The following is a 71,010-nucleotide window of genomic DNA, read 5'->3' as shown; positions in this document are numbered from 1 at the left end:
GGCAGTCTCCATGGGCATCCAACGCCTAGAGGTGCGGGGGGATTTGAACCTTGCAATATCTCAAATAAATGGGGACTTTTACGCGAAGGACCCAAAAATGGCGGCTTACCACAACGCCGTCCTCAAAATGTCAGCTCAGTTCGAGGGCCTCGAATTCCACCATGTGGTCCGAGAAAACAATCAAGCGGCGGAGATCCTCGCCCGCATCGGCGCTAAGCGCGACCCTGTCCCACCTAATATCTTCTTGGAAAGGCTGTTTAAGCCATCCGTGGTGTGGGATGGGGAGACCGGCAATAACAGTCCAGATCCGGCCACAACACCAGACCCCGAACACTTTGACGTAATCGGAGGCTCTGCCATCGAAATAACACCTTCGGCCCACGTGATTATGGCTGTCATCGCCCCGTGGATAGAACCCTTCTTGGCTTACCTAACTAGGCAAGAACTCCCTGATGACCCAAACGAGGCACGTTGCATTGTGCGGCGGTCTAAAGCCTACAAGGTCCACGAGGGAGAGCTTTATAAGAAAAGCGCTACCGGAGTACTTCAAAGGTGCATCTTCGAAGAGGAAGGACGACAACTTTTGGCATAAATTCATGCTGGACTTGGCGGCCACCACGCCGCAGCTCGGGCCCTTGTAAGCAAGGCCTTCCGTACAGGTTTTTACTGGCCGACGGCCCGAGCAAACGCACAGGACCTCGTTCAACATTGCGTCGGTTGCCAGCTTTTTGCAAGCCAAAGCCATATGCCACCTACTGCTCTCCAAACAATCCCCATTACTTGGCCCTTTGCCGTCTGGGGGCTTGATATGGTCGGACCCCTTAAAGGGGGAAGCCATAAGAAAAAAAATACATATTGGTCATGGTGGATAAATTCACCAAATGGATAGAAGCCAAACCAGTTAAAACGGCCGAGTCCGGACCAGTGATAGACTTCATATCCGGGGTTGTACACCGTTACGGCATCCCCCACAGCATCATCACCAATAACGGCTCGAACTTTACAGCCTTCGATGTAAAAACTTGGTGCAGCAACATGGGCATTAAGCTCAATTATGCCTCTGTCTATCACCCGCAAACTAACGGTCAAGTCGAGCGAGCAAATGGTCTTATCATGAGCGGCATTAAACCCAGATTAGTGCGATCCTTGAAGGAATCATATACGCACTGGGTGGAGGAGCTTGACTCCATACTATGGGGGCTGCGGACCATGCCGAATAGCACTACTGGATACACACCGTTCTTTATGGTGTACGGCGCAGAGGTGGTACTGCCCTGCGACATCATTCATGACTCACCTCGAGTGCGTATGTACGAAGAGAAAGAAGCCGAGCTTGATCGACAGGACAATTTGGATGCCCTGGAGGAGGAGCGTGACGTGGCAAGAGCCCGCTCCGCATTCTATCAGCAATAGGCTCGGCGGTATCAAAGCAGAGAAGTACGGGCCAAAACTTATAACGTTGGCAAACTCGTTCTACGCCTACCGGAGAAGAAAAAGAACAAGCTCAAGCCCAAATGGGAAGGTCCCTTTGTTATTGACAAAGTTCTGACCGGTGGAGCGTACCGTCTACGGGATGCATCGGACACTCGACTCGAGCCAAACCCATGGAACGCAGCCAGACTCCGAAGGTTCTACGCCTAGCGCCGGACTCTGTGTTCATCTCCTTACCTCCATCAATTTTTTATATATCCGTTATTTGTCTTTTATTTCTTTCTTTCTTCCCTTTTTCTTCATGGCCTTAAAAGGTTAAAACGTGTCTTGACTACACAATCTTGACACGCTAGGCGTGCTCATTATACCTGGGGGCTTCCTATACAGAAGCTTAATATAACTATGTTTCGGGCTTTATGCCCCCCACACAAGTGTTACTTTTCCACATGTACCTTTTCTTCACCATTATATGCATCGATATGACTTAAGTTTTGGCCTAGCTGGGTTGCCTGGCTCTTGTGTTTATGCCCTACGTTCCCGTTAATTTGGCTAGGGCATAAGGGGAGCACCTCTGTGATTGTTCCTGTCGGGTCAGCCAAATGTGTACCTCAGACTGGGTGAAGCCGAAAGCTAGCGTTCTTAAGGGAATATTCGGTCAGTGAACAAAAGATGACTTTTATTTATTGTAATTCATGCCCCCAGATGTTTATATCCTGCGTCTCTTTTCGCAGTTCGGACATGCACATTAATGCACGCGTACCCAGGGAAAGGAACCCTTAACGGAACTATTCTCCCTGGAAGATGTTTCTTACTATCCATGTAATATAACATAGCTAGTTGGGTACTTGTCTGTTCAAACACTTATGACCCCTACGCCTGGTTTCCACGCATACCCCAGTTTTTACATAACTGAGCAGGTACTCGGATACACTCCGGACTGTCGGGTCCGGAGGTCGAAGCGAAGAGGTCCGCCATGACAAATGATTTACAATCCGGCTAGGGACAATATATGTCACTTGAAGTACAAAGTCACTTAGACTGACTAAATTCTTCTTCTATACCATCCAACAGGTTGTCTAGCCTACAATCCTGTTGGGAATACTTTGCGGCTAATTTCACCTGGTCATACACCAAACTGACGGGGATCTCTTTCCCATCAGACCCCACAGGTCCGACCTCGGCCATGTGGTTCGGGTCAGCCTTGGTATATCACGTCTTCACCATGGCCCAGGCTTCCCTTGCACCTTGTCGGCAGGCTGATATCTTCCATAATCGGAAGCGCCGCCGCACTCCCTTGAGCATCTCTACAAGCTCCCCCATGCGTCCTGGCAGGGAGGCGGATGGCCACAAGGCTTGGGCAATGCCCTGCATCACCTGCCGAACTTGTTCGTGCAGTTGTGAGAGCTCTGGCAGAAGATCACCCACAGACCCGGGCATCTCCTCTACGGGACGACCCGTTAGCATACCTACAGATATAACTCTGTTAGCCAGTTTCTTCGCCAAACTCTATAAAAGTTCGTTCAAGCACTTACTAAAAATGCCGCGTTGAAGCCTCTTATTATACTTTACGGAGTTAGCAAGCTGGGCCCGAACATCTTTCAGTTCAACACCCAGCCGGGTATTGGCATCTTGGAGATCTTTTTCTCCCGCCGAACCTGCGTAAGCACGCGCTCGCCAGCCTTTAGATGTTGTTGAGCATGTTGCTCATCCCCTCGCACGACCTCCGGATTCACTCCGGGATCATCTGCAGAATCTATTGTTAGATTTGCATGCATGCCGAATACTAACTGGTACATGTCATAGAAACAAGTGTCACCAGATGGGGCCTTTTCGGACTCCTTCATTGCAGCAACTGCGGCCCGTAGCTGGGCTTTGCACTCCTCAAGCTCTTGAGACAAGTGGGTATTCTTCTCCGTAAGAACCTACACAAACAATGATCCTTAAATCAGTTGTGCCAACTGTTTCAAGTCTCAGGGGCTATTGATATACATAATTATTAGATTTTCTTACCCGTATATCCTTTACATACTAGTCCGTGGCGCGGGCAAGACCATTTTGAGCAGCTCGGATGTACGCGTCTCCTGAGTTGAAGGCATCGAACGCCTCTTAAGAGAAACAAGCGTCGCAGAGTATGGCCCGGCGACGCCTGTGATTCATGGCACTCTCCACTTTGGAATTCGTAGCGGATAGCCTATCCGCATCCTCTGTAGTAGGAACGTCCGGTGTTGGCCCCACGTTAGCGTCTGCCTCTAAGTCCGGCTCTGGAGCCCGGCTGGTGGAGGCTTGGCCAGCAGGCTCTCCAGATATGGTCTGGCGAGCATTTTTCCTGCCAGGAACCATGGACGTTATTATGTTTTAAAAGACAACAACCATGGTGTGGGGTTCTTTTCCATACCTCTGCGACGGCGTCTCAGTCCTGACCACCTTCCTTTTAAGCCTACCCGGCTTCGGTGCCCCTTGTTGGTGAGTCACTGCGGGTTCGGCATGGCGTCCCGAGGGCCTTCCCTGTAAGACACCATATGTGTGCGGTAGGTGAAGTGCGGAAAAAAGGGATCCTTCTCGGAAGTTGGGACTCCGGTTTTACTTACATGCGATGCAGGGAGCCGTCCAGGATAATCGACTATGATGGCCACCAAGGCACCATTGCAGCTTAACTGATAGAACGTCCTGTCGATGAGCTCCACAAATGTGTCCAGATCTTCTTCAAGTCCGGGGTCGAGGGCCCGGTCAGGGTCCTCTGGTTGTGGAGACGGGCCGTGGACCTCCCTCACAGCTTTTCGCAGTTCCTGCTATGAAATAGCAAGGTAAATACTTATGACGAAGAATGCGGGAAGGTCTGGAGTAGAGAGTAGCGGCTCACCCAGTTTGGGGGGTTGTACATGGAGAATCCATCCCGAGGCTTAATGTGGATGAACTGCTCTTCCTCTCCTTTATATAAATCGGACAATATTTTCGCTAGAGCAGAGACGGAGTCCGGACCCTTACGACCGCAGCGGGTGGCATCGTATTCTCCATTAAAGTGCCACATGGGTTGTCCCCTATATTGAAGTGGCTGCACCCCCCACATTATACATATTGACATAACCTCAATTATTGTCAATCCTGATTTGGCCAGCATTTTTATCCGGCCCATCAGGTAAAGGACCTCTCTGTTAACTTCCTCCTGGGGGCTCCGAGGGCGCCAGCTGCGGCGTTTCTTCAAAGGGGTGTTGAAAGGATCGATATAGTTGACTAGAGAGGGGGGTGAATAGGTAACTAACAATTTTTAGCTTTTCTTTAACAATTTAAACTTCGCATCAAAGTAGGTTGTCTAGAAATGCAACTAAGTGAGCAACCTATATGATGCAACAAAGATAAGTACACAAGCAAGCAAGAGATATATCACAAATAAGCTTGCACAAGTAAAGGCATGAGATAACCAAGAGTGGAGCCAGTGGAGACGAGGATGTGTTACCGAAGTTCCTTCCCTTTGAGGGGAAGTACGTCTCCGTTGGAGCAGTGTGGAGGCACAATGCTCCCCAAGAAGCCACTAGGGCCACCGTATTCTCCTCACACCCTCACACAATGCGAGATGCCGTGATTCCACTATTGGTGCCCTTGGAGGCGGCGACCCAACCTTTACAAACAAGGTTGGGGCAAACTCCACAACTCAATTGGAGGCTCCCAACGACACCATGAAGCTTCACCACAATGGACTATGGCTCCGCGGTGACCTCAACCGTCTAGGGTGCTCAAACACCCAAGAGTAACAAGATCCGCAAGGGATTAGTGGGGGAATCAAATTTCCCTTGGTGGAAGTGTAGATCGGGGCCTTCTCAACCACTCCCGAGCAAATAAACAAGTTTGATTGGCTAGGGAGTGAGATCGGGCGAAAAAGGAGCTTGGAGCAACAATGGAGCTTAGGGTTGGAAGAGATAGTCGACTAGAGGAAGAAGACACCCCTTTTATAGGTTAGGACAAAAATCCAACCGTTATCCACCTACCAGCCCGCGACTAGCGGTACTACCACCCCAGACAAGCGGTACTACCGCAAGGCCATGCGGTATTTCTGCTCCTGACAAGCGGTACTACCGCAAGGCCATGCGGTACTACCGTGAGGAACCGCGGTACTACCGCAGCAGCAACTAGGGCAGACCTGAAGCACAAGGGCTGAGGACGGTACTGCCGCAGGCGTGGTACTACCGCTCCCCCTTGCGGTACTACCGCAAGGATGGAAACCCCTAGCCTTGGAAGAGCGCGGATAAAAATACATCCATGCCTACTTCTGCTGGAAAACGGACGAAGCAAAAATCTGATGTAGTACTACCGCAGAGGAGCGGTACTACCGCCTGGCAGCTGAGCCAGGCCGCGCACGGTACTACCACGCAAGGGATGCGGTACTACCGCGGTGGCACGGATGTAAAAAATTACATCCGCCCCTACTACCGCGAAGGAGCGGTACTTGGCCTGGGGGCCACGGTACTACGGCTCCAGAGGAGCGGTACTACCGTGGGCACCTGCGGTACTACCGCGGGTGCCTGCGGTACTACCGCTCAAGAAGGAGCAGTACTACCGCAAGCCCATCAACAGCAGCCAGGACAAGGTAAAGAGGATAAACGGAGGATGCTCCAAAGTGTAGGGGAAAGGAAGGGACAAGGAAGAAAACGTGTACGTGATGATTCCACCCAAACCTTTCCGACGCGGACCCCCTCTTAATAGTACGGCTTTCCTACGACTCAAATCCACCAAAAAGAAACGTAGAAAAAATGCCGTCTTCAATAGTCTTCGAGGGGCACCAAACCGTCTTGTGCCTAGCGATGAAACGTCTAGGAAACTCAAGGCACACAATTAGTCCGCAAAAGCATTGTCATCAATCACCAAAACACCTTAGGGATAAATATGCCCTTACAATCTCCCCCTTTTTGGTGGATTGATGACAATACGAGATTTGCACAAAGGAAATAATATTAAGCAAACGCAAACCCCTCCTCTCTAGAATATAGACGGGCTCCCCCTAGATGTGTGCCAACTAGATGGGTGCTTTGGACTGCACGACACACATACTAAGATCAAAGCTCCCCCTATATTATAGAGACAAGGCACATCTTGCAAAAGTAAGGCTAACACTAGACAAGATAGCAAATATGAGCATAACATAAGTAGCACAACCATAAGCTCACTAAGATAGAATAGAGTGCATATGTCTTACACCATATGAAGGATAAGTCTCAAAGACGCAAACCAAACCAAAGCAAACGAGGTCCAAACGACAAACCAAACACTAAACATGACACGACTCGCAAGCACGCAAATCCCTACACTCTCTCCCCCTTTGGCATCGAGACGCCAAAAAGGCAGAGAGGACACCTACACACAAGGGGTGGCTCAGGCAGAGAAATCATCCCAACGCTCCTCATGCTCTGTGTCAGACTCGGCGGCGGGGACGGTCTCCTCAATGTCCTCCTCAGAACTAGTCCACTTGAAGCTTTGCTTCGCCATCCATTCAGACTCTGGCGTGATGGCATCCTCAGAACCGCCAGAGACGTCCTCTCAAAAGAGCCTCATAACCTTCTTGTCGCGGCGGCGACTCTCCTTGGATGCCACATGAGTCATGTACTGCCCCTTTGCTTGCATGCAGAAAAGAGTCTTCATCTTGTCCTTCAGCTTCTTGGCCCATGAGGGCTTAGAGGAAGGTTGGGAAGACCTAGCAGCACGGTCCTCAGCAACATCCTCTGCTTGAGCCTCCTCCTCATCAACACCCCTCCTAGCAGCAGACGCCTCAGCTCGAGTAGTAGTGTTGTCCCAGTTGGGCTTAACGCGGAGACTGATGGACTCATGCCGAATCCAGTCTGGAGCAAGGAACTCATCACCAGGGTACAACTTCTCCCAAGTCGTGGAGATCAATAGAAACAGGTATGGTCCATAGATAGGTACCTTGCGGGTGTACACTACAAACCAAAGCTCACACCACATGATGTGTGAGACATCAAGTGGTTGAGTCTGAGACGTACGAGCCTCCTTGCATAGGAGCATCATGTCCACCAGATAGGAATGAACCTTGTCCTTGTCGCCAATGCGAGGGAACAGAGTGTTGCGGAAGATGCGATGCATGATATCCATAAAAGAGTTCAGCACCCAAGTCGACTTGCCACTGGGAAGCACCTTCTCAACATAGAATGGCTGAAGCTTGTTCTTGCTAGCAGACTCAGAATTGGCGTGGGGGCGAACACCAACGGGTGTGTGGAGCCCGTCATCAGGAACGTGGAGCAGATCCATGAACTCCTTCCAGGTAGCAGACAACTGACGGCCATTGGTCATCCAGGTCATCCTCCGCTCATCCCCGGGGTGAAAGTGAACTGAGGTAAAGAACTAACAGATAAGCTCAGGGTCATAGTCAAGGTGGAAAGAGATCACATGTTCAATACCGAACTGCTCCACCAAATCCAGAGCTTCTCCAAAGTAGTCACGAAACTTGTCCTTCCTCAAGTGATTCATGTCTATCCACTTGACATCCACGTAGGTGTTTTGCTTGTTCTTGATTACATCCAGATAAATGAGAGCCTGCTGCTTGGTCCAAAAAAAACTCAGTGTCTCTGAGGGTAGCACGAGAATTCACATAAGGGTTGATCTTCCGGCGTTCGATGTACTCAGTGAGGGGAATCTCGTCCATGCCCTTAGCAGGTTCCTTTTGCTTGCTAGTAGTGGTCTTGACATTGCGCTTGGGGGCACTGGAGCCCTCTGGTGCTTCATCTTGAGGATTGCGCAGTCGCTTGGAGCCAGTGTCACGACTGGGATTGGAACGGCGAGAGCCACCACCTAAGACACAAGAGAAAGCACACACAAAGAGCGAGAAGAATTAATGCAAAGACCACGGCAAAGCAAGGGAAACAGATAGAAAGCATACGGGATAACTGCCATGAGGAAGATGGGACAACAACGGTAGTGCCGCCTGGTCGTGCGGTACTAAAATTTTAGTACTGCTCCTGGTCGCGGTAGTAAGACCTTAGTGCCACAGAACGTGCGGTAGTACCGCACCGAACGGGCGGTAGTACCGGACCAGCGGTAGTACCGCACCAGAAGCACGGTAGTACCGCACCAGAAGCACGGTAGTACCGCACCGCGTCAGATCCGAACCTACTTTTGAATCTGAGAAGACGCGCGAAACCACGGCGGAACTACGGTTGATCAAATCTACCACGAGACAATAAATCAAGTAATTTCTACGCAACACTACTCTCCTACACCCTTTTCTTGCATTGACTTGGCCTAAAATCTCAAGAACACAAGCATCTCCCCAAAAACCTAGAGACAAGAGAACCAACTAGAAAGAGAGGGATTTGGGGAAAAACCTTGGTCCATGGCAAGAGGAAGTGGTGGGGAACGATCCCACCGGTCGGAATCCAAGGAGAGCAGCCGGAGATGGAGATCCGACGAGGGACTCCGGCCCCGTTCCTGAGCGAGAGAGAGAGAGAGACGAAGTGGAGAAAACTGACGAATGGGTATGGGGGAGTTAGAACCCCCTGTTCCCGTCCTTGTCCCCACGCACCTCCGACAACGCGGTAGTACCGCGTATCATTGCGGTAGTACCGCTTGGGCGTAAGAACCACACCAAAGCGGTAGTACCGCTCTCCCAGGCGGTAGTACCACGCTGGGCCGGTAGTACCGTACTCTCCAAGCACGGTAGTACTGTGGCAGGCCGCGGTAGTACCGTGAGCTCAAGAAGAAGCCATTTCCAAACACAAGAAAAGAGAGGTCTTCGCAAGGAAATTTCAAACGAACAAGACACCTCACAACAAGCTCAAACACGAAGGGAAGAAGGGGCAAAACGACAACAAGAGACGACCATGAGACACAACCTCTCCAAAGAGAGGGCGGTGGCCGGAGCCACCTATGTTTGAGTCAATTGGTATGGAACCGCGAAGAATTATCCTTGGGCCCATGACCAAAACTCGTCTTTCAAGCACAAGTACCATAAAAATGGCTAATGTGAAAGATTTGATCAATTTATGCATAATGGAGGGAGGGAGAGTTCATTGAGAGAACAACACTCCCCCTATGTCCATGCCTACATCTAAACAAGACAACAAGTTGAGTATGGTGGGGTGTGCAAGGGTTCAAGCAACATTGCTCGAATCAATGATATTTAGCTAATGCCTTAACTCACGAAATCTTGCTTCATCCAACGGCTTCGTGAAAATATCTGCAAGGTTATCATGAGTGTTGACGTAGTTGAGCTCGATCTCCCCTCGCCTAATGTGATCCCGGATGAAGTGATACCGAATCTCAATATGCTTCATCTTGAAGTGTTGCACCGGGTTGAGAGAAATCTTGATGGCACTTTCATTGTCACACCAAAGAGGCACTTTGTCACAAATGACACCGTAATCCTTTAAAGTTTGCCTCATCCATAAGAGTTGTGCACAACCACTACCGGCTGCTACATACTCCGCTTCGGTGGACGAGAGAGACACACAACTTTGCTTTTTGGAAGACCAACTCACCAAAGAGCAACCAAGGAATTGGCACCCTCCGGAAGTGGACTTCCTATCCACTTTGTCTCCTGCCCAATCGGAGTCTGAATACCCTACAAGCTTGAAGTTTGCTCCTCTTGGGTACCATAAGCCAAAGTTTGGGGTATGATCCAAATATCGAAAGATTTGCTTGACTGCCACATAGTGACTTTCCTTAGGTGCAGCTTGAAACCATGCACAAATTCCCACACTCAACATGATATCCGGTCTAGATGCACAAAGTTAAAGCAAGGATCCAATCATGGAGCGATATACCTTTTGATCCACCGCTTTACCATTGGGATCTATGTCAAGTTGGCACTTGGTGGGCATTGGAGTGGAATCCGGCTTGACATCACTTAGCTTGAATCTCTTGAGCATGTCTTGAGTGTATTTGGCTTGGTTGATGAAGGTTCCTTCTCTTCTTTGCTTCACTTCGAACCCTAGAAAGAACTTCAACTCTCCCATGGAAGACATCTTGAACTTTGAGGTCATGAGAGCGGCGAATTCCTCATTGAAAGCTTTGTTAGGGGAACCAAAGATAATGTCATCAACATATAGTTGGCATACAAACAACTCCCCTTTGACCTTCTTAGTAAAAAGAGTGGGGTCGATTAGCCCAACTTCAAACCCATGATCTTGTAACAACTCGGTAAGGTGGTCATACCACGCATGTGGGGCTTGTTTAAGCCCATAGAGTGCCTTATCGAGTTGATACACATGATCGGGAAAGTAGGGATCCTTGAACCCAGGGGGTTGCTTGACATAGACCAACTCATTAATAGGACCATTAAGAAAAGCACTCTTCACATCCATTTATTGCAACTTAAAGTTGTGATGAGAAGCATAAGCAATCAACAAACGAATGGATTCAAGGCGAGCAACGGGAGCAAAGGTTTCACCGTAGTCGATACCCTCGACTTGGGAGTAGCCTTGTGCCACCAATCTTGCCTTGTTGCGAATGATGGTCCCATGAGCATCTTGCTTGTTCTTAAATATCCACTTGGTTCCAATGACATTGTGGTTCCCTGTTGGCCTTGGCACCAATCTCCGCACCTTGTTGTACTCGAAGTTGTTGAGTTCTTCATGCATGGCATTAAGCCAATCCGGATCTTCGAGTGCTTCATATACCTTTTGGGGTTCAACACAAGAGACAAACGCGTGATGTTCACAATAGTTTGCCAATTGTCTACGAGTGCTTACCCCCTTTTGAATGCTTCCAAGTACATTCTTCATGAGATGACCCTTGGTGGAGAGCTTGGAAGAAATCTTGGCGGCACGACGCTCCAATTCCTCCTCGGTGGTGAGTTGAGGAGCGGTCACTTGATCATCTTGAGCGACGTCTTGAGCTTGTTCTTGAACTTGAACTTGCTCGGAGGAGAGAACTTGACCTTGGGCATCACTTGGTGTGTCAACACCGTCTTGAGCATGATCTTGCCCTTGGTTCTTCGGAAGCGTGTGGGCCTTGGGTTGGTGATGTCCACTTGAGTGGAGTGTTGTCCTTCTCCTTCGGCCACAAGGGGTTCCTCAATGGGTAGGATAAAACCAACACCCATTCTTCTTATGGCTTGAGGAGGAATTTCATCACCTACATCATAAGTGCCACTTTGCTCCACTTGGGAGCCGTTGTTCTCATCAAACTCCACATTACACGTCTCCTCAATAAGTCCCGTGGATTTATTGAGGACACGGTAAGCATGAGAGTTTGTAGCATAACCAACAAATATGCCCTCATAAGCTCTAGCCTCAAATTTAGACAACCGAACACCTTTCTTGAGAATGAAACACTTACACCCGAACACCCGAAAGTACTTAAGGTTGGGCTTGTTTCCAGTGAGTATCTCATATGGAGTCTTGTTCAAGCCCTTGCGGAGGTAGAGTCGATTGGATGCATGACACGCAGTGTTGATGGCTTCGGCCCAAAAGTTGTATGGAGACGTGAACTCCGCCATCATGGTCCTTGCCGCATCCATCAACGTTCGGTTCTTCATCTCCACAACACCCTTTTTTTGAGGGGTGTAAGGTGAGGAATATTGATGCTTGATCCCCTCATCACTAAGAAACTCATACAAGGTGTAGTTCTTGAACTCGGTGCCGTTGTCACTTCTTATTGTCAAGATCTTTGCATTGTGTTGACGTTGTGCTTCATTTGCAAAGTCAATGACGGTTTGTTGGGTCTCGCTCTTCCTCTTGAAGAAATACACCCAAGTATATCTTGAGTAGTCATCCACAATCACCAAGCAATACTTCCTACCCCCAAGACTACCAAAGGATGGAGGCCCAAAGAGATCCAAGTGAAGGAGCTCCAAAGGCCTCTTTGAGTAAATGATAGTCGTGGGAGGGTGATCCTTCTCATGAAGCTTTCCTTCGATACAAGCACTGCAAGCACGATCTTTAGCAAAACTAACATTCGTTAGTCCACGGACATGGTCCCCCTTGATAAGACTTTGCAAAGATCTCATATTGACATGGGCTAAACGGCGATGCCAAAGCCATCCCACATCAACTTTATCATTAGGCACGTCGCGGTCTTAGTGGGTCGCTCCGAAAAGTTAATTACATATAGGCCGTTCTCAACATGCCCAACAAAGGCTACTTTAAGAGTCTTGCTCCACAAGAGGGCCACGGTATCAATATCAAAGAAATTGGCAAAGCCCATGATTGCAAGTTGACGAATGGAAAGTAAATTGTATGCAAGGGACTCAACAAGCATGACCTTCTCGATCGTGAGATCATGAGAGATGACAACCTTGCCAAGTCCCAATACCTTAGAAGATGAGGCATCACCCCACTCGACATTGGTGGGCATAGATGGAATCTTGTGCACGTCCACCACCAAGTCCTTGATTCCGGTCATATGATTTGTAGCTCCACTATCGAGCAACCATGATCCCCCACCGGAAGCAAACACCTACAAGAGATCAATGCTTGGTTTTAGGTACCAATTTTGTAATGGGTCCTTTGATGTTAGTAACAAGGGTCTTGGGAACCCAAATAGACCATTCAATGTACTCATGAGGAGAACCAACAAATTTGGCATAGACATGCCCATCACTAGCACGACATAACACATAAGAAGGATTAAAGTCGCCGGCTTTGTTGGGAGGGGTGGCATTGCCCTGTTTGACACCGCCACCCTTCGCATTGTTCTTCTTCTCCTTGGAAGCACTCTCTCCCTCCTTCACAAACGTTTGCTTGAGAGGAGGAGGTCATTTGGACTTGTTATCCTTCTTCTTGTTCTTGGGGTTGGGTGCGAACCCAATCCCCTCCTTGGCCACAACTCCCTTTTGATTTCTCAAAAGGTCGTTTAGGTTCTTCTCACCTTGTATGCATGACACAAGGCATTTCTCAAGTTGCTCCTTCAACTTAACATTATCCTCAATAAGATGCACATGCTCACAACAAGAGTTAGTAGCATTTGCATTATCCATTAACACCATACGAGGAAAAGTGGCTTTCTCCTTGGTTAGCTTCACTTGGAGTTGATCATGAGACTCCTTGAGGGTAGCATGAACACCCTTCAAGACTTTGTGAGCCTTGTCGAGAATGTCAAACTCCTCTTTGAGTCTAGCAAGATCAACCCCAAGCTTTGCCTTCTCGGAGTTTAGCACACGATAAACAACAAGTGCATGATCAAGATCTTTCTTTAATTTAGCATGATCATCGTTGTGAGACTCCTCAAGAGCCAAACGAAGACCACGCTCTTCCTCAAGAGCATTGGAAAGATCTGAAATCTCATCGGCATAGTCACGACTATGCCCCTCCATCTTAGAGATGGTATCTTCGTGAGCCTCGATCATGTCATTGGCTTCACCAAGTTGTTCCAAGAGAGCAACAAAGTGCTTCTTGGATTTACCCTTGAGTTTACCCATAAAGGCCTCAAACTCATTCACCTCCACATTATTTCCCTCATGTTCATCAATGCTATCCGTCGAACAAGGATGATTAATGATGGTAGTTTTGATGTTGGGGGTTACCTTGTTGGTGGCTTTAGCCATGAGGCACTTGGCGGTGATGCTCTTATTGGGTGTGTCGAAGAGAGACACCCATGGAGTTGTCGCAATGGCAACGGAGGACATGGCAACCGACTCACCATCTTCATCATCGTCATCATCCTCATTGTACTCTTCTTGTACCACCAATGCCTTGGGAGGAGTCTTCTTGGTGAAATTGCTCTTGTTGAGGAACGACTTGGCCTTGTCCTTTCGGATGAGCTTGACACCATTGTCTTCCCTCTTCTCATAAGGGCACTCCGCAACAAAGTGGCTTACATTGCCACAATTGAAACAAGTCCTCACTCGTTGCTTGCCCTTTGTGCCACTTGAATTGTTCTTGTTGAAGTTGGGCCTTGAGTTCTTCTTGCTCCAAAATTGCCTTGAAGCAAGGGCCATGTGTTCATGATAGGCATACTTCGTATCTTCGAGGTTGCTCTCATCTTCTTCATCTTCGTCCTCTTCCTCCATACTAACCTTGGCCTTTAGAGCAAGGTTGGGTTTCTTTACTCTTTGAGAGTGAAGTACCGCATTGTCGGCGGTCTTGTCCAAGATGCTCATAGCAACGAACTCATCCAACACATCACTTGAGGACAAGGTGTGGAAGTCCGGCCTTTGACGAATGACGGAGGACATGGCTTTGTGGTAGGGCATCATTGCCTTGAGGAATTTGCGCTTGATCCAATTGTCATCTGTGTCCTTGCTTCCATGATCTCGGAGCGAGACCGCGAGTTTGGTTACCCTCCGATAGAGCTCACAAGGTTCTTCATCTTCTTTCATTGCAAACTCATCGGCTTCATCTTGCACCACTTCATAGTTGGAGCGTTGAATGCTTGCGCTTCCCCGGTAGAGGGAAACCACTTGGCGCCAAGCATCTTTGGCCAAGGAGTAAGACCGGAGATGAGGAAGGTCTTCGGGTGGGATAGCTTCTTGAATGATGAAGAGAGCATTCTCATTGAATTTATTATCCACGGCTTCTCTAGGAGTGAAGTTGCTTTGGTCATGCGGATAGAAACCTTCTTCAATGATTCTCCAAAGGTTAGTGTTCACATGATTTAAATGACGCTTAAAATGATAGACCCAAGATTCAAATTCAACATTCTTCTCAATCTTAGGGGCCGGCCCGGCATGATTCAAATGAGTGGAAGGGAGAGGTCCACCATAGACAAGTGGAGGTTCCACATGGGCAAAGATCCCGGTGCCACTCTTACCACTAGTAGGAAGGGCTTTCTCGCTAGTAGCTTCCCCTTTGTCGGAGGTAGCATCCGTCACCTTGTTGGCGGGATCACCCACTTTCAATGGTGCGGTGGAAAGTTTAAGCTCTTCTAAGAAATCTTTAAACATGCTTTTGACCTCGGTCGTCATGGAGGTTTTCAATGTGTCCAACGCCACACTGAACTCCTCACAAGAGACCGCGGTTCCCCCATCTCCCGTAGAAGATACCGGATTTGCACCGGAGTACTCCTCCTCACCTTCTACGACGTCAACCATACTCTTCAGACATTAAGTCCTTAAACAGAGACGAGGCTCTGATACCAATTGAAAGGATCGATATAGTTGACTAGAGGGGGGTGAATAGGCAACTAACAATTTTTAGCTTTTCTTTAACAATTTAAACTTCGCATCAAAGTAGGTTATCTAGAAATGCAACTAAGTGAGCAACCTATATGACGCAACAAAGATAAGTACACAAGCAAGCAAGAGATATATCACAAATAATCTTTCACAAGTAAAGGCATGAGATAACCAAGAGTGGAGCCGGTGGAGAGGAGGATGTGTTACCGAAGTTCCTTCCCTTTGAGGGGAAGTACGTCTCCGTTGGAGCAGTGTGGAGGCACAATGCTCCCCAAGAAGCCACTAGGGCCACCGTATTCTCCTCACGCCCTCACACAATGTGAGATTCCATGATTCCACTATTGGTGCCCTTGGAGGCGGCGACCGAACCTTTACAAACAAGGTTGGGGCAAACTCCACAACTCAATTGGAGGCTCCCAACAACACCACGAAGCTTCACCACAATGGACTATGGCTCCGCGGTGACCTCAGCCGTCTAGGGTGCTCAAACACCCAAGAGTAACAAGATCCGCAAGGGATTAGTGGGGGGAATCAAATTTCTCTTGGTAGAAGTGTAGATCGGGGCCTTCTCAACCACTCCCGAGCAAATCAACAAGTTCGATTGGCTAGGGAGTGAGACCGGGCGAAAAAGGAGCTTGGAGCAACAATGGAGCTTAGGGTTGGAAGAGAGAGTCGACTAGAGGAAGAAGACACCCCTTTTATAGCTTAGGACAAAAATCCAACCGTTATCCACCTACCAGCCCACGATCAGCGGTACTACCGCCCCAGACAAGCGGTACTACCGCAAGGCCATGCAGTACTTCCGCTCCTGACAAGCGGTACTACCGCAAGGCCATGCGGTACTACCGTGAGGAACCGCGGTACTACCACAGCAGCAGCAGCAGCTAGGGCAGACCTGAAGCACAAGGGCTGAGGACGGTACTGCCGCAGGCGCGGTACTACCGCCCCCCCTTGCGGTACCACCGCAAGGCAGGAAACCCCTAGCCTGGGAAGAGCGCGGATAAAAATACATCCGTGCCTACTTCCGCTGGAAAACGGACGAAGCAAAAATCCGATACAGTACTACCGCAGAGGAGCGGTACTACCGCCTGGCAGCTGAGCCAGGCCGCGCACGGTAGTACCGCGCAAGGGATGCAGTACTACCGCGGTGGCGCAGATGTAAAAATTACATCCGCCCCTACTACCACGAAGGAGTAGTACTTGGCCTGGGGGCCATGGTACTACGGCTCCAGACGAGTGGTACTATCGTGGGCACCTGCGGTGCTACCACGCCGAAGTACGGTACTACCACGGGTGCCTGCGATGAAGGAAATATGCCCTAGAGGCAATAATAAATTTATTATTTATTTCCTTATATCATGATAAAAGTTTATTATTCATGCTAGAATTGTATTAACCGGAAACATAATACATGTGTGAATACATAGACAAACAGAGTGTCACTAGTATGCCTCTACTTGACTAGCTCGTTAATCAAAGATGGTTATGTTTCCTAACCATGGACAAAGAGTTGTTATTTGATTAACGGGGTCACATCATTAGTTGAATCTGATTGACATGACCCATTCCATTAGCTTAGCACCCGATCGTTTAGTATGTTGCTATTGCTTTCTTCATGACTTATACATGTTCCTATGACTATGAGATTATGCAACTCCCGTTTGCCAGAGGAACACTTTGTGTGCTACCAAACGTCACAACGTAACTGGGTGATTATAAAGGAGCTCTACAGGTGTCTCCAAAGGTACATGTTGGGTTGGCGTATTTCGAGATTAGGATTTGTCACTCCGATTGTCGGAGAGGTATCTCTGGGCCCTCTCGGTAATGCACATCACTTAAGCCTTGCAAGCATTGAAACTAATGAGTTAGTTGTGGGATGATGTATTACAGAACGAGTAAAGAGACTTGCCGGTAACGAGATTGAACTAGGTATAGGATACCGACGATCGAATCTCGGGCAAGTAACATACCGATGACAAAGGGAACAACGTATGTTGTTATGCGGTCTGACCGATAAAAGATCTTCGTAGAATATGTAGGAGCCAATATGAGAATCCAGGTTCCGCTATTGGTTATTGACCGGAGACGTGTCTCGGTCATGTCTACATTGTTCTCGAACCCGTAGGGTCCGCACGCTTAAGGTTACGATGACAGTTATATTATGAGTTTATGCATTTTGATGTACCGAAGGTTGTTCGGAGTCCCGGATGTGATCACGGACATGACGAGGAGTCTCGAAATGGTCGAGACATAAAGATTGATATATTGGAAGCCTATGTTTGGATATCGAAAGTGTTCCGGGTGAAATCGGGATTTTACCGGAGTACCGGGAGGTTACCGGAACCCCCCGGGAGGTATATGGGCCTTAGTGGGCCTTGGTGGAAGAGAGGAGAGGTGGCCAGAGATGGGCCGCGCGCCCCTCCCCCCTTGGTCCGAATTGGACAAGGAGAGGGGGCCGGCCCCCCTTCCTCCTCTCTCTCCTCTTTCCCCCCTCCATGAATCCTATTCCAACTAGGAAAGGGGGGAGTCCTACTCCCAGAAGGAGTAGGACTCCTCCTGGCGTGCCACACCTTGGCCGGCCGGCCCCCCTCCCTTGAACCTTTATATACGGAGGCAGGGGCACCCCTAGAGACACAAGTTGATCCACGTGATCATATTCTTAGCCGTGTGCGGTGCCCCCTTCCACCATAGTCCTCGATAATATTGTAGCGGTGCTTAGGCGAAGCCCTGCGACAGTAGTACATCAAGATCGTCACCACGCCGTCGTGCTGACGGAACTCTTCCCCGACACTTTGCTGGATCGGAGTCCGGGGATCATCATCGAGCTGAACGTGTGCTAGAACTCGGAGGTGCCGTAGTTTCGGTGCTTGATCGGTCGGGCCGTGGAGACGTACGACTACATCAACCAAACGCTTCCGTTGTTGATCTACAAGGGTACGTAGATCATACTCTCCCCTCTCGTTGCTATGCATCACCATGATCTTGCGTGAGCGTAGGAAATTTTTTGAAATTACTACGAAACCCAACAGTGGCATCTGAGCCTAGGTTTTATATGTTGATGTTATATGCACGAGTAGAACACAAGTGAGTTGTGGGCGATATAAGTCATACTTCTTACCAGCATGTCATACTTTGGTTCGGCGGTATTGTTGGACGAAGCGGCCCGGACCAACATTACGTGTACGCTTATGCGAGACCGGTTCTCCCGACGTGCTTTGCACATAGGTGGCTTGCGGGTGACAGTTTCTCCAACTTTAGTTGAACCGAGTGTGGCTACGCCCGGTCCTTGCGAAGGTTAAAACAGCACCAACTTGACAAACTATCGTTGTGGTTTTGATGCGTAGGGAAGATTGGTTCTTACTTAAGCCCGTAGCAGCCACGTAAAACATGCAACAACAAAGTAGAGGACGTCTAACTTGTTTTTACAGGGCATGTTGTGATGTGATATGGTCAAGACATGATGCTAAATTTTATTGTATGAGATGATCATGTTTTGTAACCGAGTTATCGGCAACTGGCAGGAGCCATATGGTTGTCGCTTTATTGTATGCAATGCAATCGCGCTGTAATGCTTTACTTTATCACTAAGCGGTAGCGATAGTCGTGGAAGCATAAGATTGGCGAGACGACAACGATGCTACGATGGAGACCAAGGTGTCGCGCCGGTGACGATGGTGATCATGACGGTGCTTCGAAGATGGAGATCACAAGCACAAGATGATGATGGCCATATCATATCACTTATATTGATTGCATGTGATGTTTATCTTTTATGCATCTTATCTTGCTTTGATTGACGGTAGCATTATAAGATGATCTCTCACTAAATTATCAAGAAGTGTTCTCCCTGAGTATGCACCGTTGCGAAAGTTCTTCGTGCTGAGACACCACGTGATGATCGGGTGTGATAGGCTCTATGTTCAAATACAACGGGTGCAAAACAGTTGCACACGCGGAATACTCAGGTTATACTTGACGAGCCAAGCATATACAGATATGGCCTCGGAACATGGAGACCGAAAGGTCGAGCGTGAATCATATAGTAGATATGATCAACATAGTGATGTTCACCAATGAAACTACTCCATCTCACGTGATGATCGGACATGGTTTAGTTGATTTGGATCACGTAATCACTTAGATGATTAGAGGGATGTCTATCTAAGTGGGAGTTCTTTAAGTAATATGATTAACTAAACCTAAATTTATCATGAACTTAGTACCTGATAGTATCTTGCTTGTTTATGTATGATTGTAGATAAATGGCCCGTGTTGTTGTTCCGTTGAATTTTAATGCGTTCCTTGAGAAAGCAAAGTTGAAAGATGATGGTAGCAATTACACGGACTGGGTCCGTAACTTGAGGATTATCCTCATTGCTGCACAGAAGAATTACGTCCTGGAAGCACCGCTGGGTGCCAGGCCTGCTGCTGGAGCAACACCAGATGTTGTGAACGTCTGGCAGAGCATAGCTGATGACTACTCGATAGTTCAGTGTGCCATGCTTTACGGCTTAGAACCGGGACTTCAACGACGTTTTGAACGTCATGGAGCATATGAGATGTTCCAGGAGTTGAAGTTAATATTTCAAGCAAATGCCCGGATTGAGAGATATGAAGTCTCCAATAAGTTCTATAGCTGCAAAATGGAGGAGAACAGTTCTGTCAGTGAGCATATACTCAAAATGTCTGGGTATAATAATCACTTGATTCAAATGGGAGTTAATCTTCCAGATGATTGCGTCATTGACAGAATTCTCCAATCACTGCCACCAAGCTACAAGAGCTTCGTGATGAACTATAATATGCAAGGGATGAATAAGACTATTCCCGAGCTCTTCGCAATGCTGAAAGCTGCGGAGGTAGAAATCAAAAAGGAGCATCAAGTGTTGATGGTCAACAAGACCACTAGTTTCAAGAAAAAGGGCAAAGGGAAGAAGAAGGGGAACTTCAAGAAGAATAGCAAGCAAGTTGCTGCTCAAGAGAAGAAACCCAAGTCTGGACCTAAGCCTGAAACTGAGTGCTTCTACTGCAAGCAGACTGGTCACTGGAAGCGGAACTGCCCCAAGTATTTGGCGGATAAGAAGGATGGCAAGGTGAACAAAGGTATATGTGATTTACATGTTATTGATGTGTACCTTACTAATGCTCGCAGTAGCACCTGGGTATTTGATACTGGTTCTGTTGCTAATATTTGCAACTCGAAACAGGGACTACGGATTAAGCGAAGATTGGCTAAGGACGAGGTGACGATGCGCGTGGGAAACGGTTCCAAAGTCGATGTGATCGCGGTTGGCACGCTACCTCTACATCTACCTTCGGGATTAATATTAGACCTAAATAATTGTTATTTGGTGCCAGCGTTAAGCATGAACATTATATCTGGATCTTGTTTGATGCGAGACGGTTATTCATTTAAATCAGAGAATAATGGTTGTTCTATTCATATGAGTAATATCTTTTATGGTCATGCACCCCTGAAGAGTGGTCTATTCTTATTGAATCTCGATAGTAGTAACACACATATTCATAATGTTGAAACCAAAAGATGCAGAGTTGATAATGATAGTGCAACTTATTTGTGGCACTGCCGTTTAGGTCATATCGGTGTAAAGCGCATGAAGAAACTCCATACCGATGGACTTTTGGAACCACTTGATTATGAATCACTTGGTACTTGCGAACCGTGCCTCATGGGCAAGATGACTAAAACGCCGTTCTCCGGTACTATGGAGAGAGCAACAGATTTGTTGGAAATCATACATACAGATGTATGTGGTCCGATGAATATTGAGGCTCGTGGCGGATATCGTTATTTTCTCACCTTCACAGATGATTTAAGCAGATATGGGTATATCTACTTAATGAAACATAACTCTGAAACGTTTGAAAAGTTCAAAGAATTTCAGAGTGAAGTTGAAAATCATCGTAACAAGAAAATAAAGTTTCTACGGTCTGATTGTGGAGGAGAATATTTGAGTTACGAGTTTGGTGTACATTTGAAACAATGCGGAATAGTTTTGCAACTCACGCCACCCGGAACACCACAGCGTAATGGTGTGTCCGAACGTCGTAATCATACTTTACTAGATATGGTGCGATCTATGATGTCTCTTACTGATTTACCGCTATCGTTTTGGGGTTATGCTTTGGAAACGGCCGCATTCACATTAAATAGGGCACCATCAAAATCCGTTGAGACGACGCCTTATGAACTATGGTTTGGCAAGAAACCAAAGTTGTCATTTCTGAAAGTTTGGGGCTGCGATGCTTATGTGAAAAAGCTTCAACCTGATAAGCTCGAACCCAAATCGGAGAAATGTGTCTTCATAGGATATCCAAAGGAGACTATTGGATACACCTTCTATCACAGATCCGAAGGCAAGACTTTTGTTGCTAAGTTCGGAAACTTTCTGGAGAAGGAGTTTCTCTCAAAAGAAGTAAGTGGGAGGAAAGTAGAACTTGACGAGGTAACTGTACCTGCTCCCTTATTGGAAAGTAGTGCATCACAGAAAACTGTTTCTGTGACACCTACACCAATTAGTGAGGAAGCTAATGATAATGATCATGAAACTTCAGAACAAGATACTACTGAACCTCGTAGATCAACCAGAGTGAGATCCGCACCAGAGTGGTACGGTAATCCTGTTCTGGAAGTCATGCTACTAGATCATGATGAACCTACGAACTATGAAGAAGCGATGGTGAGCCCAGATTCCGCAGAATGGCTTGAAGCCATGAAATCTGAGATGGGATCCATATATGAGAACAAAGTATGGACTTTGGTTGACTTGCCCAATGATCAGCAAGCAATTGAGAATAAATGGATCTTCAAGAAGAAGACTGACGCCGACGGTAATATTACTGTCTACAAAGCTCGACTTGTCGCAAAAGGGTTTCGGCAAGTTCAAGGGATTGACTACGATGAGACCTTCTCACCTGTAGCGATGCTTAAGTCTGTCCGAATCATGTTAGCAATTGCCGCATTTTATGATTATGAAATTTGGCAGATGGATGTCAAAACTGCATTCCTGAATGGATTTCTGGAAGAAGAGTTGTATATGATGCAACCGGAAGGTTTTGTCGATCCAAAGGGAGCTAACAAAGTGTGCAAGCTCCAGCGATCCATTTATGGACTGGTGCAAGCCTCTCGGAGTTGGAATAAACGCTTTGATAGTGTGATCAAAGCATTTGGTTTTATACAGACTTTTGGAGAAGCCTGTATTTACAAGAAAGTGAGTGGGAGCTCTATAGCATTTCTGATATTATATGTGGATGACATATTACTGATTGGAAATGATATAGAATTTCTGGATAGCATAAAGGGATACTTGAATAAGAGTTTTTCAATGAAAGACCTTGGTGAAGCTGCTTACATATTAGGCATAAAGATCTATAGAGATAGATCAAGACGTTTAATTGGACTTTCACAAAGCACATACCTTGACAAGATTTTGAAGAAGTTCAAAATGGATCAAGCAAAGAAAGGGTTCTTGCCTGTGTTACAAGGTGTGAAGTTGAGTCGGACTCAATGCCCGACCACTGCAGAAGATAGAGAGAAGATGAAAGATGTTCCCTATGCTTCAGCCATAGGCTCTATCATGTATGCAATGCTGTGTACCAGACCTGATGTGTGCCTTGCTATAAGTCTAGCAGGGAGGTACCAAAGTAATCCAGGAGTGGATCACTGGAAAGCGGTCAAGAACATCCTGAAGTACCTGAAAAGGACTAAGGATATGTTTCTCGTATATGGAGGTGACAAAGAGCTCATCCTAAATGGTTACGTTGATGCAAGCTTTGACACTGATCCGGACGATTCTAAATCGCAAACCGGATACGTGTTTACAGTAAACGGTGGAGCTGTCAGTTGGTGCAGTTCTAAACAGAGCGTCGTGGCGGGATCTACGTGTGAAGCGGAATACATAGCTGCTTCGGAAGCAGCGAATGAAGGAGTCTGGATGAAGGAGTTCATATCCGATCTAGGTGTCATACCTAGTGCATCGGGTCCAATGAAAATATTTTGTGACAATACTGGTGCAATTGCCTTGGCGAAGGAATCCAGATTTCACAAGAGAACCAAGCACATCAAGAGACGCTTCAATTCCATCCGGGATCTAGTCCAGGTGGGAGACATAGAGATTTGCAAGATACATACGGATCTGAATGTTGCAGACCCGTTGACTAAGCCTCTTCCACGAGCAAAACATGATCAGCACCAAGGCTCCATGGGTGTTAGAATCATTACTGTGTAATCTAGATTATTGACTCTAGTGCAAGTGGGAGACTGAAGGAAATATGCCCTAGAGGCAATAATAATGTTATTATTTTATTTCCTTATATCATGATAAATGTTTATTATTCATGCTAGAATTGTATTATCCGGAAACATAATACTTAGCCGTGTGGCACCCCTAGAGACACAAGTTGATCCACGTGATCATATTCTTAGCCGTGTGCGGTGCCCCCTTCCACCATAGTCCTCGATAATATTGTAGCGGTGCTTAGGCGAAGCCCTGCGACGGTAGTACATCAAGATTGTCACCACGCCGTCGTGCTAACGGAACTCTTCCCCGACACTTTGCTGGATCGGAGTCCGGGGGTCGTCATCGAGCTGAACGTGTGCTAGAACTCGGAGGTGTCGTAGTTTCGGTGCTTGATCGGTCGGGCCGTGGAGACGTATGACTACATCAACCAAACGCTTTCGTTGTTGATCTACAAGGGTATGTAGATCATACTCTCCCCTCTCGTTGCTATGCATCACCATGATCTTGCGTGAGCGTAGGAAATTTTTTGAAATTACTACGAAACCCAACATGCGGTACTACCGCTCAAGAAGGAGCAGTACTACTGCAAGCCCATCAACAGCAGCCAGGACAAGGTAAAGAGGATAAACGGAGGATGCTCTAAAGTGCAGGGGAAAGGAGGAGACAAGGAATAAAACATGTATGTGATGATTTCACCCAAACCTTTCCTACGCGGACCCCCTCTTAATAGTACGGCTTTCCTACGACTCAAATCCACCAAAAAGAAACGTATAAAAAACACCGTCTTCAATAGTCTTCGAGGGGCACCAAACCGTCTTGTGCCTAGCGATGAAACATTTGGGAAACTTAAGGTACACGATTAGTCCGCAAAAGCATTGTCATCAATCACCAAAACACCTTAGGGATAAATATGCCCTTACAGGCGTTATTGAACTCAGGAAGGCCCATCCGAATAGGGTTCGGAAGGGGGACGTCCTCCATATAAAACCACTCCAAAGGCCAGTCTTCGGATGTCTTCTTCGGAGTACCAGACAGGTATCCGGTCCCGGCGATGCGCCATATCTCAGCTCCGCCCACTTGATATATTGACCCCTCCTGTGTACGGGGTATGAGGCAGAATAGCCTCTTCCATAGCTCGAAATGAGCTTCGCAGCCCAAGAACAGCTCGCAAAGGGCGACGTAGCCAGCGATGTGTAATATGGAGGCGGGAGTAAAGTTATGTAGCTGGAGGCCGTAGAACTCCAGGAGCCCGCGGAGGAACGGATGTATTGGAAATCCAAGCCCCCTTAATAAGTGAGGGACAAGGCATACCCGTTCCCCCATGGATGGGTTGGGAAAGCTCTCCGCTTTCTCCCCGCCGTTGTAAGTGGCAAGTCCGGCTCGAACGGGGACCATATACGCTGGAGGGAGAAACCCCTGGGTCTGTAACTCTACTAATTGGCTATGGGGGACGGGACACTTCTTCCAATTGCTTGGCTTAGGGCTACGGGAGCGAGAGGAGGAGCTGCGATGGCCGGCCATGATGGGATGGACTTTTCCGGGCGCGCTCCGATGGATACTCGTTGTGGGAGGTTGGTGTGATCTGGATCTGAGGATCCCCGTCTCTTTAAATAGACGATGTACTCACATGGTTAGGGTGGCAAGTGTAAAAATGCTCTGAGTTCTCGCGTTCGCTCAACACGTGGAGGATAGCCATTATTAGGCGCAGAAGCCAAGGAGTGCAACATTCATGGGAAGCCGAACACTACTCGACTGGTATTCGGAATTTGGAGAAGAACCCGCCTTGCAATGCTGAAGACAATCTGCGCGCCGGACTCATCGTCATTGAAGCCTGGTTCGGGGGCTACTGAGGGAGTCCTGGATTAGGGGGTCCCCGGACAGCCGGACTATATCCTTTGGCCGGACTGTTGGACTATGAAGATACAAGAGTGAAGACTTCGTCCCGTGTCCGGGTGGGGATCTCCTTTGTGTGGAAGGCAAGCTTGGCAATTCGGATATGTAGATCTCCTCCCTTGTAACCGACTCTATGTAACCCTAGCCCCCTCCGGTGTCTATATAAACCAGAGGGTTTAGTTCGTAGGACAACAACAATCATAATCATAGGCTAGCTTCTAGGGTTTAGCCTCTACGATCTCGTGGTAGATCAACTCTTGTAATACTCATATCATCAAGATCAATCAAGTAGGAAGTAGGGTATTACCTCCATCGAGAGGGCCCGAACCTGGGTAAACATTGTGTCCCCACCTCATGTTACCATCCGCCTTAGACGCACAGTTCGGGACCCCCTACCCGAGATCCGCCGGTTTTGACACCGGCACGGGCCTCGTGTTTCTCGCACGTGGCGTGCTCCTTGGACGCTTTATCCTTGGCCTCGGCTAACGCCTTCTTGAGGGCCGCCACCTCGGTCATGGCCCCTAATAAAACTCATGACACTTTAGTCAGCATGAAACATTCATACTTCCTCAATTCACGCGCAGGCCACTGCATTACTTGGTTGTCCTCCAGCTGCTTCTTCATGAGGCCGAGCTCTTCTTCGGCCCGCTCCAGGCTCTGCTTCAGGCCGGAGACCTCCGCAGTATGAGCGGCAGCAGCCAGCAGCGACGCCTGCTTGTTCACATAGACATCTTATGTTAGACTCATGCGAAAATTATTTTGATCCTATGTTCGGCTTTTTATTTCCGAACATCGAACAGAGCATCAGGGGCTACTGTCTACACTGTGATATCCTTTCTACAATTACATTACTTACCTCAAAGCCTGTTAAAAGGCTAGCGCAGGCTTCGGTCAGTCCGCTTTTGGTGGACTGAACCTTATCGATTACTGTGCCCATAAGGACACAGTGCTCATCCACAATGGAAGCGCCTCGCAACGCTTCCAGCAGATTATCCGGTGCCCCGGGTGTCGGTGTCAAAACCGGCGGATCTCGGGTAGGGGGTCCCGAACTGTGCGTCTAAGGCGGATGCTAACAGGAGGCGGGGGACACAATGTTTACCCAGGTTCGGGCCCTCTCGATGGAGGTAATACCCTACTTCCTGCTTGATTGATCTTGATGATATGAGTATTACAAGAGTTTATCTACCACGAGATCGTAGAGGCTAAACCCTAGAAGCTAGCCTATGATTATGATTGTTGTTGTCCTACGGACTAAACCCTCCGGTTTATATAGACACTGGAGGGGGCTAGGGTTACACAGAGTCGGTTACAGGGGAGGAGATCTACATATCCGAATTGCCAAGCTTGCCTTCCATGCAAAGGAGAGTCCCAACCGGACACGGGACGAAGTCTTCAATCTTGTATCTTCATAGTCCAACAGTCTGGCCAAAGTATATAGTCCGCAGTCCGAGGACCCCCTAATCCAGGACTCCCTCAGTAGCCCCTGAACCAGGCTTCAATGACGATGAGTCCGGCGCGCGGATTGTCTTCGGCATTGCAAGGCAGGTTCCTCCACCGAATACTCCATAGAAGATTTCGAACACAAGGATAGTGTCTGGCTCTGCAAAACAAATTCCACATACCACCATAGAGAGTATAATATTTCCACAAATCTAATCTGCTGACAACTTTTCATAACGTGACATCACGCCATGGCACGGTCATTATTCAAACCGTTTTTCTCAACCAGCTACTGCACATATTATGAGGCGGTTTTCTTGGCACGTCTTGTCGAACCAGAGATCGTGTCCCCTTATCACGGGATTCTGATCAATACGGGTGTGGGCAACCCAACCGCGCCATCAATCATGGCGCTTGGGGAATAAGCGAGTTTACCAGGCAGATGGGGAGGCGCATAGTTTCTTCTGCCCTTATAAAGGGACAAGGACTCCTCCTTTTCACCCACGCCTTCTTCTTCCCTGCCCATCCATTCTTGTGCACTCGAGCTCCAGTGCCCAAGTTCGCATTTTCTCCGCAAAGCCACTCCAAACATGTCCGGAGCGGGAGGCAAGTGGATGGTCTCCTCTGTTACGGAGGAGAACATTACGAAGCTCCGGGAGCCCGGATACCTGGCCGCAGATATCGCGCAGCGGCTCCCAGACGCGGGGCAGATTGTCCCTACCCCCGAACCCACGAAAGGGTTGTATTCCTTACCCATTTCATCCGCGGGCTGGGATTTCCCCTCCACCCATTTGTCCGCGGGCTCATGTTCTACTACGGCTGGACTTCCACGATCTGGCCCCCAATTTCATCCTCAACATCTTGGCGTTTATCGTCGTGTGCGAGGCCTTCCTCCGCATCAAGCCCCACTTCGGCCTGTGGCTGAAGACCTTCAACGTTAAACCGAAGGTGGTGGTCGGCCAGCAAGCGGAGTGGGGAGGTGCCATGGTGGGCAAAATGCCCAACGTCACCTGGCTCGAAGGCTCCTATGTGGAGACCATGAAGGGGTGGCAATCGGGGTGGTTCTACATCATCGAGCCGCGTGACACCAACTGGGTGGCGGCCCCCGAATTTCGATCCGGCATCCCCATGCGACTCACCTCCTGGAAAGAGAAAGGCCTATCCTGGGGTTCATCGGTGGAGCTGACCGGACTCCAGAACCGTGTTAAAAACATGATAAGCAAGAAAATCAAGCTTGTCAACGTGGTCCAGGTCATGCTCTTCCGCCGGATCCTCCCGTGTCAAAGACGGGCATTCAATATGTGGGAGTTCGACCCGGCTAAGCACCAGATGCTGTGAGAGCTCTTCGACACGACGCACCAGGACATCTAGAAGGTGTTGTTCAAGTCCGCCAAGGTACCTCCTCCCCTTACCGAGGATCGCAGACTCAGCGCAAAGCGCCCTGCCAATCCGGTGAGCTCCTTATATCTCGTGAGATGTTTCTTTCCCCAGTATAATCATGTGGGGGATCTAAGCCTCCATGCCATTTAATAAGAATGGGTCGCGATAGCGGAGCGGATCGATTGTCCGGCCCCACTGCCCGAAGATCGAGCAAGGGCTCTCTTAACGGAGATGCTGGTTCCGTCACCCTATGAGGCGCCAGAGAAGAAGGCCACGGGGACTAGGAAATGTCTCTGATGCAAGGTCGTATCGGACTCATCGTCTGATAACACCGAGGTGCCCTCCTCCCATGAAAACGAGGAGGAAGAGGAAAGTTCTCCCCCCAGCCGGGGGAGACAAGAAAAGGAAGGCCACCCCGTCAGGGGAGGCCGAAGGGTCCAAGAAGGGAAGGACTCTCCTTTCGGATTGCTCCACGGCGGCCGCTTTTAGTGATGAGGAGTGGTTACCCAGGGACAAGCCCCTGGCGAAGTCGTAAGTATCCGGATACAATAATAGTTCTTAGTATGTTTTATTTTATTACTTCTTATCATGCCGAACATGATCATGCAGCCCATCCAAAGCCCATATCGATGTATCCTCTTCGGAGGAGTCTTTGGTCCCGTCGGAGATGAACAACGATTCACTCCCGACCGCCTCCTCCCCCCGCCCTACGGATGACGTCGAGGTGTTGTCTCAAAGGGTATTGAACCAAGGGGAGACAGTTCCGGAGGCGCCCCGAGGCGATATTCCGGACGCTGGGCGCACGAGGGGCAAGACTCCCATGGGCTCTAATGCCGGGGGCAGCAAGTCTAGCCCCCAAGCAAATACTGTGTCGGAACCTCCAGTGGTTCCAGATTCTGTCAGGCGACCCCTTGCCAAGGGGGGCAAGCCGTCCATGCTGATGGCCTCTGTCCATCTAGAGGCATCGGACAATTTGCTGGAAGCGCTTCGCGGCGCTTCCATTGACGAAGAGCACCGCACTATCATGAGTGTGGTGGTCGAGAAGGTTCGGTCCGCCAAAAGCGGACTGACTGAAGCCTGTGCCAGCCTCCTAACAGGCTTTGAGGTAAGTAATCAAATTATGAGAAAATGTTATAGCATAGACAGTAGCCCCTGATGCTCTGTTTGGTGTTCGCAAAGAAAGGCCGAACAGAGGATCAAATAATAATCCCAGGAGTCTAATCAGGATATGTCTATGTGAATAAGCAGGCTTCACTGCTGGCCGTGCCGCTCGCACGGCGGAGGTCTCCGCACTGAAGCGGGACCTTGAGCGGTCCGAGGAAGAGCTCGGCCTTACCAAGAGGCATCTCGAAGAGAACAAATGTAAGTAATACCTCGTCTGTTTATTGATAAAGAAAAAGGAAAGTGGTTGTTAGATCACAGGATCGTCATGAATTTTGCTAGGGGCCACGACCGAAGTGGCAGCCCTGAAGAAGGCGCTGTCCGAGGCCGGAGGCAAAGCGGCCAAGGAGCGCGCCGAGCGCGAGAAGCAAGAGGCCCGAGTCGACGAGGTTCAGCAAGAGCTCCGGGAGTTTGTCAAAAAGTACGAGTCCTTGGAGCGTGACTCTAAGACGCAAGGGTCCGAGCTTGCGAAGGCCCTCGAGAATGCACAAAATGCCAAGGCCGAAGCCCAAAAGGCCCTCCAGGAAATTGAGGCGGTCAAGAAGATAGCGGCGGGTAAGGCATTCATTATACAAAGCAAGCATGTGAAGGAAACTTTCCTTTTACTTACCCGAATTCAGAGTTCTCCAAGAGCGTTCGCAGATCTACCCAGCAGTGTGTCGGATGCCGCGGAGTTCTACCGGGCCGAGGAAGGGAGCTCGATGGAGAAGTTGTTCTGGTCTCAGTATACTGGGACCGAACATCCGATGCCCTTGAGCGACCAGTTGAAGCAACTGGTCGAGCTTCACAAGGCGGCCGAACTGGCCATGAAGGACCTCATAGTCCGGATGTGGCCTGGCGAGCCCGTGCCTGGCAGCTATTTCGGCATGGTAAGGCGGCTTGTGAACGCCTGCCCACGGTTTGAAGTCATAAAGCGGTCCGTCTGCATTGAGGGTGCGCGCAGGGCTTTTTCCCGGGCGAAAGTGCATTGGGCGAAGATGGACGCCGAAAAGCTGGTGAAGGAGGGACCGCCAGAGGGCAAGGAGCATCGCCACCCCGAAAAGTATTATGACAGTGTCCTGAAGGGTGCTCGCCTTGTGGCAGAGGAATGTGCTAAGGATGTAATATTTGAATGAATGTACTCATGTGATCCTGTAATGTGGAACGAGTTCATGTGCGCTATGTAACGCTTGTTAATTTAAAATATTACCTTCTGTGCGGCTGTTTATAAAATTTGAGAGTTGGCCATTCATCGGCTTCTGCCCCCATGTAACTAGTACTGAGGTGTTCGAGATAAACCTGACCACTCTTTATCCCAGTTTTGGGTCCTTCGAAGGAGGTGTTCAACACAACGAACCAGGCAATCGGACTATAAAGCTTTATCACTCTCACTTAGCCACAGAAGTCTACAATTTTAAATTTCGGTGAAGCCCCTAGTATTCGGAAGGCTGAACTTGGGGCGCTATGTATGCCTAAATCGGACAAGGCCGACTCCTCGCCCGAAGCGGAAAAAATCTTTAAGGATTTGAGACCTCTCGAACAGCGACCAGCTCTCGCCGCATCATGGCAGTCAGTTTTCGGCTTTCTCTACTGAGGTGCTCGTCCGGAAGAACCGGGACACAATCGCAGTAGTTCTCCCAGTGCTACCTTAGCCGATATAGCAGAACGTAAGGTACCAAAACATGGGAGCCGGGCAAACCCAACTATTGACCCAAGACATGATTCGGAGATGATGCATATAATGCTATAAGTTCGGGGTGCCGCACTGTCAAAAGTGTTCGGACTTTTCTTGCCATGTTATGGGGTACACTGAAGCCCCTGGCGCACTGGACGTACCAGAATGTACGGGTGCAATTTGTCGTAAATAAGCAGATAGGGAAAAAAGATGAAGAAATGCAATAATAAGCTAACGTTGTACATTGTTATTTAAATGATACATCAAAGCGTATGTATACAAGTAGTGCAATAAGCAAAAAATAGGACTATTTGACATGTCCTATCCAAGGGCAAGCTGCGTGTGGGTATGTAAAACAGGTATAGCGATCGTTATCAGAGACCACCTGGGGATTCCCTTGTACGTCAAAGCTTCTTGCTTCCTTGGTGTTTCCTTCCCGTGACGGGTCCGATAATCAGACGATCGGAGAGGGACTTCAGAGAATAGGGGCCTGAAAGGAAGAAAATGTTAAAGGTATACATGTCCTGAAGTGGTTGAGCCGCATTGTGGGCCGTGCCATGGCTGTGCCTCCGCCTATTCCCATGGTATCTTGAGTGCATAATTATGTACGCGCGGCGCAAATTTCGACGCTTGACTGGGACTAGGACGGAGGCCTAATTGCTAGGAAAGATCTAAACGTGCCTGGCGATCCTCTTGCAGGGTACTCCGGACTCGCTTGAAGGTGTCCGGGGTCTTTTTCACCGAATTGGCGGTTTGCCTCATAAGGCTGCTTTGCGCTTCTGCTGCGAGGGCCGGAGTGTGCTCCTTCGTGCAGAGCGAGCGCTCTGTGTTTCCATTAACTGTTATAACCCCGCGAGGTCCTGGCATTTTGAGCTTGAGGTATGCATAATGCGGTACCGCATTGAATCTGGCAAATGCGGTTCGTCCGAGCAGTGCGTGATAGCCACTGCGGAAGGGGACGATATCGAAGATTAACTCCTCGCTTCGGAAGTTGTCTGGAGATCCGAAGACCACTTCCAGTGTGATTGAGCTCGTACAACGGGCCTCTACACCTGGGATGACACCTTTAAAGGTGGTTTTGGTGGGTTTGATCCTCGAGGGGTCTATACCCATTTTGCGCACTTTATCCTGATAGAGCAGGTTCAGGCTGCTGCCACCGTCCATAAGGACTCGAGTGAGGTGAAATCCGTCAATGATGGGGTCAAGGACCAATGCGGCAGAACCGCCATGAGGGATACTGGTGGGGTGGTCCCTGCGATCGAAGGTGATCGGACAAGAAGACCATGGGTTGAACTTTGGGGCGACTGGCTCCATCGCTAGACATCCCTCAGTGCACGCTTCTGTTCCCGCTTGGGAATATGTGTTGTGTATATCATGTTTACCGTTTTCACTTGGGGGGGATTTCTTTTGTCCTCCTGTGTTCAGCGGCCGGGGCTCCTCCTCGTCGTTTCTATGCAGCCCCTTTTTCTTGTTTTCGGCATTCAACTTGCTGGCCTGTTTGAACACCCAGCATTCTCTGTTGGTGTGGTTGGCTGATTTATCGGGGGTGCCGTGAATTTGACATGAACAATCGAGTATGCGGTCCAAGCTGGACGGTCCTGGATTGCTTCTTTTGAACGGCTTTTTCCGCTGACCGGATTTAGAGCCACTGAATCCGGCATTAACTGCCGTGTCTTCGGCGTTGTCGCCGTTGTTGCAGCGCTTGTGTCTGTTGCGACATGGCCTACCGTTGCTATATTTGGCGTCTGAATTGCCAGGGTTTCTTGATGTGTTGTTGCTACGAGCCAGCCAGCTATCCTCGCCAGCACAAAAGCGGGTCATGAGTGTCGTGAGGGCTGCCATGGATTTCGGCTTTTCTTGGCCGAGGTGTCGGGCGAGCCACTCGTCGCGGATATTATGCTTAAATGCCGCTAAGGCCTCGGCATCCGGATAGTCGAAAATTTGGTTCTTTTTAGTTAGGAACCGAGTCCAGAATTTCCTGGCTGATTCCCCTGGATGTTGGGTTATGTGACTCAAGTCATCGGCATCCGGTGGTCGCACATAAGTGCCCTGGAAGTTGTCAAGGAATGCGTCTTCCAAATTCTCCCAACTGCCAATGGAGTTTGCCGGTAGGCTATTGAGCCAATGCCGAGCAGGCCCTCTGAGTTTTAATGGGAGGTACTTGATGGCATGTAGATCGTCGCCACAGGCCATGTGGATGTGGAGGAGGAAATCTTCGATCCATACCGCGGGGTCTGTTGTACCATCATATGATTCAATGTTCACGGGTTTAAAACCTTCTGGGAATTCGTGGTCCATTACTTCATCAGTGAAGCATAGGGGGTGTGCGGCGCCTCTGTGCCAGGGCTATATCACGACGCAGTTCATACGAGTCTTGTCTGTTGTATTCGGCCCGGCCGGATTTGCTTTTAGTATATCCGGCGTGACGGTCGTCGTAACGCGTTGGGGCGCGCCCCCGTGATCCGTAGATCGATCTTGCATGTCATGCCTTGTTTTCCAATATGTCTCGCAGGTCCTGCGTGTTACCCCGGGCCTTGGTATTTTTGTTTAACCGGTGATGGGGTGCGGGCTGGACTTCGGCCTGATATGCCGCTTTATCTCGGCCACGAGGTGGTCGGTCAGCCGCATCATACACTGGGAGCGTAGGCTTTAATGCTTCCTCCTCGAGTTGGGGTAGCAACCTGTGTTTTGGGTAACTTTTGGTTGGGCGCTCGAGTTCATATTCCTCGGCCGCTAGGACCTCAGTCCATCTATCCGCTAGTAGATCTTGGTCAGCTTGAAGCTGCTGTTGCTTTTTCTTTAGGCTTTTTGCTGTGGCTATAAGCCAGCGCTTGAAGCGCTCTTGTTCAGCGGGATCCTCAGGCATGATAAATTCTTCGTCGCCGAGGATCACCTCGCCTTCGGAGAGAGGCATGTAATGTCATCCTCTGATTCTCCATCTGCTGCCTGTTCCTTAGGGCTGGCTTGCCCATCCTCCCGCTCGAGGCCTGGCTAGAGGGGATTGTCTTTGTCTTCGGCGCTATCCATAGCGTTATTGTCTCTTGTGCCGGTATCGCCGTTTTTGCTATGGCGGGGCTTAGAGCGGCGCCGTTGACGCCGGTGCTTAGATTGCTTCTCGGGGGGGGGGGGGGGTTATCCTCTGTTGCCTTATTGCCATCGCTTTCTTTGGGGGTGTCCACCATGTATATATCATATGATGAGGTGACAGTCCAGCGCCCTGTGGGCGGTGGTTCCTGTTCTTCTCCTACATCGTCGTCCATACCATCGATGTCTTCGGAGCCGAAATCAAGCATGTCGGTTAAGTCGTCGACAGTGGCTATTAAGTGGGTGGTGGGTGGGGGACGAATTTCTTCGTCGTCCGCTTCCCACTCAAGCCGGACACAGTTCGGCCAAGGGCCTCCCGACAAGGAGAGAGACCTTAATGAATTTAGCACATCGCCCAAGGGCGAGTGCTGAAAGATATCCGCGGAGGAAAACTCCATGATCGGCGCCCAATCAGATTCGATAGGCATGGACGCATGCGGTTCAGAGCCCGTGGCCGGGGACGAATCCAAGGATCCGGCAACACATGTCTCGTAGGAGGTGAAGTCAGTATTCGGCTCTATCGCCACTGAGTGTGCGGCCTCCGTGGCGGGGTCCATCCACCCGTCCTCGGACGGCGCGACCTGTTCCGGATCGAGGGCCGGAGTTGCCACAGGTGTGATCTCCCGAACACTGTCCGGCGACAGAGCTAAGTCATGCTCGTCGTGGCTGTGCAGCGCACCTGACACGGGCTCGAATCCGTCGAAGATCAAGTCTCTGCGGATGTCGGCAGTATAGTTTAAGTTTCCAAACCTAACCTGACGGCCAGGGGTGCAGCTCTCGATCTGCTGCAGATGGACAAGCGAGTTGGCCCGCAGTGCGAAGCCGCCGAATACGAAGATCTGTTCGGGGAGAAAAACCTCACCCTGGATCGCATCGTTGCCGATGATCGAAGGAGACATCAAGCCTTATGGTGATGACACAGTGGAACTCTCAATGAAAGCACCAATGTCGGTGTCAAAACCGGCGGATCTCGGGTAGGGGGTCCCGAACTGTGCGTCTAAGGCGGATGGTAACAGGAGGCGGGGGACACGATGTTTACCCAGGTTCGGGCCCTCTCGATGGAGGTAATACCCTACTTCCTGCTTGATTGATCTTGATGATATGAGTATTACAAGAGTTGATCTACCACGAGATCGTAGAGGCTAAACCCTAGAAGCTAGCCTATGATTATGATTGTTGTTGTCCTACGGACTAAACCCTACGGTTTATATAGACACCGGAGGGGGCTAAGATTACATAGAGTCGGTTACAAGGGAGGAGATCTACATATCCGAATTGCCAAGCTTTCCTTCCACGCAAAGGAGAGTACCACCTGGACACGGGACGAAGTCTTCAATCTTGTATCTTCATAGTCCAACAGTCCGGCCAAAGTATATAGTTCGACAGTCCGAGGACCCCCTAATCCAGGACTCCCTCACCAGGTTGGACAGGGGTCACCAGCGGAATACGCATACCCCTCCTTTCGAAGGAGATTGCGTGCCGGATTCGGGAGCCGCATTGGTCTCCGAAATCGAGGCCGGCTGAGGGCCGGACTGAACACGGCCCTCCTCACCACCAGTCTCCCTAGGGATCGGCTCCCGCTGGTGTCCAGTGATGGAGGCATCGCCTTTTGGCGCCTCATGAGCCTCTCCCCGGCCCGGGAAAGTCCTTCGGGATAACATCTCCATGTCGTCCTTGGCCTTGGGGGAGTAAGCGGGCGGCGGTGACACGCTGGCCATCTCCTTTGAATCTAGCGAACCCTCTGTCGAGGATCGCAGGGAGCTATCGCGGGCTGGACTGTGATGGCATAATTTAAACATATTAATATTACAAAATGGAAAGGCCAGGCATTTGGATGTCCATAAGGTTTTTGGTACTTACGAGGCGGCCCGAGGCTTGGTCCGGGGCATCCGCTCCGGACTGCTATCGACATCCCACGCGGAGTCATCTGCAAGGGAGCCCTTCCCCCTCTTGGGCGCCTTCGCCTCCAAATTTGGGGAGGCCCCCCTTTTCTTCCTCCTCCCTAGGAGGGGAGTCGCTTTCTTCCTCCTCCTCGTCGTTATCTTCGGCGGCCGAAGAGCGAGTCCCGTCTTCGGACGTCACGTCCGAAGCGCCTTTTCGGCGAAGGCCACTCCGGGCCCCCTTGGCCGTTTTCTTGGCCTTCTTCTCCAGCACATCATAAGGCGCCGGAAACAACATCTTCGTCAGAACCAGGGTCTCTTGGTCTTTGGGCAGCGAAGCCGGACAGTTAATCTGCCCCTCTATATCGATCCAGGCCTAAAAGAATTGATAGGAAGGCTTAGACTCCTTCTCAGAATATGTCAGTAAGGGCTATACCTTGAAAACATGAAAGAACTTACCGAATTAGCCTGACGTTTTAAGCTGAGCCCGCGATCCTCGGTCGTAGGCGGTGGTGTCTCGCCGGCCTTGAAAACCACTTTCCAGATATCTTCGTGCGTCGTGCCGAAGAGCTCTAGCAGCGTCTGGTGCTTGGTCAGATCGAACTCCCACAAATAGCAAGTCCAGCATTGGCACGGAAGGATCCGGCGAATGAGCATAACCTGGATCATGTTGACAAGTTTGATTCTCTTGGTTATCATGTTCTGGATGCATGTCCGGATCCCAGTTAGCTCGTTCGAAGAGCCCCAGGTTAGGCCCTTCTCTTGCCAGGAGATGAGCCACAGCGGAGCTCCGGATCGAAATTCGGGGGCCGCCACCCAGTTGGTGTCACGCAGCTCGGTGATGTAGAACCACCCCGACTGCCACCCCTTCACCGTCTCCACAAAGGAGCCTTCAGGCCATGTGACGTTGGGCATCTTGCCCACCATGGCACCTCCGCACTCTGCTTGTTGGCCTCTCACCACCTTCGGCTTTACATTGAAGGTCTTCAGCCATAGGCCGAAGTGAGGTGGGATACGGAGAAAGGCCTCGCAAATGACTATAAATGCCGAGATGTTGAGGATAAAGTTGGGGGATAGATCATGAAAGTCCAGCCCGTAGTAAAACATCAGTCCGCGGACAAACGGGTGGAGAGGGAATCCTAGCCCGCGGACGAAATGTGTGATAAACACAACCCTCTCATGGGGCTCTGGGTAGGGACGATCTGTCCCTCAGCCGGGAGACGGTGAACGATCTCCTTGGCCAGGTATCCGGCCTCTCGGAGCTCCTTGATGTCTTTCTTCTTAACAGAGGAGGCCATCCACTTGCCACCAGCTCCGGATCCGGACATGGTTGGAGTGCTTTCTCCGGCGGGGGAAGCTAGAGCTTGGGCACTGGAGCTCAAGAATGGATGGGCAGAGGAAGGAGAAGGAAGGGGTGAGTGAGGACGAATCCTTATCCCCTTATAAAGGCCGCGAATGTCAAACGCCTTCCTACTCACCTTAAAACTCGCCTATTCCCAAGGGTTGTGTAAACGGCATGGTTGGGTTACCCACGCCCGTGTTAATGAGAACCCCGTAATAAGGGGACACGATCTCTGCTTTGACAAGACATGCCAATGGCAACCGCGTCTCGAAACATGGAGCGACAGACGAAAAACGATTCGAAATTATGACCAGACAGATGTGATGTCATGTTACAAAAAGTTGTCAGCAGATTGGACTCGTGTAAAATTATATTCTCTCTGCGGTTGTGTGTGGTGTGTGTTACAGGTCCGGACACGTCGATACGTCCGAAGACTATTTTGGAGTTCGGAAGGAGGAACCCGCCTTGCAATGCCGAAGACAGGCCTACGCGCCGGATACCTTGTCATTGAAGCCAGGTTCAGGGGCTACTTAGGGAGTCATTAGGCACCCCAGGCTTTACACTTTATGCTTCCGGCTCGTATGTTGTGTGGAATTGTGAGCGGATAACAATTTCACACAGGAAACAGCTATGACCATGATTACGCCAAGCTATTTAGGTGAGACTATAGAATACTCAAGCTTGGCGACTAAATATGTAGATTCCTTTCTTTGTAACCGGCCTTTTGTAACCCTAGATCCTCCCGGTGTCTATATAAACCGGAGGACTTAGTCCGGAGGAGATACATTATCATAGCCATACAAGCTAGACCTCCAGGGTTTAGTCATTACGATCTCGTGGTAGATCAACTCTTGTAATACTCATATTCATCAAGATCAATCAAGCAGGACGTAGGGTATTACCTCCATAGAGAGGGCCCGAACCTGGGTAAAACATTGTGTCCCCTGTCTCCTGTTACCATCGACCTTAGACGCACAATTCGGGACCCCCTACCCAAGATCCGCCGGTTTTGACACCGACAACCTCCTCGAGGAGAGAAACATGAAATGAGAATATTTGTTTTTCTTTTTGCGGTGGATTTGTAGCCCAATCCTTTCCCTTTTACCTTACCGGCAAGATTTCATTTGAGTGGTGTCTATTGTAACAACCCCGAGTAATGACAGATTTAGATTTGATTGTTATTTTCTTTTTCATCATGACATCATGCCTTAAACTTGAAATTAGGTCAAATTAAACCCTCAATATATTATTTAAATGAAAAACCTAATTAAAATGCAATTTAGTAATATGAGTATATTTTGATATATTTAAAATTGAGGGACTTTATCATGATGAAATCTCTTGAAACCCTAGATATTACCTTCCACTAATATTGGGAGGCTCCCACAATTGTTTTGATTTCTAGAATAATTTACCATACACTTACATTTCAACCCCAAATATTAATTTAAATGGATTTAATTCCATGAATATAGTTATAACCCCAAATGATGGATATTTTTGTGTGGCTTTGTCTAGGTCCAGAGAGGCTACACAAAAATAGTACCCCATGTTGTAATCATGACCATTGATGGCATAGTTGCACGTAGGAGCTTCGTCCACACACAACCTTGCAAACAATGAAGATCACTGCAACACGTTGATGTCATTGTGAGACCCAGGCATGCCAAAGAAAGAATGTCAAATATACAGGTCTTGCGATGCAACTGCTTCAAAAATGATGGTGGGATTTTTTGCAATGGCCCTGGTACTGCCCTTGTTGAGCATATGGGCACTTCTTCCATTTTGAGTGCATGCAATCCAAGGATGCGAGCATCTCTGGAAATTGATTCTCCAAGTGCCATGAGCTTTGTTGTGTCTGCAACATTTGGTTCTCTATAGTACTCCGGTCCAAACACTTTGACCATTGTAGTAGAAAATCTAACCGTAGCTTCGAGGCATGTGCTTTTAGCCATCCAGAGTTACTCATCCCACGAATCTGCGGCCATGCCATAGGCAAGCATCCTCATAGCAGCCGTGCACTTATAATAACCAGAGAACCCAATGTTTCCAACGACACCCCTCTTTAGCTTGAAAAAAGTCATTATAGGCCCTGACACGTTGGTAGACGTGTTCGAACACATTCGCCACATCTGAAATCGGCGGCAAAATAGGGTTCAAATAGCGGGTCGGGGCAAAATAGTCATTGTACAACATCATATGGCCACATGCCTTCTCTCGATTCAACACACAATGTCCCTTTTTTGAACCCTTGTAGTTGAGACCATCCTCCTTTGCACGCTCCACATCTTCACCATCATCTTCATCCTCGTCTAACGAAGACGAATTCATGAACTCGATGTAAAAGTAATCCTTGTCTGAATCCATCATGTTTTGCTTCAAAGTAAACAATGAGAACGTAAAAAAAGTTGGCAATGACATTTGGCTGAACACTTGTTAGGCATGGTATCCACCACATGCGGCGTCGGTAGGAGCGGAGGATGCCTCGGCTGAGGGAGGTTCTCGATGGATCAACGGTGTAGGCAAAGCCAAGCGGGCGCCTGGGTGGAGCGACAGAGGTTCGACAAGGATTGTGCGGCGTCCGGGTAGTACATCGACGGCGTCAGAGTCCGGGAGTGTGTATACAGAATACAGGAGGATGGACGGACCAGGGAAAACGCGTGTGCCGGGTGGGGTTTTGGGATGGGCCCGCGTTGTCAGAGTCATGCAGGGGGTACGTCCGAGCGCCCGCAAATCTCCCCTCAATTTGGTGTCTATTGGGGTAGGGATTTCGGACGTTCGAACCGGTCCGAAAAAATTTGATGACTGTCTGTTGGATTGCCAAAAGTGTCTGAACCATCTAGTCCGGACATTTGTGGGTGATTTGATTATCCATGCTGGAGTTACCCTAAGACTCAGACGGTCCGGACATTTGCGGCTAATTTAATGATCCATGTTGGAGTTGCCCTAAGACCCACACCAAAAAGTTACCCCACGACCACCCCCTATCTACAGGTGTCGCCTCCTAATTAAGCGGCAATCAGCCCAATATTAGAAAAGTCGAAACATTTCAGGTTTAATCTTATTATATTAAAATTAGTAGTACTGACACTTAATATAATAAGATTAAATCTGAAATGCATTAATATTAGTAGTATTTTCAATACTAGTTCATGTACCGACACTTTTAAATGGTTTAACGGGAGCATTCACAACATTTGATCTTCCACTCTGTTTAAGATATTGTTGCAGATAAACCTGAAGAAGTCGCATGTATCTACTATATCACGAAGCTCTCTACCGGTGAATGCCTCTCATTCAATTGAGGACATTGGTTTTGGAATGGGTTCTTAATTTTGACTTGGTCAATGATTTTTTAAGGAGCTCTCTCCTTCAAGTGAGTTGTTCATTTTTAAATTTGGTTCAATCAACCGGTAGCAACCAGCTTATAAAAATATATCAGTCTCCCATCTGACAAAAAATAAATGCCAACATACAACACTATAGAACCAATATGATTTTGGATTGAGTTCTTAATTTTTGACTTGATTAACAATTTCTTAAGGAGCTCTCTTTAGGTGAGGTGTTCAATTTTGAATTCAGTTCACGATTTCGACATGTCAATAATTTTTCATATCAATCCACAATAACCAACATAAAAAAACATTAGTCTCGCACCCTCTCATCACCTGACAAATCCCCAGCCCACCAAGGTTCAAATCCTGATGCTCGCATTTATTTCTAGATTTTCGGCGATGCGCATTTAGTGGGAGGAGACGTTCCCGTCGACGACGAGGTGCCTACGATGACTTCGTAAATTTCAAGATGATATGCCGGCTCGGTCTTTCGGAGGTGCTCATAGGGGTAGGGTGTGCGTGTGTGTGTTCATAGGAGTGAGTGTATGCGCGTGTATATGAGCGCTTGAGTCTGTACTGTGTTAAAAAAAATGCCGACATGCGACACGGTAGCACCAATATTATAAACGAAATTGCTTCACGGACGACACCATATACACGATCTGCAGCCGATATTTCCTTCCCAACTGCGCTAGCTTCAGCTTTTGAATAAAAAACAATTGCCTAAACGCTGTTGGTGCTGCCACGTAGTATCGTGCAGGCGCCGGGCACAAAATTATCGTCCGTGTAGCAGCGTTGGTGCTGCCACGTAGTATCGTGCAGGCATCGGGCACAAAATTATCGTCCGTGTGGCAGCGTTGTATTATAAATGTGATCACCACTGCAAGAAACTTCCTTGCATATATGTGGGATAATTTATAGACAACACATAATTATACCCTAAAAAGAGACCATCAAAAATACCGCTTTATAAAAAAAACTTCATCATCTCCCCCATAACCAAACCATTCTTTTTTATGAAATCCCAACAACACCAAATACGCAGCGAAGCGCGTCCATCCTCTTTTCTTTTAAAAACTTTCAATCTATTTATCTTCGATCATGACAGTACAATGACCACTAAAGGTAATAAAAATTACAATCAGGTTCGTGGACCATCTAGCGGTGACTACAAGCACTGGAGTAAGCCGAAGGCCCAATCCTTCTAGTGTACATACAATTCTGCGAGCAAGATGGATATAACAGACTTCACTCAGTCAAATCTTGCAAAGAGAGCCACATGATCGCAAGTAAAAATATATCAGAAACTTCAAACCAAGAACTATTCTCCTCCAATGAAAATCAACAGGAGCACACTTCACTTCTCGTATCTACATGATAGCATACATGCCGTTTTGATCATCTACCATTGAAAACACCACTAAAGACCTCGCAGTCGCCTCCGAGCGATGCCTCCCACTCTATGGAGGTCAAATGAATTCGAGACAGCATTGGCATAATCTCCCTCATCTCAGGCCTGTCCAATGGATCCTCACTCAAGCACCACATCGAAATGTTTGCCAGCTATACGCGGTAGAAATGCAGGATTAGGCTAACTGAGATGTTTCAGGGTGTCAGTGGTGATGAACAGTTTTACTACTAACCTTACACACTTCTTCTATGGGGTAGTTGTCCTTCAAGGAGGGATCTATGATTCCCTCCAGTGAGCTCTCCACATCTTCTGCTTTGAAAGCTTTCCTCATCTGTTCAGAACATGACAAGAATCATGATGCAAACATTCTCAAAAACAGATCGGCAAACTATAAAAATCGAAACAGCGTGTTTCTCATTGCTCTTACAGTTGAGATAAGTGACTTTGTCTTATTAGCTTCCTTATTGTCCCGTACAAGTGCACGGAGACCAGTGATCAGTTCTGCAAGAACTACTCCAAATGCATAGACGTCGGACTTCGTGGTCATGTGAAGCTCGCGAACTGACCTGCAGGGGTGATGCTTGGCATTACTATTACATTTGAAGCTTCATCAGCTGAAAAAATGTAAATCATATCCAAGTTAAAAACTAACTCTGGTGGAAGGTAGCCTGGCGTTCCAACCAAACGAGTTGCCAGGCAATCTTGTTCATCACTGCGCTCAACTAGCTTTACCAGCCCAAAATCCGCAACCTGTTATCCAGAAAATAATCAGATTGCAATCAATACCTGAGCGGACAACACTTAAAAACTTTGTGGCTTTGAGTGGCTCACTTTAGCTCTTAGTCCCTCATCTAGCAGAATATTGCTGGTTTTGATGTCACGGTGCACATAGCAGGCCTTTGTATGGTCATGGATGTACTCGATACCGCGTGCAGCATCCGTTGCTATCTGTGTTCTTGCAGTCCATGAGAGAGGTTGATGACCTAAGAATCAAGAAGTACCTCATTCAAACTTTCAGAAATTTCGGTAAACGATAAATCTAGTTTCGTTGACAGAAGCAAGCAAACATCAGCATGCATAATTATCTTTCTTTCACGTACCTTTCAGCAAAGGATCATGGAGATGCTCACTCAGTGATCCATTCTGAACATACTCATAAACAAGGTACAGGTGATCCTCTCCAGAAGCATAGCCAATCAACTCAACCTATACAGAATTGCGCAAGTTTATGACAACATCGTAGCATGGATGTTCATTTCCTGGTAGATTCTACAATCTAAGTACGTACCACATTTATGTGATGTACTTTGCACAGCACTTTCAGCTCAGCAAAGAACTCCTTTGATTTGCTGTCTTTCATCATCTTAACTGCAATCTCCTGCGACCAAGGTCAAATATAAGGATTTGATGTTGCTTCAAGATTATAGTTACCTGAGAAGATACTACATAAACTTCTTACATGTGTTCCTATGAAACCTAGGTAGACCATGCCATATCCACCCTCACCAATCTTCCTCTTCTCATCAAAGTTAGCTGTGGCCTCTCCAACCGCTTTCAGGCTGAAAATCACAGGCCTCTCCGTTTGGAATGGATCAATATCTGCAACCAATTGACCGAGAGTTATACGATGTGTGTATCCAAAATATTTACATGTAGCATAGGGAGCATAACGAGACCATCAATCCTCTTGGATGGAAAGTAACGGCTCTCTAGGATAGCTATGCTTGTGTTGCTGGGAACTCTCTCCATCTCTTTCTTTGGTACTTCAACATTGGGCACCAGAGATCTCCTTCTCAGGCGAAGTACAATGGTGAGGGCGAAAAGGAGCATAATTGCAGCTGATATTGATACTGTGATTATGATCGGTAAACCGCCAAACTCTGAAAGTGTTCGAATCAAGCAGGAGGAAACACGAAAAAGTTGAGCAGTCAGTTTATCAGTTACCAAAAGGCTAAAAGAACATAAGGAACACAACACCATTTGGAGATTCCAAACAATAAAAACACCATTCTGTGATTATCAGAAATCCTAAGATGTGAAAAAAGAAAAAGAAAAAGAGGAAGAGAGAAACAATATTAGATGGAAAAACATAAACCGTATTCCAGAAAAATATACTGCTTATTCCATTTTAGCAAATTAGTACCATGCCAATGGTATCAACAAACTTTAGAATTTGCAGTCGGTTTAGTAGTTTACAAATTTCCTATGATGCAACATACATAGTTGAAAAGTAGGAATGACTCACTTCTTTTAGAAGTTTCGGCAACTCCCATCGGGATGAACAAGACCCAACCTTCCTTAAGAAAATCAGGATCCGTGACCCCCGCATTCAAGCTTAGGATCTCCCTCGAGCCTGATCTGAACAAGGTTGCGATGTTGCTCAGTGTATCTTTAGGCTGGACTGTGTAAGAAACCACCCCCTCCGATGCCGTGGAGGAACAACCGCACAGAAGGTGAACCGTGATTGTTTTGTTTGCTGTAGGAATAATGTTCCACGCAAGCCCACTGAAGTTACCGTTGATGCTGTCAGCCGTGTCGTCTGGACTCACCTTGTATTCAGTATCATGGAAGAGACCGCTCATGGTGTCATTGATTGCATCACATACGCACGGCACACGGAGCAGCAAGTCCTCTGAACCAGAGCGCCGCTTGATGGGCTGGGTGAGAGATGCGCTGCCATTGAAGAGGGAGGCTATCTCGGACAGGCTGCGCCCTTGAGGAGTCACATAAAGGTACGAGCTGCACGATGGGTTGAGCGATGCAGTGTCGCACTGCATGGGCTGCCATTGCTCTGTTGCTGCTGCTAAACTCCTTCCAGATAAACCTAGACTAATGTGGAGGTGCTGCAGAAACAAGGCGAGGAGGAAGAAGAAGAAGGAATGTCTGGCCATGGGGAACTAGCAACTGGAGAGGCAACTGGGATTCGGTTGCAGAGGGTAATTTATCTGGCACTCCAGAATTTGGCTTCTGGCGCTCCAGGTATATTTGTACGGTGCGGTACTTCCAAGAAGGCCAAGATGCCAATTGCCAGGCAAGGCCGGCCGTGATGAAGCAAGCTTGTTCGGTTGTTCCTAGTTTACTCCGCTTCCCTGAAGCTCCACATGGTTTGGGATATAGGAAAATTTCATCAGGGTATGAGAGATTCAGGCCAGGGTGCTTCTCACATTTAAAAAGTAGTCCAGCTAGCTGGAAACCCCTCATGGACTCAGAAGTCAAGCTTGCTTTTGGCTTCCAACATTTGGCCTATTTTGCTGGGTCGGAGCTGGATTGCAAGTATCCAAATTTGAAAATATATAGCACCGAAAAGGACAGCATGACATGGACTGCTCGCTCTGAGACAGCATTTTGGCTATTGATATATTAATTTGACACTGTCAGACACAAATAAACAATAAAAGTTTCTAGCAGAATTGTCACTGAAGCTACAGGGAGTAAAAGTATTAAAAATATACTATAAAGAAAGATACTAATATATTATAAAGCTGTCAAGAAGGTATTCCCTCACCAAAGAAAACTACGACAACTCTACAACTGCAGAAAAAAGGAAACTACTAATTGTAAGACCTGATCTAATTCTAATAGATAATGTGTTGGCCTGAACATCTCCTCCTCCTTGCTGGACACACACACACACACACACACACACAACATAAGGGAGTTCTTGTTCTGGGCAACAGATGCCCTATCTTTTCCTTGGCAATCAATATCCAGGAGGTGCACGTCCTTATATAGGACTTGATCAAACCGACCTAGCTAAGAGTACTACTCTTATAAAGCTAGCACATGAGAGTAACAAGTATCTTCTACCAAAACAATAGTACAGTTCTGACACCTAAGGTAAATTCCAACCTTGCTTCTACCACCGCTTGCTGCAGCCTTTAGGATATGTTGACCAATTAAAAAAAAAATCCATTTTCTCTCTCTTTGGCTTTCTTTAAAAGATCTCATTGCACCAGCACAACTATAGTTGACTACTTGACTAAGCCTCAACTTCATCATCAAGCACTAAGAAGTGAAGATATATACGTTAAATATCGCCACAGAGCCATAAAATGATAAAGTTGTGCTGATTATATCATTTTGACATGTGAGATCTACTTTCTTTCAAAAAATATTGTAAGAGATTATCTATTCTGTGTGAGGGCAGCCTACTTAACTACTAAAATGATGTGTCACAATAATTTGTTGCCAATCTAGAAATACTCAATAAATCTGTGTAGCAAATTGCTAGACTGGAATAAAGGGTTAATATGTCTTTCACAGGGTTTTATAGAAGAAATAAACAGAAGTGATACAAGATTAAGCACCATACAATACTTTTTGCAAAGCAGTGATCTTTATATAATACTACAGAATTGCTAACATGACACCTATATATAGCTAACAGGGGGATACAGGCAAGTGAACCAAGTAAGAAAAATGCAGGACTCCACTAGAAAGAGTGCTTCAGATATTACGTTCCGACCTTATATTACTCCACGACATCAACAACTAAGAAATTAGCAACACAAAGTTCCATGGATATATACTAAAATTTATTTTTGTACTCAGAAACAGCAGAAATAATTCTACACAAATAATAAAAAGCAAGAAAATATTTTTTTGTCAAATGGTAAGGTAAAAAATAGGAAGTTTCAAGCAATTTCAGATATTTCATTTCTCTAAAACCAGAACAATACAGAGTTCAATTGTACTTGACGTTCGGCATATTTCTCAATGATGCAAATCCAACCATCATTTCCTTGTATCCCCAACCCAACTTATCCCTGTGTTCTTGTGCATATCTTCTTTCAACATCTCGGTCCTGACCTCCTCAGCATCCCACCACATCTCCTCTGATGCATACAAGTTTGAAAGCATAATCTTGTAAGAAGCCTTGTCTGGATACAACTCACAGAGCTTTTCAGCAACTGCCCTACCAAGGCTGGAATCACGGTGGAGACAACACCCCCAAAGTAATGCACCCCACACGCCACAATCTGGTGGCATTGGCATTGTCTGTATAAGATCATAGGCCTCCTTCAGCTGGTTATACGTTGCAAGAAGCCTCACCATGTAGACATAATGCTGCATTTCAACTACTATGTGGAACTCATCCCTCATTCTCCTAAACAACTTCCATCCTTCGTCTAGGAGTCCTGCATGACAACAAGCAGCAAGTAAAGCTGAGAAGGTAGCACCATCAGGCCTGAGCTTATCACGGACCATCTCATCATGGACTTCAATGGCCTTCATCACAAATCCATGAGAACCAAGGTTTGATATGACCATATTGTACATGACTGAGTTCTTTTTACGAATTTGGCGGAATACCAAATATCCCAGCTCGGCAAAACCACATTTTGCATAAGCATCCATCAGCGAAGATGAGACTTTGATGTCTTTATCAGCGCCAACCCTGACTGCATAACAGTGGATCTCCTTGCTGTAGCTGATAGTGGCTGTAGAAGCACATGCCGAAAGAAGACTAGCAATCAAGATGCCGTCAGGCCTCCTGCCAGAGTAGCACATTTCTCTGAACAAATCAAATGACTCATCATACTTGCCAGTCTGCAATTGCCCTGTAATTAGTGAAGAACATGTAACCAAGTCCACATCCAGCAAACTACCAAACAAGGTTTGACCCGATTCCACGCAGCCGCACCTGAAGTACATGGTAACAAGTGTGCTTCTCACATGGTGGCCAGAATCATAACCGCCCTTGATACACACTCCATGAACTGCTTGACCAAAAGCAAGCGCTTCTGGATCCCAGAAGGATGAGAGCAAGCTGACCATCGAGTAGCCGTCTGGTTCCTCCCCAGCCCTGCGCATCGCAGAAAACAGTTGAAGCCCCTCAAGCCACATTTCCCTATACCCATACCCGGACATCATTGAGTTCCAGAGAACCAGGTCCGGCTCACGCAAACCATCAAACACATGGCGAGCACTGTCCACGAGCAAGAACTTTGAATACGCGCTGACGAGCGCGCTGCCGACGATTGGATGGGAGGACCAGCCGGAAGATGACGCGATGCCATGGAGGACCTTGGCGGCGGCTGGCCGATCACAGTCGGCGCATGCGCGGAGGACGCAGGCGAAGGTGTGGGCGTCGGGCGAGGTGGCGGAGCGTCGCATGCTGGCGAAGAACGCGAGAGCGGTGGGGAGGTCTAGGCGGCGGGAGTGGGCGCGTATGACAGCGTTGTAGAGGAGCGGCGAGGCCGGGCGGGGTGCTTCGTCGAGCAGGCGGTGCGCCGACGCGAACTCGCCGTGCGCAGCGTAGGATCGAAGAAGGCGGAGACGGAGGTCGTCGGGGATGCGAGGGGAGGCGACGATAAGGCGCGCGTGAGACTGCTTCGTCCACGGGAGAGGGAGCGCGCCGCCACCACCGGCGGCGGCGGCGAGGAGCGCGAGATTCCGGCGCATACCATGGACTAATGACTGGCCTCTTCCGGCCGGGCGAAGGCCCTGCTTCTCCTGAAGCAGTTTCAACCGTTGGATACTTATTAGTGAAGTACTCCATCCGTTTCAAAATATCTGTCTTTTTCAGAGATTTCAAATAAACTACCACATACGGATAAACATATTCTAAAGTATAGGATCACTCATTTTATTCTGTATGTAATCACTTGTTAAAATCTCTAGAAAGACAAATATTTAAGAAACAGAGGGAGTATTTACCTATCACCGCATTGTTTTTAATCAAAAATAAATAAAATCAAGAGTATGATTGTATGAGTGATGTGTCCTAGAAATCTACTTACGTAGATACATCTATTTGAGCGACAAATAATTTCGGACAAAGGACGTACCATTGAATTTGTGTCCGAAACAAAATTTCTTTCACTTGTTTCATATAATTGGATCTGACGAGAGAGCTTCAAGTGCAACTTTTGTAGTAATGAAGAATCATTCTGTTTTTTTTGTTTTTTTAATTCTCATTGATATTTATTTTATCAACTAATTGAGTCTTTCATGAAAGAACCAATTGTATCAAAATGAACCAACAATTACTCCTTTCAAAACAGATATTTTTTCTTTCAAAAAATTAACAGGAGCTCGGTGACTTCCATTAATAGGAGAGGGGATATAATTCAGCAAAGATAATACACAAAGCCAATTTTATACTAGGGATTTGCCTAGAGAAGAGCACCGAATTAATCAAAATGAACCATCACCCCCCTCCTTCTCATCTCTCTCTTTCTCTTTACATGTCGAGGGTTATGAGCTTCTGGCGCCATATCAAAAAATGTTGTTGTCACCCTCCATTTTGTCTTTAAAAAAACATGAGTAAATTTACTCAATGGGATGTTTACACTCCAACGACATCAGGGGATTGAGACTTTCAAGCACGTCAGTAATGAAGATGTCATATGTCCGCCTGTCAGTAGCCGCAATCTCATGAGCTAATTTGTTGCACTTTCTTCTAGCGAAAAAGCACTTGTGCCATGCAAAATCAGCCAAGACTGTTTTGTCTTTTCCTTTTCCTTGAATAACCTTACTTTTGTGTAGAACAAATTGTTTTGAGTAAGGTTTTGTTGTCCGCTACTCCTTCGTCCAAACTTATCTATATTCTCATCCCTTTCTTTTTATGTTTTTCTTTTATTCACACTTGTTCTTTGCACAGGGTTTCATGAAAACCAACTGCCCACTTTCTACGTGTCTATCAACTAATTTTTGTTTTCTTTGATACGTTAATAAGTTGTTATCAAAGAAGTGTTTATCAAATATATAAATCTTATTTATTTTATCTATACTAATTAAAAAGAATGTAATATTTTGTCATCAGCTTCTCCTTCTTTCAACCCAGCGTATATTCTCCTCCTCTCTCTCTCTCCATACTTTATTTTTTTCGCCCGTTTACGCTGAAAACCAAGTGCCCCGCCTTTTATTTATTTTCCATTTTTTGGATTTTTCCAGCTAATATGAACAAATGAACCACATGCTAACTTAATATAATTCTTTCTCTATAATAATATACGACGTTAGGTCACTACTTTAGTCTAGAATCTAGTCTAATAAGAAAGAAAGAATGTTCTTCAGAAAACAGAAGGAAAAGGGTATAACTCAAAATAGAGGTTGGTAAATTTAGTTTTTCTTTTCTTTTCGATCAAATCTGATTATGTCCAGAGTCAAAATTCATCCTCGCTGTACATGCCGGTGCGGCACCGTCTTTTGCCCTCACCCTCCCGACATCCCGCCCCCTCGCCCTACCCTAATCCGATCCGACCCAACGCGGCTCCAGTGCCGCCGCCGTGCCCTAACCTCTCCTCCGCGGCTCCCAACCCGTCGCCGCCCGGACCCCTCCGCCTTTCACGCGAGTCGCCGCCACTGCCGTTCCCGTTCAACCCCACCGCGTCGCCCTGCCGTCCCAACCCCGTCCGGCGATTTCGGTCATCGTTTCTGAGGTGTGAACATTCCATCATCCACGATTTAGTTTAACCCCAACTAATGTGGACAAATTTTGGGCGTGCCGGTGCACGCCCCGCGCAGCATCTAGATCCGCCCCTGTTTTTGAGAGAGATGAATTTGTTTTTGCTACTAGTATCGCTTGAAATACTTAGGTGTTAGCGCTAGAATCAGAATGGACCCTTATTCAGTTTGTCATTTCCTGCTTTTATTTTAAAAAATGCACACATATCTGGATGAGTTTAGTGGCTTAAGCATATGCTATTTGAATCTTACCCTTTTTATCTGTGTCTTCTCAGGTTTGTGCATTCCAAGCCAGCCCTAGGACACCTCTTGTGACAGTATGCCTAAGATAAAGACAAGCCGTGTGGAATACCCCGAAGGATGGGTGCTTATCGAGCCCACAATCCGTGAGCTGGATGCCAAAATGAGAGAAGGTATGCATGTTATTAAGCATACTATCTATTGATGCGACCTTTTCAGATGTCCATTGGTATTTCGTACTATAGGGTGAGTACTATAGGGTGAGTACTAATACAATCTGCACGCACAGCTGAAAACGATACACATGACGGGAAGAGGAAGTGTGAAGCACTCTGGCCAATTTTCCGCATTTCTCATCAAAGAAGCCGTTACATATATGATCTTTTCTATAAAAGGAAGGAAATATCAAAGGAGCTGTATGAGTTCTGCCTGGACCAGGGTTATGCAGACCGTAATCTGATTGCAAAGTGGAAAAAGGTTAGTCTCCTAAGCTTCATATCATTTCCACGTGCACACATTTTTTTTATTACCTTAGAGTGGCATTCTTCACTTCTTCTCACCTTAGATACTCTTTAACTAACTAATGAGTGTACAAAGTTAGTTCAAATGTATGAACAAGCACACCATCAAGTTTTCACTCTCTTAATCTTTTTCATTCGCACTTGACAGTAACTGCCTCAATAGTATTTCTCAAAATGTACCTTGAATAAATTACCCTGTCTTTATATTTTGTAATTGTGATGTCAAACTAGCAGCTGAGTTCGTCATGGGTATGCTTTTATCACCCATGGTATTCTTTAGTTTAATTAAATTTTTTTCGAAAAGGGGGGACTCCCCGGCCTCTGCATCAGAACGATGCATACGGCCACCTTTATAAATAAGCAAATAGGCTCAACAATTCTTTAGTTTAATGTATGTGTTCTGGACATCTGAAGTAAAGAATTATAATTGCTTAGTAAAGTAGGCCGTGCTCATTGCATATATAAGATGTTTTTTCTGGCTAAAACTGTGACATGTGAAATTCATTCATAGCATGAATTTGCTTCTATAGCGTTTGTCAGTCTTTACCTAGATGAACTGTGGATAACAATCTTAAAGTTGTACTAAAGCTGCGACAAGTAATTTGGATGGGAGGGAGTATTATTATTTATAATCTCGTATTCCCTCCGTCCCATAATGTAAAACGTCTTACATTATGGGACGGAGGGAGTTTGATGGTGGCATGGTCCACATGTTATTTATTTCGTCTAACCATGCTGTAGACCCGTAGTAGTGCAATAAAATTGAGTTCCTGATCATGCTTCCCATGCTATATGTTCTATTCATTCCCTGTTTTAATGCAATACTGATTTAAAGTTAAAGAACAAATGCTGGGAACTTATATATCTTATGGTCATACTTTATAATGTAGCTCGGTGCTCCCATTCCATTTCATAAAACTGATAATGCACCAGATTGATCTCATCCATACATGGCATGCTTGTGCATCCACCCTTCCTACCAATATCCTCCGGAATCTTACATTACCAGCATCCCAGACTCCAGGGTACTTATGATAACTTTGCCAAGCCACACTCTAGCACTCTGACCATAACAAGGACAAATACAGAAACAGAGACGGGCAACAAAACTCCAGTTTCCTGTTCTTATCTTTGTTATCAGCAATCTTCATTCCTATGCACCAGAGGCCTCTACCCTAGTGTTGACTGAAAACTTCAGATGTCACTTGCAACAGCAGTTGTGCTTGGTGGCTTCGCCAGCCCGTTAGGATAACCAATGCGAAATCTGAAACATACATTAGCAGGGTCCTGAAGAAGAAATATTTAAACAGTCTGCTGTCCCTGGTTTTCCATATGGAGCAAAGCAAACCACACATGAAACCGCTGCCGCCATGAACTGTATATGCTTTACAGAGCATCTATTAATCCATTCACGTACTTCACTAAACAATGCAGGTATAGTCTTAATACCAAAAGTGAATTCCGCTACTTCCCATACATAACAAGGCTACTGCACAAAGGATGAAGGGATGTTCTATTGCACTGCCACCAACCTCTTAGCAAATTATCCTTGTTTAAAATGCTATTCCTAAATGCTAACTACAAAAGTCTTCTAACTTTGAGAGGGACCTTAACTAGCCAAAATCTTTTGTAAGTCCAAACAACCTGTCTGGCTTTTAAAAAAGACTGACAACATCAGACACCCACAAACCCTCCCAGAAGTTGTCCTGGTACGAACACCCACTTCTTCCATAGTTCCATACAGAACTGAAGAAAGAGGTCTTTCACCTTCATTAAAACCAGGCAGAAAATGTGACCCTGTGTAGGCCTAGTACTACATTGTGCGAAAGTGCAGTTGCCTAGTCCTAACCAGCTCCTAACAGACACCGTCATTATCAATCTTTCATAGCCATGTACTGATTAGGTGATCATGGCATTTAAATATAACAACAGACTTTTTCTAATTGTAGCCATGCTCTTCCTGCCACGACAGACCTTTTCTAATTGTAGCACTTGACATGTAGCTAGAAATGTTTCAGAACCTCTGAATACAAAACTCCCTTCGTACTTCGTTCTTCATAGTTTTCCTTCTGTTCCTAACAATCACTTATTGCTCTGTTGTGTGTTTAGTTGCTGTGATCCGTTAGGTATTCTTACTCGTTGCTTCCTTTTTGTGTGCGTGCAGCCGGGTTACGAGCGCCTGTGCTGCCTTCGCTGCATCCAGACCCGAGACCACAACTTTGCGACTACGTGTGTGTGCCGGGTCCCCAAGCACCTGAGGGAGGAGCAGGTGATTGAATGTGTCCACTGTGGCTGCAAGGGATGTGCCAGCGGCGACTAACTGACTAGTTATGTGCATTCATTATGTGTCGTCGAATCTATGGTTCTAAAGTGAGCACTCTGGTTATTTCTTAATCGTGTTCTTTAGTAAAGAACAGTCGTCCTGTAATGTAAGCACTTGGCAGATATCTGTTGCGGCTGTAGTCTGTACACAATCGGTCATCCAGTTTTTATCCATTGCTTCATCATTATCATCCTAGGAAGGCCTGAAGTTGCGCACAGATCTAGTACTGTATGAGAGAAGAAGTGCGGGTGTGCATTTATAATGGCTTAATAGAAACGTGCGTGCTTGATATTATTATTTACTCGGTGCACTGCAATTTCGTCCTGGCCTCTTTGTTTGGTGTGGTACGCGGAGCTGACCTTGATTTTCGTCTTGTTGTTGGAAACGGCGAGCTTGATTTAAATGAGGTCATAGCAAGTCGTTGGAGGTTTTCCGTGCGGCCGTATATACGAGGGAGGCTGGTTGGTGAGGCGCTGGATCCAATCCAGGCACAAAAAGATTCCAGGCGGGGCATGACAATCGTGCGTGATCCCAGCGACATTTTGGATTTTGCAGCCCAGCCAGTTGGACAGCACAGCAGTTCCGCTGTACCGCGCACGACATGATAAACTACGGACCCCAATGCAAGGAGGGAGGGAGGACCTCCGTCCAGCCAGAAAATCGTTTGTCCGCAGCACGGCAGGGGCGACAGGTGAGGCATCGCCATTCGCCACTGTGAATTGACGGAACAGCCAGCGATACCGTTGCGCTAGCTTGGGGCTCGATCCCATGGCCCTCGTGGAACGACCGCTACGCGCTGTCGGTGCGCGCGCGCGTGGGGGCGACCGCGTGCGCCTCCTCGCAGAAAGACATGCCACTTTTATAATACGTACGAGCACGAGCACCGGCGCGAGAGGACCAAGCCGTGGCGTGACGGTGGCCGGTGGGTGCCGTGTTGGTGTAGACCGTACAGCGTCGAGGAGCGTGGAGTTGTTGTCAATTGTATTGTATTCTTGCCCCACGCCCCGCTCCCCGGGAGTGAGTTCGGAAGTCCACTTCAGTAGCACGTCGTACGTGCGGCTCGGGTAGCTCTCGTCCAGTGCGGCAGGCGACCACCGGGCCGGCGACAGCGGGCTGTGCTGGTGCTGCAGCTTTGGAGTGTGCATGCTGAGGCTTTGAGCGTGCGGATGGCGGACCCTGCGGCGGCGGCGGCGCCCATGACCATCGACTTCCTCCGGGCGCGCCTGCTCTCCGAGCGCTCCGTCTCCCGCGCATCCAAGGAGCGCGCCGACCAGCTCGCCGCCAGGGTAGGCATGCTGCGCGCGCATTCTTGTCAATATCAGTGTCGCTGTGGCAGTGCCATTGATTCGTGCGTTTCGTTCAGGTCGCGGAGCTGGAGGAGCAGGTGCGGGCGGTGACGGCGCAGCGGCGGCAAGCCGAGCGGGAGGCCGCGGAGGTGCTGGCAGTCCTGGAGTCCCGGGGCTTCTGCGGCAGCCTCTCGGACGTGCTCGACTCGGGCTCCGACGACGCCGAGGAGGAGGAGCGGGACGAGCCATGCGACGCCACGGTCACCGGCGGCGATCCTGCGCCCCGCTCCCACGGCGAGGAGGGACCGGAGCAGGAGCAGGAGCAGCCGCCAGCGAAGGGCGAAAGGAAGGAGGAGGAGGACGCGACTTCCGGGACGGCGCTGCAGCCCGGCGGGCTGTCGTGGAAAGGGCGGTGCGCCAGCCCGCGGAGGGCCAGGCAGCTCAAGCAGCGGCACCGCCGGAGCTACGTCTACTTCCTGGCCTCGCAGTCGGACCCCTCGCCCAAGTACCGGATGGGCCAGTCCTGCCGGAAGAACAAGCGCAAGGAGCTCAGGTCCCGCCATTGACTCTCCTTCTCGTCTCGTTCGTAGATGAGCAATTAAAGATTGAACTCTACAATGCCATTCTTGTCAAAAAATTTGACACCGTGCACTTCTGTTATGCTCAACGATGGCAGTAGCGTTGCTGCCGTGGTCGCGGAGAGTCGGAAGGAACAGCGAGACGGACCGCGTTGCGCCGATGATGATGGCCGGACCGAGTTTGACGGCGAGGTGGGCGGAGACGACCGGCGGAGCTCGGGGGACGGTGGTGGTCAGTACGTGATGAGGCGCGACGATGGTGACGGGGAGATGGAGAGGGTGCTGGAGAAGCAGGCCGAGCTGATCGGGCAGTACGAGGCCGAGGAGAAGGCTCAGACCGACTGGGAGAAGAAATTCAACGACACCCGGAGCTCACCCAACAAGGTACCACTACTACTGCTACTACCGATCGTGCATGGAAATTGAGAATGAGATTAGCAACAAATTCATTTATTCTGTCAAAATATCGCAGAGCTATTAGCATCATGAATGATATGGATGTGGCCTTGATGTTTTTTCGTCGAGCATTGGAGATTTGACATGATGAATGTTGCCGACAGTTCTTACACCGATTTGACCCATACCTTTTGCTTTCCAAACTGCAGGGTGATGTCGAGGCAGATTGCCATTTACAGACCAAATCAGGTGGTGAAAAACTCGTCGTTTCCAGACCACCCAAGAATTCATCAGAAGAAATGGCGCCGACCCCTGCCATATCAGCACAAGGAAGCTCCAGCTATAGCACGGCCACAAGACGAAGCCAAGACCAGCAAGGAGACGCGAACTCAGACGGCTGCTCGAGCCGATACACGACCTCCGCGTCATCGTCCGGGCTCGGCGCCGTCAAGGCGCCATCGGAGTCGAGCCCGTCGGTCAGCAAGGTCTCGGACTGGAGCTCGTCACGCTTCCACGACCACGCCGACGATCAGCAGGGCAACATCGATGTGGAGAGCGTTCTCCAGGCCCTGCAGCGCGCCAGGATCTCCCTGAGGCAGAAGCTGGACAGGCCGCTCCCGCCCAGCCAGGTGACGCTGGCGCTCCCGGCGCCGGGTGATGAGTGCCGTACCGACCTCTACAACGACGACGACGACGGCAGCAGTTCGTACAGGGATGGACACGTTGGGTCGAGCCCGTCTCGGCAGGAAATACTGGCCCTCCCAGCGCCGGAGGACTACCATGGTTACCATGACCATGGAAGCGCAAACTGCTCGACCGATGGCGCCGATACTGCACTCACGGAGAACCCGAGCCCACCTCAGCAGGAGATCCTGGCTCTCCCGGCCCCGGGCGACGACGATGGCGACGGAGAGGACGAGGTGAAGGTCCCCGTCGGCAGTCCGGGCCTGTTCCGGCTGCCGACAGACTCATTCCCAAAGGACGAGACGCTGCCAGCAATTAGTAACGGGCACGATGCAGAGCTCAGGTCGATTGAGGTTGTGGCTGCTCGACACGACACATACAGAGATGATGATGGTGCTGGGGTTTCAGCTTCAGCGAAGCAGTTGTATGATCCTCCTACTTCTGGTAGGTGCAATGTTCCACCGGGCTCAGGCTTCCTCTCCGGGATCCCAGGACTCCCGGAGGATCCGAGAAAAGGAGGAGGCCCTCTCGGGGACGCGGACCTGCTCATGCAGCCGCGGCTGCGGGTGCACCATTTCTAACAAGTTGATGCTGTAGCGTGTGTTTGCCGTTGATTGTTTGTCTGTAGCGTGTGTTGGTCGGCTTTTTCTTGTGGTCCGATGACAGACAGTGGCGTGTATGCTATGATCTGCAGCAGCGTTGTCAAGCAAGCACAGCCAGTTTGTTCACCGGAATCACCGGCAGTGGATGTAAAGATGCCATTGCTTGCTTGACATCCGTGCTAACCTCGCCCAAGGCAAGACAGGAAAAGTTGCGTCGCTTTTGGCCGGTTGCATGCGTTAGTGCGACCCTGCAGGCAGCCTGCAGGTGACTGAAACTGAAACGGCCAGTTTGAGTGCTGTCGTCTGGCCGGTCGTCTCCGGCAGGCTGCCGGCGACGCACTCGTCCTGGCGTGCCTGCTCCATTTCCGGCCCTTGGCCCATCCTCTCTCGGCGTTTGTAAGGCCAACTCCACCGCGTGACCCCAAACGGACGTTCGTTTTGTTCAGATTCTGTCCGTTTGGGTAGCAATTTGGGGTCGTGTCCGGGCGTGTCCTGAGATGTGGTGGCCGTGCGCCCACAGCGCGGACGCATTCTTTTGCCCTATCCTGTCCGTCAGGGCCAAAAATACCCAAATTTTCATCAAAACTAGTTTACAACCCAAATATTTGTCTAAAAATTAAAATAATTTTACAACCCAATTAAAATTGTCTTTAATAAAATATTTTTACAACCAAATCAAAATTGTCATGACTAAATATAAAATGGACCAATACATCTATTGGTTGCCAATGTGATCCCACACGTGCTCAACCAAGTCATTTTAAAGATTCAAATGAGAGTGTCAATCACGCATTTCACGATGAAATTGAGCAAACTGTTCAAATGTGGCCGGGTCTTAATGCAGGGGCTCAATATTTTCACCTTGATAGTCAAATCCTTGGTCGAAGATACTCTCATCATGCTCGTCCTCGACGATCATGTTATGCATGATCACACAAGCAGTCATCACCTCCCAAAGCTTCTTTTCATCCTATAACAGTGCAGGGTTTTGAACGATACCCCACCGGGATTGAAGCACACCAAAAGCACGTTCCACATCCTTTCTAACACTCTCTTGCATTTGGGCAAATCTCTTTCTCTTCTCACCTTGGGGTTTCGAGATTGTCTTCACAAAAGTTGACCACTAAGGATATATACCATCTGCTAGATAGTATCCCTTGTTGTAATGGTGGCCGTTGATCTCAAAGTTGACGGGTGGGGAGTGGCCTTCTGCAAGCCTCGCGAAGACTGGAGAACGCTGCAGCGCGTTGATATCATTGTGAGAACCTGCCATGCCGAAGAAAGAATGCCATATCCAAAGATCATGTGATGCCACCGCTTCTAATATGACAGTGCACGCCTTGACATGCACTTTGTACTGGCCCTGCCAAGCAAATGTACAGTTCTTCCACTCCCAGTGCATACAATCTATGCTGCCAAGCATGCCTGGAAAGCCTCTAGCTGCGTTGGTCGCCAACAATCTCTCTGTATCAGCGACAGTTGGCTGCCTCAAGTACTCTGGGCCAAACACCTCGATCACAGCCTGGCAAAACTTGTACATTGACATCAGACATGTTGTCTCACTCATACGCACATACTCATCCACCAGATCGCCTGGAATTCCATATGCAAGCATGTGGATGGCCGCGGTGCATTTTTGGTAAGAGGAGAATCCAAGCTTGCCAAGAGCATCCATCTTGCACTCGAAGTATGGGTCATGAGCAACCACTCCCTCTCGGATACGATTGAACACATGACTTGACATTCGAAAACGGCGACGAAATTTATCCGGCTTGAAGAGCGGGGTGTTGGCAAAGTAATCGGCATAGAGCAGGGCGTGCCCTCTCTCCCTGTTGCGGTTCAGGTTGGGAGCACGGCCAGGGAGTGACCCCCTGTACCGAGGAAGCTGCCGTTGAATGTGGTCGTGAACGACCAGTGCAGCCACCACAATATCTTCATCATCCGATGACGAATCGTCCGATGAACAAAGAAAGTGATGGAAGAAAAACTCGTCTCCACTGTCCATACCTTTGTGGGCAAAATGCCGAATACCTTGCGGGCGTGGTGGCGAAGAGGCCGCGATGATCACCTCGACGCAGCAGGGGTGGTTGCCAGCCGGCTACTGGCCGTTGTGGAGCTCTCGTCGGGAGCTGCCGAGGACGCCGTGCTGCGCCGCCGGCGGTCCTGTCCCCTCTGCGGCCAGCAAAACGTCGAAGGCCAAACCTTCGATCGACGGCCAAAACTACGGTCACAGCACGGGCGTGGTGACGGCCATGTCGAGAAGTGGTTTGGTAGGGACGGCCGAAGACTGCGCGGTGAGAAGGCGGCCAGAGAATAGCGGCGGCGGGGCGGGGCGAAAGAGAGGGTGGAAGCGTTGGGAGCGGAGGGACTGCTAGTGTCCCCGACAGGCGGGCCAGGGAGGGACAAGGGCGTGCGTCCAAGCCGTCCGCGCGCGTCCGTTTCACCCCAAACCGAGCGCAAGTTTGGGGCGAGGATGGGTCGAAAACGGACGGAATCCGGACATTTGTCAGTTTAAGACCGTGCGCTGGGTTGCGCTATTCGTCCGTTTTACTCCAAACGGACGGGGGCGGACAGGATACGGTCACGCGGTGGAGTTGGCCTAAAGGCATCCACAACACTCATGATGACAGGACAGCCAAGTGCGTGACCTTTGCTTCTGGAGCAATCTCGCCGTGGTGGATGCATCTCACGTGTGTTGCCTCCAGTTGCAACAGCCATCATGGCGTGTCGCTTCAAGTGCTACGCTCGAGCTGTGCGCTGCAGCTGCCCCTCCAGTCTGCCTTCGCTGGAACTTTAGGGTATTCTCTGAACCTCTTTAGTTCAAATAAATGAACTGAATTTTCCAAAGTCGCATAACTTTTGAAATTTTAGTTCAACAGAGGGTGCCGTGGGGGTCACAACTTTGCATCCCTAGCTGAGAGATTGGAAAAGAGACTTAAAGAGTTGATTCAAATGCCAGTAAGACCATACACCTACACTCCAAATTCAGCACAGAATATTGTATGCAAAGAGACCTCCGATTTGACCAAGTTGGAAGTCAGATATTTGATTCCTGTATCCATGCTTAGTTCAGACCACTTACCGCATCCACATATACATATGATTACCCCCTAAAGCTACTAATATAGAAAGAGCAAAATCCCTCAATTATAATACACACTAGTCAAGATAATAATACTAGGAAAATTCGTCCCATGCGTCATGCGTCAGGACAGGAGAACTAACCTAAGGAGCAATTCTTCGGAATATACACTCAGTACCTCTGCTGGGGAAACGGTCCGTCATGGAACATGACGGGCTCCATTTCTTTCGCGTGTGATGTCGCAAGTAGACCCATTCAAACTCCGGAGAGTCACACACATGCTATAGGCCCATGCATTTGACCCACCTGAACGCCCGCCCTATCTTGAAAGGAAGTTCATAGTCTTTCAAGAAGGATGGTTCTCTTGTCGCCTCCTCTGCTTCTGACCATACATACAAGCCCCGCTCTTGGCGCCCACCAGGGACTGTATTGTCGAGTATGACAGCAACCAGAAATGCAATCACCATATTGAGTGACAGTACCGTATTGAGGACGTAGTTTACCTGAGATGCGGGTAAATAGAGAATCACGATTAAACTTCCTACGTAAATACTAATACATGTAATATGCTTATGCACACTTTTCAGATTTTTTTGCGCTCTGGAAATAAAGCTTTTGAGAAAAATGAATAAAGTGCAACCTGGAGCCCGTCCACCAAATGCCTTTTTCACACGAAAGCACAACTAAATTAGCATTTTGGGCCTCAACCCAAGCATACAGGTCACAAACTACACTTCACTAGATGTCACTCGACAATCCACAATAGTGAACATTTACCTTACAAGTATTTAAATTCACTACAAAGTAAAAACACACTCAACAACAACAGCAATAAAAAAGCCATACGTCCCAAACAAGTTGGGGTAGGCCAAAGTTAAAACCCGTAAGATCTCGAAACCAAGTCACAGTTCTGGGTAGCTAGCGTCCATGCACCCCTGTCCATGGCTTGTTCTTGGTGATATTCCAGTTCTTTGGGTCTCTCTTTACAGACTCCTCACGTGTCAGTTTGGTCTACCCCGACCTCTCTTGACATTATCAGCACATTTAACTGTCCGCTATGCACTGGCGCTTCTAGGGGCATGTGTTATATGCCCAAACCATCTCAGACGATGTTGGACAAGCTTCTCTTCAATTGGTGCTACCCCAACTCTAACACGTATCTCATCATTCCGGACTTGATTCTTTCTTGTGTGACCACATATCCATCTCAACATGCGCATCTCCGCTACACCTAACTATTGGACATGTTGCCTTTTAGTTGGCCAACGTTCAACACCATACAACATCGGAGGTCAAATTGCCGTCCTATAGCATTTTGTCCCTTTCCATTTGGTTTCTTGGATGCATAGGATATCAACGTCTCTCCTCCATTGTATCAACTAACTCCCGTAACTTACCCATTAGGGACCCTACTTTCCAGCTACCCATGCGTCCTACTAGAGCCTTGCTCATTTTTCACTACACCCGAGCATCAATGTAGCGTGCCACTAAGGATGCGATGACCGATCCTTGCTCACTTATCACTGTATCTAGATCAAGATACGGCGCGACAAGGGGGTGACGGCCCAGCCCTTGCCCATTTAAGACCCACCTGGGTTCCAATATGGCACCACTAAGAGGGTTATTATGACCATCCCAGCTTAATAGGAATGATAGACTACTCATATCAAGAAGGTGCACCTTTTCCTGGAGCTCATCCGAAAGGAACCTCAAAGTTACGAGTGCTTGGCTTGGAGCAATTTGAGAATGGGTGACCGACTGGGAAGTTAATCTCGGGTGAGCACGAGTGAGGACAAAGTGCGCAGAAAAGACTAGTATTGGTCGGTGGGGCTAGTCTAAATCCTAGGTGGTAGCCAGGAGCAACGACCAGGAACCGGTCAGTGAATCAGTGAGTTTGGCCGGGGCGTTACAATTGGTATCAGAGCCGCCCCTCATGGTTACAGGAGCGTGTGCGGGTCAGGTTTGTGGGCATGTGGCGCATGGCGCGTGTGGCCCATCATGGCACACGCCATGATACATGTGCTCCTGCTGCGCTAATGAGGACGTTGGTTCCTTTGAGTGGGGGTGTATGTGGCATCCTGGCTTAATAGGAATGATAGACCACTCATATCAACAAAGTGCACCTTCTTTTCTGGGAGCCCATCCGAAAGGATGGGTGACCGACTGGGAAGTTGATTCCGGGTGCGCACGAGTTAGGACTTAGGACAAAGTGCGCAGGAAAGACTAGTGTTGGTCAGTGGGGCCAGTCTAGATCCTAGGTGGTAGCCAGGCACAACGACAAGGAACGAGTGGGTTTGGCCGGGGCTTTACAGTTACGCCCCAAGGATGTTCTTCTAGGTTTCACATCCATAAGAGTGGTTGAGTTATGACGTTGGCTCACCAAGTCTATCACAACCCTCCTACCTAGGCTTGGGACCGGCTATGGCTATGTTGAGACAACATAGGCTGGATCAGTTTTCAGTTGAAGCGTGACTTTGAGTAGCAAATTATCAAAAAAAAGTTGTACATAAGATTGTTTGTCAAAATGGTAGTAGTTCTTTAGTAGCAATTCCAAATATATCAAGTGATCCATAGGACAATCCCAGTACCCTAGCATATGCTTGGTCCAAACCAAATATCTTCTTTTCTACTAGTCAAACGGCATGAAGAGTTCTAATTGACAATAGAATTTGTGCATTTTTATCAACAAAACACAATCATGCAATCATCATTTAAACTATAGTATGAAGATATAACCATGCAATTGTCATTTAAACAGTAGAGAGTAAAACATACTGATGCAAAAGATGGAAAGTTCAGTACATACCCCAACAAATCCAGTGTCTACAGGCCCATGTGATGCAACATTATATGGCTGAAAGTAGGTTGGAACTGATGAGTTTGTGTTCGGAAGTAATCCGTACTGTTGGAAGTATGAAGGAACTGATAGGGATAAAAACAATGCTAGCCCAACTACAATACTGTTTCTCGAGCTTCCTGTGGCACCATAACGAAGATTGGACAAGCCAAGAGCACAGAGCATGGCCCACATGAAACAAAGGAGGGCAGCAACCATAACATCAGGGATGGAAGCAATGAAACCACCAACTTTTCCTACAAATGAGATAGAGAAATAGTTGTCAGCAAGAACCATGCATGCTATCACCTGACTAAATGATGTTTGCTCTTACAATATTGTGTAAGAGCATTTTATGTCAAGACTCAAGACAAATGCACGTAGTTACTTACCAACAACAGAGAGAAGTATAAGTACAATAGCACCAAATCCAACTGCCTTGCGGCTACCCATTTTAGTCACAGCGATCGTGTGTACATTTTCTGTTATTGTTGCTGATCCAACTCCTGTTCCCCACAGGCCAGCCAAGACTGTGGAGATACCCTCAACGCCTATACCCCTGCTAACAATTCCAACTGTTGGTGGTCTTGTGGCCACAAACAAAGATGACGCATGGTAGGAACCAACCTTAAGTCAAGTGAACACAGCAGAATTGTTAGAAGATAGGATTTTTGATTATGATGAGCGTTCAATGGTTCCATCAGTATACTATCTACATAAAGATCCAATTTCAGGTAATCAGAACAATAGTAAGACATGTGTCTGGGAAGGAAGCTTATTTCGAGTTGATGGTTAACAAAGACTCTTTATAGTGTAGATCATTTCAAGTAAGTTAACTATGTCTACAGACACAGTGTAATACTCCCTCAGTAGACAAACATAAGACGTTTTAGATCACTAAAATTGTGATCTAAAACGTCTTATATTTGTTTACAGAGGGAGTACATTGCAAGCTTATTTGAAGAACATATAAAATAAAGTAAAGCCAATATGATGAAGATTTGAAACAAATCCCAACTTACAGAATCAACTGATGCAATAACTGATACAAGACACATCACAAGGCCCATTTTCCAATTGAAAACTGGAGTGCCCCATTGCAACGGATACGGAAATCTGAACCAAGGAGAAACTCTCAAGGCATGTGAAGTGTCTACACGGCAAGATTTCATCCTCAATACATGCTTCCGGCAAAAGGCTGATATATTGTTTGAAGCAGGAATATTTGCATCACAACCTTTGTAGCTGTAAACTCCACTTGCTGTCAAAGCGAAAGCAACAGCCCATGTGATTCCTAGACCAAGAGGAACCTAAGGGGGCAGCACATCAGTAGTTCAAAGGTTAGTATCTCATGCAATCACAGTAACCGTAATGCAGCATAAATGAAGACAACAGGTCAATACTTTTAGCCCATCTTACCGCATAAATTAAAAAAACCCGGTAGCCAAATAACTTTATTTTCCGAAAGTACTGCACCAAGGGAAATACAAAAATATCAGCATAAACTATTAGTAGTGCAGAAGACATTACAACATTTAACAAGATTTCTAGTGTACTCACTAGTGCAAAGATAATGACCATCATTAATTGCAAGAGGCCCATCTCTATACATGACCCTACTTTAGTGAACCCATAACTGAAAAACGAAAGTCCAACAGCTGCAACCGTTGGTGAGACGACAACTGGATTTATCAACCTGAAATAAACAGATATTGAATTGTAGAACAAAAGAACGATATTAGCTTGGTCATGGTCACAATGCCAAGCCAATCTATTTCACCAGCAAATGAATTCATCATACAGAAAGATGTTTATGATACTGGGATATATCTAGGCTCCCCCTCAAGCCTATGACGTGGACTATAGTGGGTTACAGATATTTTCTAAAAAAATTGAAAGACTGCTTTTGAAGTTGTGACAACTTGGCTCTGATACCGTATTGAGTTGCATACTTGCATGCACCAACCAGTTAGCCCAAAAGCCTAAGTTGGTAAGGAAAGGCCGATCCTATACTCATGCTTCAGCAGTTGTAAACAAAGTTAACTCAGATACAAATCCATAAATATGGTACTCAAAAGTGGGAAATGATCATTAAAATGTTTATTTATGTTGATATCACACAATGCTAAAATTACTCTTTACGCAGTAGAGCTATGTGAAAGTTGCGTCTTCATATTGGAAATATAAATTACTTTGCGGTAAGCCGGCAACACAAAACTACCAGAGTAAATTTCGCTACCTATGATCATGCATCGTTCAAATCTCGATTTATTCACTACCTAGGTCAATCAGGTCCATGGCGAAATCCTATTAGCATATGGACATGTCAGAGCGGCAGCAGACAGCTAAGATGAAAATGAAATGTATCTTATTAGAAGCAAGGGGACGAAACCTTAGAAATAGTGACATGAGGCCTGTATATCCCAGCAGCACTTGAAATACACCTCCTATTATGATAGCTCCCTGCAGGTGCTTCATAATGTGTTTAAAGTTCTGCAGTGATATAATTTGAGTTAATCTTAGATAACTTATTTCACAGGCCCTGCATTACAAGATGTGCCACGAGCATGTTATAGAGACCGCGTTGTGTCACTATAACATAAACAGAAAGAAATGCATACATTGTCATTGAGCCCAAAGAATTCAGGGGAGTTGATAATTGCAAGAGCGGGGGCAAGGTACACAAAGGATGGCCCCTGCACAAGTGGCAACCTCGTTCCGAACAATGTGTGCAACAATGTGGTTAATCCCGAAACTAGCAACACCGTCGATACCACCGCTGCCGTGTCATCCTAAAAGATATGCATCCAAACAGCACCTATTAAGCAACACACCAACTGAACAACCATGCTATATGAAAATGAAATACTAGTAAAAATTCAATGATGAACTCACGGCTGAGCCACCCATTGCAGGAACCATCACGAGCGGGACCAGGATGATCGACCCGAGCATGGAGATGTAATGCTGGAATCCGTATATCACTACTGGAACTGCAGCACAGCTCAAAAATCCACACATTAGCAAGCTGTATAACTCTCATCGGAACCGTGGATGTTTCGGCTTTCCTCCTTCGGGCACTTACATATTCCAGGAGAGTCACGAAGCTCGTACTTCACGTGCGCCGGCCGCTCCGGCACATCCTCTTCCTCCTGCAGCTGCGGCAGCGGCGCCGCGGCCGGCTGCCCGTTCGGCCTCCCTCCATCCGAATCCCTCCTGCGCGTCCTCGCGGGAGGCGCTGCGGGCGGTTGCTGTCGCTGCTGTGGCGGCGGCGGCGGCTGCTGCTGCTTGGCATTGGTCGCCGCGGCGGCGGGAGGGGGCGGCAGGGCGGGGCTGGGCCGGGCCGGCGGGCCGCACTCCAGATCGGCGGGGGCGCCGGGCGGGCGGGGGAGCGGGGCCTGCCCGGAGCTCGGGGCGGAGGCGGTGGCGCTGGACTCGCCGGAGACGCGGGGCTGGAAGCCGGTGCGCTTGGCCCAGGAGAGGGGCTGCGCCTGCGGCTGCGGCGGCGGCGCCGGGGGCCAGGGGCCGGGGCGCGGGCGGCGGGTCGGCGGCAGCGCGCCGGACGAGGAGGCCATGGCGGGGGCCCGGGCCTCACCGCCGGCGAGCGGCGGCGCTGGGGGGAGGGGAGGGGCGGTGCGAGGGTTTTAGGCGAGGGGTGGGGGTGGCGGAGGCAGTGAGCTGGCTGGGGACGCGTACTAGCCCGTGCGTGCGTGCGGTGCGGGGACGGACGGAGGCGGGGATTTTGCGGTGGGGTGAGTGACTGGCGGCGGGGCCCGCGGCGTCAGTGCACGTTATGGCGTCGCGGCGGGGGCCGCGTGGCTGGCCCGCGTTTGAAATTTCGGGAGACGGGGGCGTGACGCGGCGAGGGTTTCGGTCAGCCCAGCCAGCCCGCCCGGTCTGGTCCCGGTCCCGGTCCCGGTCGAGCGGCGCGTCGCGTGACCGTGACTGTGACTGTGTGTGTGATCGGGTGATCGTACTCGGGCGTCGTTTGTTCCTTCTGTCACTAGCAGCGCTGCGCCTTACGTGAGGCCGTGGAAGAAGTTACGCCGTGGTACGGGGCAGAAGCAGGGTTCTCGTGAATTAAAATGAAGGCCCCGTTCGGTTCAAAGGAACACGAAACACAAGAGCAAGAGAAAACGTAGGAACCAAAAACAAAAAGGAACGCATGTGCAAGACGGCGGAACAAAAAACACAGGGAAATTCTTAGGGCCTCTGTGATTCATGGGATTTTGAAAACGCGGGGATAGAAAAAGTATAGGGCTGGAGTGGCATGTCCACTTGAATTCTATAGGATTGACAATGAGTGTGTTGATGTCACAGGAAACACAAAAAAATTGTGAAAAGCGGTTGGAGTGGATGTTAGATTTCCTACCAAATGTAGTACAAAAGATTTCATAGAAAAAATTCGTATTAGATCTAATCATGTGGATCAAAGGACCAATATAGCAAAAAAATCCTAAGGATTTCAATCCTTCAGAAATCCTATAAAAATCCTTTGAATCAAAAGAGCCCTTAGAGCATCGTAAAAACCATGGGGCAGCACAGCATTGTGCAAACAGTAGTATTCAGCCTTTTTTTAAATGAAGCAACGCAGCTTTATCTCTATCTCTCACATTATCATGTCACACATTCACTTTTTAAATCAGCCGACGATGATGGACAGAGTGCCTCACCTCGGTCTTCGGCGAGAAATATGAGCTCGAGGTGGATGTTTGGATTCCTTTGGAATCGGCACTGTAAGAGCACATTTCCTCTACTTTACTGTACACTTTTCCTGTATTCCGAACGCTACAAAGGGAAGAAAACCTCTATGAACGGTACTCCTTTAAAATTCCTCCACAAATCCTATGAAGCGAACGGGGCTGAAATGAAATGAAATGAATTTAGCTTGGGATATGGTTTGGAGCATTGAAACATTTTTTTGGCTGATGTAGCAGGGGAGATCCGGAGGTAAACCTTTTCTGCCTCCTTTCTTCGCTAGCGTGGCTGCGGGTCCTAGGCCCCTTCGGCTGCCACTCTGGCGGGCCGACGGGCTGGGGACCCTAGCAACTAGATAGTAAGCTTAATTTTTTCCTGGGAGGTGTTGCATTGGTAGTGGAATCAACGACGCAAATAAATTGGCTCCGCTTCTTCTCCACCCTGTTGATGCTTCAATCAGGAACGCCGGGAAGCAGGTAGCCTCTGTATCTCGTCGGACTTTGGTTTTGACGATGTTAGGTTGTGGTGGCTAGTGATTGGCGTCTTCTCGGGCGACAACTTCGGGTAGTGTTGAGTATGCGTGTATCTTGGAGTGTGATGTGCGGATGGCGGTTGGCGGTGACGTTCTTCTTCTTCGATCACTTTGGATGAAGACGACGCCGTCAGGATCTGGTAGACTTGAGGATGATCCTCGACCGACGTGCCACAAAGACTCGATTCCATCACCTCCGGCAGGCCGTTTAATTGGTTTACAAAGCAGTGTGGTCTGCAATGGAGTTCTTCTAGGTCTTGGTGTGAAGGTTGCTCACGTCTTTCTCCCGTGGTGCCATGGTGGCAGCGGTAATCAACGATGGGGGGTGGTTAGATTGGACATATGAATCTCCAAGACACCGGGCCCTCTGTTCGTCTCATGAAGTGACCACATATGTATTCATTGTAATTTGTTTGTTTAATAATGAACATATGGTAATTCCTCTAAAATATAGTGGCTGCTTTGGAGTGGCTATGATGCTAACCATGACGATTGGCTGCGAGACGGCTTCATCACACCATCGAATCTGATGGTCAAAGGATAGCCATTCTTCATGTTCCCGGAGTCCCGACCAAGAAACTAAAAGGGAGGCACTACATCTTCACTATGGAGCGTGCGACTAGGTTTCATGGAGACTTCGTCGTGTCGTCCCCGGCGACAACGAGGGGACGAGATTACATCCGTGAGTAAGATGCTAGGGACCTGATTGCGTTTTCCACTAGTTGTTAGGTCCACTATGTAAAATTTGGGGCATGTTTGTTATTTAGGTTTAACTCAGAGTCCTTTTGTAAACCGTCGTGTACCATTGTTTCAATATTAACACAGATTTAGGTCCTACTAGACCTCTCCCTCGTTCAAAAAAGAGTAGCAATTAAAGTGGTATAATGCATTATAATACTGGTCTTGTTGGAAAATGTTGCATGGAAAATAAAAAAATTCTATGCACACACAAGATCTATCCATGGAGATGCATAGCTACGAGAGGGGAAGAGTATCTAAATACCCTTGTAGATCACTAAGCGGAAGCGTCTATCAATGCGGTTGATGTAGTCGTACACTGTAAGTGCATCTAGTGCCACCCCTAGTTGGTTTTGGAGTATTGACGACAAACCTAGTTGAGGGACTAACGTGTTTGTGAGAATTGCAGGGAAACACAGGTAGAAGTCCCTCATTGATTCGGTTTTATTACCAGAGATGACCCCTAAAAATGTACGAAGACATTGAAGACAATGGTGGTTTATGAAGATATTCATATTGAAGATAATGACATGAGAAGACTCCCTATGAAGCTTATGGAACTCGAAGACTTAGATCCTTCGTAGTTTTATTTCATTTATGTAGTGTCATAGGAATCACCGTACTGTTAAGTGGGGTCCAAAAGAACCAGTCAGAATGACTGTAGTGATGCCTAATTCAAATCCTATGTCTTCGAGCGAAGACTTTGAGAGAAAATCTTGTCCAGAGCCAGACAAGTCAGCTTTACTTGTAGCCCAAGTAAAGTTGCCGTGTGAGTTCAAAATTCGACCGTTGGTACACGTGTCAGTTCCTTAGTGACCCAGGGTCATTTTGGACAAATCAGGTCGGGTTGCCAAGTGGCTATAAATAGTCCACCCCCACAACCATAAACGGTTGGCTGCTCAGATTTCAGTGCACGGCTTTTGTCGTTTGAGAGCAACCCACCTCGAAGCCTTTGAAAGAAAAATTCCCAGTGAGGAGAAAAGCCCTAACCACCCAGAGCCAGAGTAAATTGGGCATCACTTAAGTCGTCATGTTTGTGTGATTTGAAGACTTATTACACTTGAGGACTGTGCATCCTCCAGACGGTTAGGCGTCGCGTTCTGAGCATCCAAGAGAAATTGTGGATTGTCAGTGAACGAAGTCTGTGAAGGTTTGAGTCTACCTTGAAGACTTACCAGAGTGATTGGGCGAGGTCTGTGTGACCTTAGCTCAAGGAGAAAACGGGTGAGGACTGGGTGTCTTGGACTAAGTGTCCTTGACTGGGTGTCCGGGACTGTGTGTCCTTTGGTTTAAATACCTAGCCGCTCCAACCAGACGTACAGTTGTCACAGCAACTGGAACTGGTCCAACAAATCATTGTCTTCAACGTGTCACTGGTTTCATCTTCACTTCTTTTCACTTACAGTTATTCATTGTGAAGCCATTGCATGCTTGCTTTATCTTTTGTCTTCACAACATGAATGTATGATCTGTTCGGCTTCATAACTTCTTCCTACCTGATCCTTATTACACTGAAGCTGTTTGTCATTGCGCTTTCTCTCTATTGAATACATGACCATGGCTGGCCTAGTGTAATCTAACTTCCGCTGCATAGTAATAGACATGATCTTCACTCTTTGTCTTCACAACTCTCAGTTTTGAAGACTTTCATAAAATCGCCTATTCACCCCCCTCTAGTCGATATAACGCACTTTCAATTGGTATCAGAGCTTGGTGCTCCCTTATTCTGTGTGATTCGGTTTAACCACTTGGAG

The 71,010-nt window shown here is 48.0% G+C and overlaps 4 protein-coding genes and 1 pseudogene across 4 annotated transcripts; 2 read left to right on the top strand and 3 right to left on the bottom strand.

The window, feature by feature from the left end:
- Positions 1-42,204: 42,204 nt before the first annotated feature.
- On the bottom strand, positions 42,205-46,703 carry LOC125545338 (lysM domain receptor-like kinase 3). The gene is made up of 10 exons (XM_048709251.1): positions 44,574-46,703; positions 44,005-44,208; positions 43,788-43,927; positions 43,617-43,706; positions 43,429-43,534; positions 43,160-43,311; positions 42,981-43,078; positions 42,756-42,894; positions 42,561-42,659; positions 42,205-42,480 (listed from the first exon to the last, which is right to left on the bottom strand). The coding sequence occupies exons 1-10, from the start codon at positions 45,217-45,219 to the stop codon at positions 42,316-42,318; spliced, it is 1,839 nt and encodes a 612-aa protein (XP_048565208.1). The 5' UTR covers positions 45,220-46,703; the 3' UTR covers positions 42,205-42,315.
- A 257-nt stretch (positions 46,704-46,960) lies between these two features.
- Positions 46,961-48,779, bottom strand: LOC125545339 (putative pentatricopeptide repeat-containing protein At1g64310). The gene has a single exon (XM_048709252.1). The coding sequence runs from the start codon at positions 48,731-48,733 to the stop codon at positions 47,063-47,065; it is 1,671 nt and encodes a 556-aa protein (XP_048565209.1). The 5' UTR covers positions 48,734-48,779; the 3' UTR covers positions 46,961-47,062.
- Positions 48,780-50,456: 1,677 nt separating this feature from the next.
- On the top strand, positions 50,457-54,017 carry LOC125545336 (protein BUD31 homolog 1). The gene is made up of 4 exons (XM_048709247.1): positions 50,457-50,715; positions 51,016-51,153; positions 51,270-51,457; positions 53,666-54,017. Exons 2-4 carry the CDS (start codon positions 51,060-51,062, stop codon positions 53,819-53,821), a joined length of 438 nt encoding a protein of 145 aa, XP_048565204.1. The 5' UTR covers positions 50,457-50,715; positions 51,016-51,059; the 3' UTR covers positions 53,822-54,017.
- Positions 54,018-54,752: 735 nt separating this feature from the next.
- LOC125545335 lies at positions 54,753-57,541 on the top strand (annotated as a pseudogene).
- A 2,871-nt stretch (positions 57,542-60,412) lies between these two features.
- Positions 60,413-66,952, bottom strand: LOC125545334 (nucleobase-ascorbate transporter 12). The gene is made up of 10 exons (XM_048709246.1): positions 66,374-66,952; positions 66,184-66,281; positions 65,910-66,080; positions 65,681-65,781; positions 64,849-64,984; positions 64,708-64,758; positions 64,311-64,598; positions 63,681-63,915; positions 63,259-63,545; positions 60,413-60,955 (listed from the first exon to the last, which is right to left on the bottom strand). The coding sequence occupies exons 1-10, from the start codon at positions 66,861-66,863 to the stop codon at positions 60,734-60,736; spliced, it is 2,079 nt and encodes a 692-aa protein (XP_048565203.1). The 5' UTR covers positions 66,864-66,952; the 3' UTR covers positions 60,413-60,733.
- Between the last annotated feature and the right edge of the window lie 4,058 nt (positions 66,953-71,010).

The sequence above is a fragment of the Triticum urartu genome, chromosome 3 (genome assembly GCF_003073215.2).
Source record: "Triticum urartu cultivar G1812 chromosome 3, Tu2.1, whole genome shotgun sequence".
Taxonomy (NCBI): domain Eukaryota; kingdom Viridiplantae; phylum Streptophyta; class Magnoliopsida; order Poales; family Poaceae; genus Triticum; species Triticum urartu.
Note: the sequence above shows the minus strand (reverse complement) of the source record. Positions and strands in the feature narration are given on the sequence as shown.

Excerpts from the sequence above, each read along its gene's own strand:
- LOC125545336 (XM_048709247.1), top strand. The coding sequence starts at position 51,060 with ATGCCTAAGATAAAGACAAGCCGTGTGGAATACCCCGAAGGATGGGTG. Across the intron at positions 51,154-51,269 it reads GGATGCCAAAATGAGAGAAG|CTGAAAACGATACACATGAC; the intron begins GTATGCATGTTA and ends CTGCACGCACAG. Across the intron at positions 51,458-53,665 it reads TGATTGCAAAGTGGAAAAAG|CCGGGTTACGAGCGCCTGTG; the intron begins GTTAGTCTCCTA and ends GTGTGCGTGCAG.
- LOC125545338 (XM_048709251.1), bottom strand. The coding sequence starts at position 45,219 with ATGGCCAGACATTCCTTCTTCTTCTTCCTCCTCGCCTTGTTTCTGCAG. Across the intron at positions 43,707-43,787 it reads TAGGTTTCATAGGAACACAT|GAGATTGCAGTTAAGATGAT; the intron begins GTAAGAAGTTTA and ends CCTTGGTCGCAG. Across the intron at positions 42,481-42,560 it reads CCATAGAAGAAGTGTGTAAG|CTGGCAAACATTTCGATGTG; the intron begins GTTAGTAGTAAA and ends TACCGCGTATAG.
- LOC125545339 (XM_048709252.1), bottom strand. The coding sequence starts at position 48,733 with ATGCGCCGGAATCTCGCGCTCCTCGCCGCCGCCGCCGGTGGTGGCGGC.
- LOC125545334 (XM_048709246.1), bottom strand. The coding sequence starts at position 66,863 with ATGGCCTCCTCGTCCGGCGCGCTGCCGCCGACCCGCCGCCCGCGCCCC. Across the intron at positions 64,759-64,848 it reads TGGTCATTATCTTTGCACTA|TACTTTCGGAAAATAAAGTT; the intron begins GTGAGTACACTA and ends CCCTTGGTGCAG. Across the intron at positions 64,599-64,707 it reads GGGTTTTTTTAATTTATGCG|GTTCCTCTTGGTCTAGGAAT; the intron begins GTAAGATGGGCT and ends CTGCCCCCTTAG.